The sequence below is a fragment of the Vicia villosa genome, linkage group LG1 (assembly GCF_029867415.1).
Source record: "Vicia villosa cultivar HV-30 ecotype Madison, WI linkage group LG1, Vvil1.0, whole genome shotgun sequence".
Classification (NCBI taxonomy): domain Eukaryota; kingdom Viridiplantae; phylum Streptophyta; class Magnoliopsida; order Fabales; family Fabaceae; genus Vicia; species Vicia villosa.
In genome coordinates, this window is record NC_081180.1 from 51,855,175 (window position 1) to 51,927,263 (window position 72,089).

A 72,089-nucleotide genomic window follows, 5' to 3' on the forward strand; every position below is an offset into this window, starting at 1 on the left:
AGATGAAAGAGATAGGGACTTTAGCTTGTGAATAAGCGTTGCCCTTTTGAAAAATTATGAGAAAGAATATAATGAAAGTTTGAGCATTGCAAGGCAATTAGGGGCAATTACCTTAAACTCAGATGATAGGTCTCTTTTTAGCCTTTCAGAATGAAAGGGTCTATCCTTGCCATAAGAGGGCAGGAAGCCTTTCGTTTGGAGGTTGAAGGGTCATCGAAGCATCCTTTGCCATAAGACTGTCCCATGCCATAGAGGGGCAGGTAGTCTAAGGCAAGGATCAGAATAGCCTTTTTCGTAGGCAGCCAGAAGATACCTCAGCCTTATTCGTGGGCAACTTCCGAGGGTCGAGGTCATGTTAGTGTATCGAAGGCAGCATCATTTTAGGGTCTCATGACCTTTTATCGAGGCAACATGGCTGAGGTATCCTCATATTCGAGGGACTGGCTATTCTGCAAAAAAAAACACAAGGCAACAAGGCAACAGGCAACAGGCAACGAGGCAACAAGGCAACAGAGAGGGTTACCCCAAAAGCGTGCGTGTGTGCACCAATCATGTGATTCAATTCAGATTATATTATCTTGTGTTTAGTTATTCTAATTAATTTAGGGTTGCACTCCCTATTTTACTAACCACGCAGTACATAATAATATAAAGCAGTAAAGGGGGCGGGAAATCGTAACCAGTGGATCCCTTATCAGGGTTTGATACAAATAATAATAAAAGAAATAATAAAAGGGGTAAAATTTTAGGGTTACCAAACTCGTGGCTTTGGCAATCCACAAACCCTGAAAGAAAGAAAATAAAAAAAAACTGGGTGAGTGTATGGCTAATTCGAAGGTACTCAGGATTAATCTAAATAAAAATAAAAGAAAAATAAATTAATGATGAAAAAATAGAGAATACTTAGCTTCGATTGGAATTTGATCTGATATGGTTAGAGTCGGAGGAAAACTCGGAGGTAACCCTGAAAAGACAAGGCAGAACAAGAAGTGAACGCAAGGCAAACCCTAAAAATAAATCAATTTAAGAGATAAATAAAATTGAATAAAGCAGCACACTTATCTTCGAGGTTTGTTGAAGACGCGCACTCGAGGCGAATTATATGGCTAACCCTGATAATAAGAAAATAAAATAAAATCAGTGTAGGGCGTGATCTTCACGAACCCTAATTAGGGTGCGAAGTTGAATAAAAAAAAATAATAATTTAATTAATTATTGGTCTCGCGACCTAATTAATTAAATCGGAACCAGGAAAATAATTTGAATGTAATAAATATTTTTAGGAGATTTTTGGAATTAAAATAAGGAAAATATGAATTTTTGAAGTAATAAAAGTAATTGAATATAAAAAAAATGATTTAAATAAATAAAATTTTAAAATAAAATATTTAATTGTTATTATAATTATATTTTATAAATAAAATTTTATAAATTAGTTCATGTAAACAAATAAATAAATATGTATAAATATAAATATATAAACATAAATATATAAATAGAAAATTATGTAATTAAAACTAAAAAAAAATTAGAAAACACTCAGCTGGATCGTGTGTGGTAGGGCGCGTGGGAACATGGTGCACCTGTAGGTCTGGATGCGTTGGATTGTAAGAGCGTGAGATCTGATGGTGGAACGCTGAGGGAGCATGGCATCTGCATGGAGCGTGTTGCACCGGATCCAGAAATTCTCTTCCCCTGATGCGCGCGCTTCCCATTTGAACTGGACCACTCGCGTGATGACACGATGTCATCTTCTTCCCACCTTCCGTCGTCTTAGGTCTGTGATGACCTTTAGTGACGGCATGCCTCCGTAGGTGAAACCTGTGCATTACGAATACAGGAAAACAACACCAAAAACTTTTCGCGAGGCCACTGTTATGCTCGTCTAAACCTCACGAAGACAACCATGGCCCCAATTGAACCTAAATTTACTTGTATGAGAAAACCCTAATTGAAGCTTGCTAATCCTATCAATGGTGGAACGGCCATAACAGCATAGAAACACGATTAAAGCTCCAGAAACAATCAGTATATCATGACAAACACACATATGCAATTGGATTTTAATATGGATGCTTGAATAAACGTAATCGGTTCAATTTAGGTTTAGACAAACCGTGAGCAATAGAGAATGATTCTTGATGCTTCAAGCCTTGAATTTGATTGAGAAAGCTTTCTTGATGCCTTGGGAACGTGTTGAGATCGATTAGAAGCCTTGAATTGGCTTGCAATGCAGAATTGTAGTTTGAACTTTTTGGTGAACTTTGAACTCGGATTTTGGACTCTCTGGCTGCAAATTCGTTCCCCTTGCCATCTGATATTGTTATGTATATATAGGAGAGTGATTTAGGTCAACAAAATTGGAATAAATCTTTATTGAATCAAGAATTGAATGTGATTGGAAATTTGATTGAAATTTGCCATGGATCCTTTCTATATTAGGCCAATCTTGGGATTCAAGCATCATGAACGAAATATACTGATTGGTGGGAGATATTTGATTCAATTCTTGACTTCAAATTAAAGAAAAATCAAATCTTGCATTATTTTTGTATTTTGTATAATTAAATCATGATTTTATTTAATTAAAATCATAAAATAATAAATAAAATAGCAAGAATAAAATGCTCCTAGTTCTAGCACATGGATGGGCTTAGAATAAGGTTAGAACCAAAAGATTATAGGCCCATTTGGAAATTTTTAGAGTTTTGGCCCTTTTCCTTTCATATTTTTTCTAAAAAATAGTCCAACTTTGACAAGGTGTATCTCCCTCAATTTTTGAGGTATGGAGGTGTTCTATGACATTTTGGAAACCTTAGAGAGTCCTTTATCCGATGCCTTTGGTCTCATATCAACATCATTTTCCATTCTTATCTTTTGAAAAACATGTCTTTTTGTTGACTTTTGAAAAGGACCTGTAATGTATGAGGCCATAATTCTTAAACCATTGACCTATGAGCTTTGATTCTTGTACCATTGGATAGAGGAGTGAATTCCCTTCAAAATGAGCTTTGGTGCGAATTTTTCTGATGAAGTATGAATTTTTGGTGAATTTTTCAAAGTTTGGTTGACTTTTTAGTTCATGCCCAAAATAGTAACTTTTGACTTTTGACTTTTCTGATCTTTCCTTGCATCATCATGATCAACCCTTGATCAAATGATGATTTTAGGGTTATGAGGATGTTTTTGACCGAATGTCTTGAACTTTGACTGTATATTGACTTGGAATGACTGTTTTGCCCCTTGAGAGTCGACTGTTGACCTGATCAGGATTTGAGGGACTAAACTTACATAGAGATTCTTTGGGATGTTTGTGACCCTATGGAACCACCTTGAGCCATTGATTCAATGATTTTCCTTCTAAGAAAAAAAAAACCCTAGTTCAGATCTTTGTATAGGAGAAATTGTCTAGGAGCTTTGCATGTGGATTTGAAACTTGAATAAGAGAAATAATGTGGGCAAATTTTGGGGTATGACAGCTGCCCCTGTTCAATTATCTTAAACCTGAAGATGTAGAGTGGTTTGTATGCCAGTCGGTATCTGAAGGTGGAAGATGATTGAACACTAGAATACCAAGAAATTTGCCCTAGCTGGAGTAGGGATTTTTGTCGGAGATGGGCTTAAAGATGCCATCTGACTTGATAAGCTTGAGAGTTAGAATGTGTCATATGTTAGACTGTTTGCATCCGCAGATGTCTGGAAAACCGTGCGTTAGGCTGAAGATAAGTCGTACGTTAGACTAATCTTGATTGCATCCTCAGATATCTGGAAAACCGTGCGTTAGGTTGAAGATAAGTCGTACGTTAGACTAATCTTGATTGCATCCTCAGATGTCTGGAAAACCGTGCGTTAGGTTGATGGATAAGTCGTGCGTTGGACTACCCCATTTGCATCCGTAGATGTCTGGAAGACCGTGCGTTAGGTCGGAGAATAAATCGTGCGTTAGACTATTCTCAATTGCATCCTCAGATGTCTGGAAAACCGTGCGTTAGGTTGATGGATAAGTCGTGCGTTAGACTACCCAATTTGCATCCGTAGATGTCTGGAGTGCCGTGCGTTAGGCTTTGAATAAGATTCGAATCTTTGTAATGTACCTGTCAGATAATATTCACTTGGTAATAATGTCAGTTTCATACAATGTTCATGATGTATGTAATGAATGAGATGGAGTTCTCACAAATAAATAGGGCGCTTTATATGTTATGTATGAATTATAAATGCATGCAAGGTATGAATATGCATGTGATGCATATGATGTATGGATATGATTTATGTTTCTCGAAGCATCTTGATTGAGAAGATAAATCTCTGTGTCATTGTGAGTTTGATGTTTTGATCTTTTCTTGGAGAGGCTCAGCTGTGGTTTTAAGATTTCTTGCTTGAGGGTGATCAGTAACTTGATGTACCCCGATTGGGGGATTTAGAGATATTAATAAACCGTGTTGGAGAAGAACAAAGTGTTGGAGAACCGATAGTGTTGAAGATGTAAACTTTGTTAGGGAGCCATGTCTTTGTCGGGACGAGAGCATTTGAAGATATCTTCTTAATGATTACTCTGTGGGGATATGATCCGGCTCTGTGGGAAGACGTGGATATCTTTGAATGTTGCCCCCAGTATTATAGTACCTACAATTCCTGGATTTGATTAGGACACGTCACTGAGTATTGGTCAAGATGTCGAACTGGCCTTGCATAGATTTGCCCCAGTTAGTAGGAACTTTAGAACGATTCGCCTCACGAGGACTTTGTGAGATGTACACTATGGGCGATATGCCCCTAGTAATCATAGGCTCAAGAAAATGCCCCATATGGGTTGGAAATAGATTCAGATTTACTGGGATGCATGCCCCTGATTGTTTTTGGCATCTTTGAGAGATTCTCGGAATCTTGACTTGATTGCCCCAGATTGATCGTTGATATAAGTATTTGAGAGTTTCTTGGAATCTCGACTTGATTGCCTCAGATTGTTTGGGCAAAACACGTCGTGCCCCTTGTATACGCAGGAGTCTGTCGGGATAACCGTTAGTCATTAGTTGTACCCTGTGCAAGTTCGTCCTGTTGCTAACATTTGAAATTATGTAGCAGAATTTGTTTAACAATGAATTCATGAGATGCAATGCATACGTTTGTCTTGAGTTTTGAAAAAAACATTAAAACAAGAGATGTAAAAGCGTGATACTTATAAAAACATGATTTTTGTAACAACGTGATGTTTGTAAAAATGTGATATCAACTCGGCGTTTGTGGTAAACCTTAAGGAGTCGGGATACCCTTTCGGTGCCAGTATGCTTTCGAACTAACCATACTTCAGTTAGGACTTTCAAGGGTTGTAACGTGGCTTGGTTCATGGTTTAAGAAACAAAGGATAACGGCTCAAAATTTTATTGTACCCACCCCTCTTCGTGATGATCTTCATTCCTAAGCTTAGTTAATTCAACTTACGCATTCGGGTTCCAAGAGATCTTTGAATTTGCACCTTTGATACTGACGATGGTTCCCAAGCAAAGAGAACTTTTGAGATGGCAGTCACTTCTTCCTTTTGGTAGTCACAACATTGTGTTGTTCAGGAATTTATTGACTTCTCTTTTTTTTCATCTTTTTGATATCCCCAACTTTTGCCTGAACTGTCTATTTTGAGCTTACAGTCAGCGGGATGCCTTGATTTTGCCTAAGTTATCTTTTGATTTTTTTTTTGACTTAGCAGGCTTTTCATTGTATGTATGTTTTTCATCATTTTTTCTTGTTGAAAGATATTGACTGCCTTACTTAATGATTGATGAACCATCATTGGCTTTTGATTGACATCTCCAACACTTCCTTGATGTGTGTGGATGAACGTTTGTGATTGAAGCGTTTGTTGAAAGGTGTACTGAATAATTCTCTTAAAATAGAATGCATAACCAAATAAACTGAGAACTACCCTGCCCCAGGTCATGATCAAGGGTTTTAATTTGTACGTGAAAGAAAACTTCTACTCCTTAGGCTCAAAAGGGTTGACGAGGGATTAACATCCTTATATCTCCACTGTTTAGGAATTGAAACAATGCCTGTACATCGTCAGCATAGTCCGCTCAAAAGCATATTGTATGAGGTTGCAGTATCGTTTTCGTCATCCTCCCTCGAAAGGCATACAACTTTAACAAGAGTTGAATATCACAAAACATATGCAAAGTAGAGACGCAGTTTAAATGAGTGATAGCGAAATAATGTATTCAAGACAAACATATGCAATGCACTGATGATGATTATTAAAACAAATAATGTCTATCATAATTTGAGTGTTTAAACAAACGGAATAGAAATTGCAAGAGAAAGTAAATCTAATGATCTAAAGATTCATCCTTCTAGCCATCCATAACATTAGCAATCTTGTTGTGATTAGGCATGGGAGCAGTGATCACATTAGGAGTTGCAGGAGTGTCGAACTCAATTTCACCAGCATCTATCATATCTTGAATCTTATTTTTCAGGGCCCAACAACTATCAGCATCATGCCCAGTAGCATTGGAGTGGTAAGCACATGTAGCTTTGGGATCGTAAGACGGGCTTGCAGTGTTGGGAAACTTCGGAGGATCCTTTACGGTGATCAGATTGGCTTTCAGCAGATATTGTAGGGCTTGAGATAAAGGCATGTTGATCTTGGTGAATTGCCTCCTTGGTCTATCTGTCTCGCGTTGGTAGTCTTGTCTAGGAGCTTGTTGAGATATTGGTGCAGAGATGAGGACGGCACCAACAGACTGATTCTGGTCATCCTTACTACGACTCTTTTGACTATGAATAGCATTTGATTGATACGGCTTCCTTGTAGTACCAGAGGCAGAACCCACTTGAATCTTCCCACTTCGAATACCATTCTCAACACGTTCTCCAGTCAAGATAAGATCAGTAAACCCAGACGAAGAACTACCCAGTAAGTGACTATAGAATGGTCCAGTTAGCGTGCCCATGAACATGTCCACCAATTCCCTATCAGTCAAAGAAGGTTGGACTCTCCCAGCTAAATCTCTCCACTTTTGTGCGTATTCTTTGAAACTTTCTTTAGGTCCCATAGACATGCTTTGCAGTTGCATGCGAGTTGGTGCGAGATCGGAATTATATTGGTATTGCTTATAGAAGGCAACAACTAAATCTTCCCAGGTATGGATGTTGGTACTTTCCAGTTGATAGTACCATTCGAGTTGAGTTCCAGATAAGCTTTCCTGAAAGAAATGGATCCAGAGCCTCTTATCAGCAGTGTAAGGTTGAATCTTCCTTACATAAGACCTCAAGTGTAGTTTAGGACAAGAGACTCCATCATACTTAGCAAAGGCGGGAGTTTTGAATTTTGGAGGAATAACGACTCCAGGAACGAGTCCTAATTCTTCAAAATCCAGCCCAGGTACCTTTTGAATTTCCACGCTTCTTAGACGTTCTTCCAACTGCCTATACCTCTCATCAGATTCATCCTCATCCTCGGGATACTCTTCTTCTTCTTCTTCCCCATCAGAACCTACATGGCTTCCCTGATTGTTCTTGACACTGATATCATCTCTCTCTTCATCTTCCTCATTCTTGGGAATTTCAGCATCCTCAGTTTTCTTGGGACGACCTTTGAACCTTCTACCCAGATTGATCACTCCTTTGGGTTTCTGAGTCTTCTTTTCCTTCTTAGTCAGAAGGACTTTCAGTTCATTTTGCCCATTGGCCAGGTTCAGAATCAGGGCTTGAAATTCAGCATTCTGAGCTTGGAGATCCTTGACAGATTGTTCGAGATTCATCTTTCTTACTGGAATAAACAGCAACAAAGATGAGGCATTTGATTTTATGAAACCTGTGATGTGATGTTTATGAATGATATGGTTATGCATATGCAATGTTTTCAAGGATCCTTGGGAATTTAGTTAGCAATATTAGAAATGATTTGGTCGCATCTTCGTTTGAAGAAATATGGACTTTGTCTTTGAACATCCTTCTTTTGAGAATCGAGCTCACCATATCAAGTGGGTCATAGCCTCTGATTCGGGATACTCTTAAATTTGAAGGCACATGGCTAGAGGAAAGTAAATCCTCTTGCCCCTTGATAGGTACTGAGTCTTTGAATTGGAAGGTACGTGGCCAGAGGAAAATAAATCCTCTTGCCCCTTGATAGGACTTTAGTCCTTGATAAGAGCACCTGAAATAGTGCGCCCTAAATCTCTAAGATCCTTGAAAGGGTTAGTTAATTATGTTATGCTTATGATGTCATGATGTTATGTGAATGCAGTGCATCAAGCAAAGCGTAAGATAATAAGGGTAAACAAGTCTTTTTGGTAAAACCTGCAGGGTAACAAAGGTTAGTAGTAAACACAAACAAGCCACACAAGTCACACAATTTTGTCTTAAGGCTTGCATGGAGTCTGATCAGGTGTCCTTCCCATGGGTATTTCTATGGATAAGGATATTTCAGTAACGGGTTCTACCAAGTGACTCAGAATTGTCAGCCCCTCTAAAGCACCCTCGAACATGATACATACATACCATGCAATGATACTTTGAGAAAGAACCTATCTGAGTTGTAGTATCGGGTAGCGACTATGCTCTTAACATACATCAAGAGTAGTCCCCCCACTACGTTCCTAAAAGTCAGGATGGGTTAAAGGTTACTAACGGTCCTTGAGCTCCGACTCACCCACAGGTATCCACACGAACTTCCCTCATACAAGAGAAGCATGTAAACACCCATAGAGGCCTAACTCAAGCGTGAACTCTCATATTGACCAATCCCAAGCATACACAAGGGAGGTCGCCATGACTATGCCACTTCCTATCTTAGATGTACTTGAATCCGGGAATAGGATTCGTCCTTCAGTTAATTCCCAAAACGCCCCTGAAAAACAAACAAAGCAAACAATAGAAAACATTTAAAATGAATCCTAAACTTTTAAGGTAACCCCTCTTAATCGAAATTCCCCAGCAGAGTCGCCAGTTCTGTAACACGGTGAACTGACTTTTTAATAATGAAAAATGTTGCGGTAAGCAAGAGTCGCCACCGACTTTTATTTTATCCAAACAGATTCGGAAAGGCAAAAAGAAACAGAAAAAACCTTTTAAAAGAAATCTAAGTTCGGGGGGTAATTTATGCAAAGGGAAGGTGTAAGGCACCCTTTGCATCCATGGTTTTCCATGGGCTCTTAATTGCTTTGCTTGCTCGTTTGTTTAGAAAAGGTAGATGAAAGAGATAGGGACTTTAGCTTGTGAATAAGCGTTGCCCTTTTGAAAAATTATGAGAAAGAATATAATGAAAGTTTGAGCATTGCAAGGCAATTAGGGGCAATTACCTTAAACTCAGATGATAGGTCTCTTTTTAGCCTTTCAGAATGAAAGGGTCTATCCTTGCCATAAGAGGGCAGGAAGCCTTTCGTTTGGAGGTTGAAGGGTCATCGAAGCATCCTTTGCCATAAGACTGTCCCATGCCATAGAGGGGCAGGTAGTCTAAGGCAAGGATCAGAATAGCCTTTTTCGTAGGCAGCCAGAAGATACCTCAGCCTTATTCGTGGGCAACTTCCGAGGGTCGAGGTCATATTAGTGTATCGAAGGCAGCATCATTTTAGGGTCTCATGACCTTTTATCGAGGCAACATGGCTGAGGTATCCTCATATTCGAGGGACTGGCTATTCTGCAAAAAAAAACACAAGGCAACAAGGCAACAGGCAACAGGCAACGAGGCAACAAGGCAACAGAGAGGGTTACCCCAAAAGCGTGCGTGTGTGCACCAATCATGTGATTCAATTCAGATTATATTATCTTGTGTTTAGTTATTCTAATTAATTTAGGGTTGCACTCCCTATTTTACTAACCACGCAGTACATAATAATATAAAGCAGTAAAGGGGGCGGGAAATCGTAACCAGTGGATCCCTTATCAGGGTTTGATACAAATAATAATAAAAGAAATAATAAAAGGGGTAAAATTTTAGGGTTACCAAACTCGTGGCTTTGGCAATCCACAAACCCTGAAAGAAAGAAAATAAAAAAAAACTGGGTGAGTGTATGGCTAATTCGAAGGTACTCAGGATTAATCTAAATAAAAATAAAAGAAAAATAAATTAATGATGAAAAAATAGAGAATACTTAGCTTCGATTGGAATTTGATCTGATATGGTTAGAGTCGGAGGAAAACTCGGAGGTAACCCTGAAAAGACAAGGCAGAACAAGAAGTGAACGCAAGGCAAACCCTAAAAATAAATCAATTTAAGAGATAAATAAAATTGAATAAAGCAGCACACTTATCTTCGAGGTTTGTTGAAGACGCGCACTCGAGGCGAATTATATGGCTAACCCTGATAATAAGAAAATAAAATAAAATCAGTGTAGGGCGTGATCTTCACGAACCCTAATTAGGGTGCGAAGTTGAATAAAAAAAAATAATAATTTAATTAATTATTGGTCTCGCGACCTAATTAATTAAATCGGAACCAGGAAAATAATTTGAATGTAATAAATATTTTTAGGAGATTTTTGGAATTAAAATAAGGAAAATATGAATTTTTGAAGTAATAAAAGTAATTGAATATAAAAAAAATGATTTAAATAAATAAAATTTTAAAATAAAATATTTAATTGTTATTATAATTATATTTTATAAATAAAATTTTATAAATTAGTTCATGTAAACAAATAAATAAATATGTATAAATATAAATATATAAACATAAATATATAAATAGAAAATTATGTAATTAAAACTAAAAAAAAATTAGAAAACACTCAGCTGGATCGTGTGTGGTAGGGCGCGTGGGAACATGGTGCACCTGTAGGTCTGGATGCGTTGGATTGTAAGAGCGTGAGATCTGATGGTGGAACGCTGAGGGAGCATGGCATCTGCATGGAGCGTGTTGCACCGGATCCAGAAATTCTCTTCCCCTGATGCGCGCGCTTCCCATTTGAACTGGACCACTCGCGTGATGACACGATGTCATCTTCTTCCCACCTTCCGTCGTCTTAGGTCTGTGATGACCTTTAGTGACGGCATGCCTCCGTAGGTGAAACCTGTGCATTACGAATACAGGAAAACAACACCAAAAACTTTTCGCGAGGCCACTGTTATGCTCGTCTAAACCTCACGAAGACAACCATGGCCCCAATTGAACCTAAATTTACTTGTATGAGAAAACCCTAATTGAAGCTTGCTAATCCTATCAATGGTGGAACGGCCATAACAGCATAGAAACACGATTAAAGCTCCAGAAACAATCAGTATATCATGACAAACACACATATGCAATTGGATTTTAATATGGATGCTTGAATAAACGTAATCGGTTCAATTTAGGTTTAGACAAACCGTGAGCAATAGAGAATGATTCTTGATGCTTCAAGCCTTGAATTTGATTGAGAAAGCTTTCTTGATGCCTTGGGAACGTGTTGAGATCGATTAGAAGCCTTGAATTGGCTTGCAATGCAGAATTGTAGTTTGAACTTTTTGGTGAACTTTGAACTCGGATTTTGGACTCTCTGGCTGCAAATTCGTTCCCCTTGCCATCTGATATTGTTATGTATATATAGGAGAGTGATTTAGGTCAACAAAATTGGAATAAATCTTTATTGAATCAAGAATTGAATGTGATTGGAAATTTGATTGAAATTTGCCATGGATCCTTTCTATATTAGGCCAATCTTGGGATTCAAGCATCATGAACGAAATATACTGATTGGTGGGAGATATTTGATTCAATTCTTGACTTCAAATTAAAGAAAAATCAAATCTTGCATTATTTTTGTATTTTGTATAATTAAATCATGATTTTATTTAATTAAAATCATAAAATAATAAATAAAATAGCAAGAATAAAATGCTCCTAGTTCTAGCACATGGATGGGCTTAGAATAAGGTTAGAACCAAAAGATTATAGGCCCATTTGGAAATTTTTAGAGTTTTGGCCCTTTTCCTTTCATATTTTTTCTAAAAAATAGTCCAACTTTGACAAGGTGTATCTCCCTCAATTTTTGAGGTATGGAGGTGTTCTATGACATTTTGGAAACCTTAGAGAGTCCTTTATCCGATGCCTTCGGTCTCATATCAACATCATTTTCCATTCTTATCTTTTGAAAAACATGTCTTTTTGTTGACTTTTGAAAAGGACCTGTAATGTATGAGGCCATAATTCTTAAACCATTGACCTATGAGCTTTGATTCTTGTACCATTGGATAGAGGAGTGAATTCCCTTCAAAATGAGCTTTGGTGCGAATTTTTCTGATGAAGTATGAATTTTTGGTGAATTTTTCAAAGTTTGGTTGACTTTTTAGTTCATGCCCAAAATAGTAACTTTTGACTTTTGACTTTTCTGATCTTTCCTTGCATCATCATGATCAACCCTTGATCAAATGATGATTTTAGGGTTATGAGGATGTTTTTGACCGAATGTCTTGAACTTTGACTGTATATTGACTTGGAATGACTGTTTTGCCCCTTGAGAGTCGACTGTTGACCTGATCAGGATTTGAGGGACTAAACTTACATAGAGATTCTTTGGGATGTTTGTGACCCTATGGAACCACCTTGAGCCATTGATTCAATGATTTTCCTTCTAAGAAAAAAAAAACCCTAGTTCAGATCTTTGTATAGGAGAAATTGTCTAGGAGCTTTGCATGTGGATTTGAAACTTGAATAAGAGAAATAATGTGGGCAAATTTTGGGGTATGACAGCCTGTCTCAGGTGGCTTTCCCCGTTGACAGTAGCTTTGGGCGGCTTTCCCCGTTAGCTAAAGCATTTCCCCTGTCCCCAGGTCACTACTCCGGTAGTTTTGTTTGATTTACAAGTTGAGCTCGTTTGTGTGCCATTATTATGCATTTGCTTTGATTACTACTTTGGTAGTTTATTTTTTTCTCGAGCAGGGCTCGATTTTATGTATATGGTTGTGATGCTTGTTCAATATCTTCTTATTTGCGATGCTTGTTCGTATGGTATCTTTGTGATGCTTGTTCACACACTTGCACATGTATGTCTGCTACATGTTGTTTGCAACGCCTGTTCGTGTTATCATTTGTGATGCCTGTTCACACACTCACATTCGTGTATGCCTGTTACATGTCTATTTTCTATTTGTGATGCTTGTTCACATGTTCTTATTTGTGATGCTTGTTCACATGTCATGTTTGCTAGGATCTTTGTGATGCTCCTTGTTTGCATGCTCCCTTAGGGTGCTCGGTTCCGTTTCTTCAGGAGACGCGAATCTAGATAGAAACATAAACTTTTGAGCCGAACTACGGTGCTCTGATTTCTCCATTGCACATTAGAGGTACGTAAGCACAGGGTACAGACACCCTGGCAAGCGAACTTTTATTTTTTTGTTGTTTTGTTCGACTTTTTCCTTTATCTTGTTTGTGTACTATTTGCGTGTTTCCTGTTACTTGTTTATCTTTCCATTGCATGTTTCCCTTATCACTTTGCATGACACACACACACACACACACACACTCTTAAATTAGAAACTAGCAAGAATGGATCCTGTGGAGTACCACAGACGTGAGGGGTGCTAATATCTTCCCCTCACGTAACAGACACCCTTACCCGTTCTCTAAGACTCGTGCTATTATTTGGTTTTCTTCGATATTTTCCATTCCTCCGCGTAGGATAAATAGATGTTCGATAGAGACTTCGTTGTTTTTGTTTCGTTGAGTTTTCCAGTTTCTTCAGTATGAAAGCGTCCCAATTTAATTTCAAAGTAATTTACCTTTAAATTTTAAGTTTTGCATTATGTTTTTTCCAATTGCCTTTATGTTTGTTTACTTTATCAACATTTCAAAGCTTTGGCCCAATTTTACATACAATCCAAACACTAAAATCATTTGAAACCTAGCACCATGTTCTAGGATTTTATAGCCGATCCTGCAAGTCAACTTTAATAAGAGATTAGATGTTGTTTATCATAAATCTGTGTAAATAATTTGGCACACCTGGTGGGACACGTTGTGTTAAGTTTGCACAGTTTCATAGTTTTAGCATGTTTTTCATATAAAATCTCTCAACACTGAGTGTGCATGAGATTGAGAAGTGGTAGGAAAATGGTAGATCCTAGAAACATCAATCCAAATAGGGAATAACTCTCAGGAGGAAATATAGTTACTTCACATTCATATGATACTAGTGTATCCACGCCGAGCACGGTGGCAGTAGCATCGACGGACCAAAGTGGGCCATCAATTATGAGTTGGATGCTATGATTAAAAACCAGACATGTGATCTTGCACCCTTACCTTCACATAAGAAAGCAATTTTCTATAAATGGGTATTCGAAGTAAAAATGCATGCCAATAGAACTGTTGAAAGATATAAAGCACGACTAGTTGCAAAGGGTTTTACTGAGACTGAAAGCTTGGATTATACATATTCATTCAGTCAAGTGGTGAAGATGACCACCATTAGAGTACTCTTAGAAATTAAAGCAGTTCACAACTGGCCACTATTCCAGCTTGATGTAAATATAGCTTTTCTTCATTGTGATTTCCATGAAGAGGTGTATATGAAAGCTCCTCCAGGTCTTCAATTACCTCATCCAAACCTTGTGTGCAAGTTACAAAGATCACTATATGGATTGAAACATGCTAGTAGACAGTGGAACACAAAACTTTATGAAACCCTCATTGCTTCGGGTTACACTTAATCCAAGGCAGATTATTCTCTTTTCACCAAACATTTTCCCCAAGGTTTCACTGTTATTCTTGTGTATGTGGATGACTTACTTCTAGGAGGAAATAATCTTAATGAGATACAACCAATTAAAGCACTATTACATGCTAAATTCAGCACCAAAGACCTGGGCACACTTAAATATTTTCTAGGCTTTGAGGTTGCTTGAAGTATGCATGGAATCTCCATCTTCCAAAGAAAATATGCCCCCAATTTTATCTAAGACGCAAGCCTTCTTGGTGCAAAGCCTTGTACCACACCCATGCAATTTCATCTCTAGCTTCACAAAACATTTGGAGTCCCTATATATGAACCTACCACATATAGAAGATTTATTGGACGTCTATTATATCTTATTCATACCATACCTAAGATTGTGTATGTTGTAAGCAAACTGAGCCAATTCCTTGATGCTCCCACGGACAAACACATGCTAGCTGGACTTCATGTCTTGAAGTGTCTTAAAAATAGTCCAGGTCAATGGCTCCTCTTTAATTCATTTTCTTCCTTATGCCTCGAAGGTTTTTCAGATTCAGACTGGGGTGCTTGTCCAGACACCCACGTAGCCACCTTTGGTACATGTTTCTTCCTTGGTGATTCACTTATAAGCTGGAAAAATAAGAAACAAGCAATAATTTAAAGATCTTCTTCTGAAGCTGAGTATCGTATCTTAGCTCAAGCAGCATGCGAAGGTGTTTGGCTCCTCTATCTTCTTGCTGATTTTTAAATACCTCACACAATGCATATAATCATATACTGTGACAATAAATCTGCCACGCACATAGCTGCTAATCCAGTTTTCCATGAAAGAACCAAACATATTGAAATCGATTGTCATGTCGTGCGAGAGAAAGTTTTGGCTGGTGTAGTTTATCTCATGCCAGTCACCACAAAGGAGCAAGTTGCAGATATCTTCACCGAGTCTCTTCATATAGGTCCCTTCAACATCCTCCAAGCCAAGTTTGGAATGATTGACATCCATTCCAGCTTGAGGGCAGCTGTGAATGATGACGAAGCTGAAGCTACACACACTAACAATAATAACTAACTCCTCTAAGTTAGTTATTGAGTTAGAATAGTTTGTTATCTAGTTAATTGGTTGTTATTCCATCAATAGCTATATAAGAACTTCTAACTAGTGTAATAGATTCAGATTGAGCAATATAATTTTCTTTCTTCTTCTTCTTTGCGTGCAACATTCGCTTCCGTTTCCATCAAGCAATCACTGCACCAGTTCCTTCATTAATGAAGTTGCACTCATGCATTGCATGTTCACATGAATATCTCTAATTTAATCTTATATGGACAAACGTATTGGGATTTTGGATATTATTAATGGATTTTCAGTCAAATCCTGCTACAACATGGTGATGTCAATGACTCGACCAAATTAAATTCCTCGACATGAAGCAGATGCTTTAAAGTTGGTATGGGCAGCAAAAGTTAGAATTGAAGGTTAGAAAAGTATAAATTTATTGAAATGTTAGAAAAGTATTTAAATGAGAAGCCGTGGGAAGAATTGAAGGTAGTCGGTTTGAACAAGATAAATCTAGATCGATCATGTGCAGGCTGATGTTGTTTGTTTCAGTTTGTTGGTTTTCTAGATGCTGCATATATTGTTTCTATCTGGTCAATCTGAATCTTTATTTGAAAGGGTGTTGTAGGCTTGTAAAACTGGTTGGCGAGATGTGTTGATGTGCATAAGGTATATCCTTATGCACGGTGCATAAATACACAAATATTGTTTATATTACTCAAAGTATTATATTTATTACACAAAATAATATACAGATTACTCAAAATAGTATAAATATTACTCAGAATAATGAATATATTATTCAAAATAGTTAAAATTCAATATTACTCAGAATGGTGTAAATATTACTCAGAATAGTGTACTCATTACTCACAATTAATAATTACTCACAATTAATAAATGTGTACAAATAATGCATATATTATTCATGGATTATGATATTATTACTCGTTTTTAACTAAAATATTACTCGGGACAATTTAAATATTACTCGTATGAGACTTATGCACCGTGCATAAGATATATCCTTATGCACATCAGCCTGACCCATGGTTGGCTATCCATTTTCTCTAATGTAGGATATATATGTTTTACTTCAATTATGATATTCATAATTGATTAGAGTTGGTAGATTATGTGATGGGGTTGTGTTTTCTCTTTTTCTTTCTTTGCATCATTTATGTTGAATCAAAAGCTCATTCTGTCTCTGGGATCTCTTTGATCCTTTATTATTTGTAAAAGTTGTTGGAGTACCCCTAATAATATTTTTACTTATAAAAAATATATTTGTATATTGTATTCATAAAATAAAAAAGAAAACTCACCATATTGAGAGAAGAAGGAATTAAGAAATGGATGTTTGGATTTCAATATGTTATTATTAAAAAGCAATTTTTTAGAGTGTTTCATTTTTTATCTTTACTAAATTATGATTTACTAGTCAAATCTAAAAAAAAACATTGACTAAAACCGTCATAATCTTTTAATTTTTTTTACAACAATTAGTGTTATTTAGATTTGTCTAAAATGTGAAGATTATGGCTGGTTTAGCCCCCACAATTTTCAAAAACTAGATTAGTCTAAATAGTATTATCTGACAAACATATATGGTGCGTTTGATTTGTAATAGAATGTGTATTGGATAGTATAGTATTGGACATATAACTAAGTTATAGGACAACTTTTTGTACCATCTCTTGTTTGATATCTGATGCACAGGACAGACAATTTTGTAACGTCTCTTATTTGATATGCCAATGTATTAGACAAAATCATACGAAATTTACTCTAATACCCTTTATAATGTTTAACATTTAATTTTTCACTATGTAAAGACACAAAACATATTAAAACCAAATCACTAAAAAGTATATCATAAATTAAAAACAAATCATAAAAAAAATACATAAAATTAGCATCACAAATATAGAATAAATAAATATATTAACCAAGTTTAATGTTGATAGAGTTCAAAATAAATCTTAATTAAAACATAATCTTCAAATGACATCATCAAAATTTTAAATTTTATCACATTCTCATAATCTTTCTCACAAAAGACATTCTTTGGGAACCTTCAAACTCCCAAAAGAATTTTTCATACTGCTGATTTTGAGAAAATTTAATCACCAAGTCAATTTCCTCTTCATCAATTAATCTCAATTTTTTAACCTCTTCAACCAAGTCAGATTTTGAAGGATCTGACTTTGAAGGATCTGGAAGTTTTGCTACAACTTTAGCAAAATCAGTCGTCACAACTTCCATTTTGCCATTAAAACTCTCCAAAAATTTAGTGGCTAATTGATCACGTTGAGGTCGCTTCAAAGATGGTCCTGGAGTTATATTTCCATCAGAAGTTGGTGAATTATCATGTTGGTGCACCGACTCATCATTATCACCAACTTGATTCTCAATTGTTTCATTTTCACCACCATCATCGACCCTACGACCATTTGCACGATCTTTTCCAAAAATACCTTGCAATTTCTCAAACTCTTTAAACTCTTTATTCACATGATTTCCAACTTTGGGATGTTTCTGCAAGAAATATACTCCCTCTGGCCTTATTTATAAGCAAAGATTCATTTTTTAGGTTCATTGAGTAATGAATGTATCTGATCTATTATATAGACCAGATACATTCATTATTCAATGAACTTAAAAAATGAATCTTTGCTTATAAATCAGGCTGGAGGGAGTATATATTTTCAAATGAATAAATTATTCATAGCAAAACAACACATTGTATAAAGAATATGTTTAATACCTCCAAATATTGAGATAATACTTGACTATTGTCGCAAATGACACATTTTTTTGTATCATCCCATCCAAATCCACTAGTGTTCATTATGTCAACAACATCATTCAGCTTTGTTGACCACCTCTTCATCTTGTTAACTATTTGTTTCACATTGATAGCTATTCCTGAAATTTTATTTTTCATTCTCTTGCAAACTTCTTCATGAGTTCTAGTCTTGAATATTCCATTCTCTCCTTTGTTTCCAGCCACCACCATCTCTTCTAATATAGTGAGTAAAGTTTCTTCTTCAATTGTACTCCAATTACGTCGGACTCTAATGTTACTCATCGATTGCTCACTTATAATTCCATCTTCATTTTCCATTTCTAAATACCAAAAAATTCAAGAAAAATTATAATAACCAATATCATTCACAAGTGCAACAACAGAAAATAAATCGAATAAAAAATCAGAAAAAGATATTGACAATCACATGATAATAAATTCAACTTTATTCTAAACATAAAAGAAACTAAAAAAAGATTATGCAATCACATGGTAATAAGTTCACAATTCATTCATACCCAAAATACATATCTAATAAACTGGTTCTATCTAATGCCTATGTCTATTCCTCCATTCTATAAATATTTCTTGAGCATGCACATCCCTCCTTTGAGTCCATTGATTACTAGGTTCAATAGTTTCCACTATATTGATTGTTTGTTCTCCTAAAGGTAGCTTATCTTCTGCAAATGGAGAAAATTCTTCGGGATCCATTGTCATGTTCACACAGATGAAGTTATGCAATAAACAACAACCAAGGATCATTCGAAATTATGTTCTAATAGAGTAAAACGACGGGCTTCTCAATATAGCCCATCGTTTTTTCAAAATGCCAAAACATCTCTCTATCACATTTCTCTATGAGAAACACTCAGTGTTACTGCTATGTAAGTCCCATCTAAAGCTCCTAAGCAACCTTAAATTTTCAATAAATGGTCCAAATTAGTTTGCTTAACCAGAAGAGTATATTACGATAACTAGGTAAATATTTATTACCTTAAACCATTTCCATCTTTCATCAGAGAAATCTTGAGGTATAGGTTCTGATTAGGTAAGTAAATCATTTCGTAATCTCAAAACTGCGGCCACTTAAAACCTCACAAAGATGTGCAAATATGTTTCTACACATTCTTAATTCCCATATACAATGAGAATCACTCATACTAGTAATTGATTCCAAAACGTCCCTACGTGACTCATACCTTCCTAAAACTCTTTCATTCAAAGATCTTCTCTCATAATTATCACTTACAACAACATTCAAGAAAAAAAAACCAACAACATGCATGGCTAGAATCTGAATATACATCTTCCAAACAAGAAGATAATGAAAAATTTGCTTATCATCCATTTAGACTACATATAAAAAAATAATGAAAAAATTAGTGATGAATAAAAATATAAAAATTAATTGAATTCAAAATATTTATAAGTTATTATGTACATGTATATTTCATGTATGAAGAATGCTAATGTTTTCTTATATTAAAAAATTGAATATAGGAAAACATGAAATGAAATTCTTCTTCGTATGTGCTAACGGTGGTAACGATTTTGTTTCATAGATGCTAATGTTTTTGTTTAGTATGACAGAGAATGAACACAACATGGAAAAGGACAAAAAAATTAGAAAACACGAGAAAAGATTGTATAATACAAATCACAACCACTATTATTTTATGTTATACCAGAAGAGTGAATAAATAAAAAGGAAAACTAGAGCAACTAAATTAACAAAATAAAGTACCTGAGCAATAAATTAAGGAGGTTACCACTTGCATATGAAATTTGTGACGTCGTCTTCTGCAGTTTGTGAGAAGAGGCGTTAGGTTTTAAGAGCAACAATGTTTTGCTGAATATGAGGAACCGAAGGATAATTTAGTATTTTTATTTATTTGTACGTGGAACAACATTTTGTTCGACACTTAAGTGAGTGACAAAAAAATAGATAGTTGTCCAGTCCCTCATTCCTTTATTTGTGTTGTTCTTTATTTATTTTTTAAATCAAACGATGGACAAATAATTTTGTCCTATTCAGTCCCTATTTTTTAACAAATCAAACGCACCCATAGGGCGTGTCCGAATTATTCTATCCGAACAAAAGGGTAATTTTAGAAATTTATAGGATTTAAAAGTAATATATATGATGTAATGACCAATCCTTAAAATATGGATTTGAAAAGATATTTTTTATCATGAATATTTGAAACAATATTTTGAAAATTTGATTCAATTTTCAATGCTATCCTCTAATAATAACTTTGGAAGTCCCATATAGATAATCATGTCAAGTGCAACACATATGGAGATTAAAAAAAAATCTGGAATATCAATTTATAGTGGCATACTTAGGGATAATATAGGATAGGAATATTTATGGGAGCTTTCTTATATAAGACTAAAGTTTGGTTAAACACATATGACTCCAATCATTTATGGGAGCTTTCTCATATTTATGGGAGCTTTCTCGTATAGAAGAGGAATGATAGGAAGAGTGTCTTTTTGATACTCTCTTACTCTTGGGGAAAACACATATGACTCCAATTATTTTATGTGGAACTCATTTTTAAAGTAAAGGATCCACATATGTTTCACTCAATAAGAGAGTGAGTGTTTGAGAGAGTGTTAAAAAAAGATAGTGTTCTTAACCGTCCTCTTGAATATAATCATGTTTGCTATCGAATATGCTAACAAAAAGAATTAGAGAAATGTTTGGATTGAAACTATTCAATGATGGTCATTTGTGCCTTTTCTAGAGTAAATATTGTCCATTAAAATATATTAATTAAATGGAATAATATTTTAATGGGGTTAAATATGTTTTTGGTCCCTATAAATATCTGAATTTTGGCTTTTAGTCTCTATAAAAAATATATTGACTTTTAGTCTCTATAAAATTACTTTTGCACTCACTTTTGATCCCTCTATAGGGACTAAAACTGAGTGCAAAAGTAATTTTATAGGGACTAAAATTCAGCATTTTTTTTATAGAGACTAAAAGCTATTTTAGGTAATTTTATAGGGATTAAAAACATATTTAACCCTATTTTAATGCTATATGTCCCTTTAGATTCAAGATATTTCACATTTTTAGAGAGTAAAATGCATGTGCAGATCGATTAGACAATAAAGTGTTTTTTTTTTATTATCACACTTGATGAAATTCACTTATTTGTATTTTTAACATTTTTTAGGAATAAATTAGGCATGCAACTATCGTTTTTACTAGATTTTTTAGAGGTTAGATTTTATGTTCTCACTCCTTTTATGTTTTTTTATTCAATATTTTGCCTTTATTAAAAAAGATAATCTCAATTTAATTCAATAAAATAAATTAAGTTAAATTATACAATACAACAAAAAAGGGTAGTTAATGGTCTTCTCCTAAAAAAAGGATGAAAATTCTAAAAATTGAGTAATATATTTTAAATAATATATATTTAAATTGACATTGACTAATATAAGTTACAGGGAGCGGACTTTGGATTCATTGAAAAATTTTTGGAGATTGATTATGTTACTTTTAAAATTTCTTTATTTAAGTGTAAGTGAATTGACAATAACACTGGTGTAGAAATCTATGACTTAGGATTCACACGGGTTGATCTTCGAAAGATAATTTATATGAACGGATCATTCATCATGGTAATCTAAACAAAATAAGTTTTTTATGTCATTGGTCCTTCTAACACAAGATGGTCAATTGTTCTACAAGGAAAACATATTCCTGATAGTAATGAAAATCAAGATTAAATTTTGAGACCACTTAATTTGCAACATATGTATGTCTCTCATCTGAAGAAAATGATTCAGACAATGTGCATGTTATTTGCCATGATCAACAATAGGAGATATGGAAAAACTACTAAGTAAATGTTTTATATCACTTAGTAATATATGTTTATTCATTTTATTTTTTTATTCTTTTCACTAAGGATTTAATGTTATTTTTTTTTATTATCCTAATTTGTTTCAAATGTTGTTTAAATTATAGGTGCATAATGACCGGTTACAAATCACATAAGAGAATTTTCGACCGACCTACAAGACTCTGCGTTTTGGTTAACCATTTGTTTTAGTTTTAGTTTTGTTGTACCCTCGATTAATAAAAAAATCAATGGATAAAGAGGCAAGTTGTCATTACGCCCTTCGTTACCTCGTGTAACCGAAATGAAATCCCTTCGTGTCTATGGTTAAATTTGTTATACATACATATATATATATATATATATATATATATATATATATATATATATATATATATATATATATATATATATATATATATATATATCGAAATTTTAACATTGAACATACATTTTAAACAATATACATTATGTTGAAGTATGTCTTAAAATCTTTGTTGATGAAACGAAAGAAAACATGTTTTGAGATTGTCAAAAATCAAAAAATCAAAAAGTAGTCTAATGTGAGTGGTTCACGGTTAAGAAGCCTTTAATTAAATAATCTAGAAGATACATGCCTAAAAAGTCCAAACATGTTGTACTAAATAATGACAATGTGAAGGACAAAGAGTATGATGAAACTATAAATGTCATAGTGAATGACATAGTGAATGAGGACTCTGTTGGGTTATCATAAGGAGCATTCACATTGGGTCAAGAGCAACACACAAGTGAAAGAGAGACACCACATATTCACCCAAAACCTTAAGGTGATAGGTGTATGGATCCTCTCACTTATAAAGTGCTCAACCTCCACTTTTCCAAACAATGTGGGACTAATAACTCACACTTGTACACAATAGACTCATAGTTTAAAGTAAGGCAGAAAATCATATTCTTAAAAATGACATAGATAAGTCATTCAAGGGGAGAAAGAGGTTAATGCTAATGTGGAGCATTTATCAGAAACAAAATCTCTGAATGAAGAAAAAATAGTAGTTAAAATCGCTAAAGATTTGAATGAGAATTTGGATATTGAGAAAAGCGGCATGAATATAGAAAGGAGCAGCCTGACCTTGATTTTGTGGTTATCAAAATGAGCTTATGCATCTTGACACTAATGATAACAATTAAACTTGAAGCAACGAGAAGAAAGGTTGTGCTTACTCTTTTGTTAGCCTTGATATAGTCATTTGTAATCAAAATTAAATAGATAATTAGAACACCTTCAATTGCTCCACTTTGATCGAAAATCACTCAAACCAATACCCTATTCTTGTCTAATGTGACAAAGAAGAATTTAATTCAGCTAGGTCATTCAAATTTTTGATGGTTTAGACTCAAGTTGCTAGTTACAGACAACTGATTATTTTTTAGTAGTATTACGTCATTTTAAAATTCAAAAAATCCTACAAATAGTTTTTTCTTCTTATTTTCTATTTGAAATGGGTTCTTCTGCTAACCAAGTTCGGGATGTCATATAGTTAGCAATAATATATTTATATTTTCTATTTTCATTTTAGCTTAAGGAATTTTACAAAAAAAATAAAGGAGATTATAGCATTTTAAAAAAATATATTAAAATAAGTTATTTCTAACTTATTTTAAATATATTAAAATATATAATTTAAAAAAATTCATTAAAACAAATTTAAATATTATTATTTTAATATAATATTAAAAACAGTTAAACATTTTTTAATTTCAATCTTAAAAAATGCTTATTTAATTTAATTTTTTTCACCAAAAAAATGGCACTACAACAAGGACTTAAACTTGTTATTTGTTAATATTATTTTAAATATATAAATATGTTAGAATATTATTTTAATTCGTTTGATTTTATAAATATTTGAAAAAAATATTATTACAAATAATTAAATATTTTAAGTTTGTAATTTTTAGTTTAATATTACTTAAAATTGCTTTTGGTTTGTTTGGATTTTAAATAAAAAAAGAAAAATAATGTGTTCATAGTTAAATAAGTTTTTATTTGTAAAATGATGTACTCATAATTAAATGAATTTTTACTTGTAAAATAATGTCTTCTTAATTAAATAATGTTTATTATTTGCAATATAGTATGTTTATATATATTTCCTGGCTAACACAAGGACAAATGATTTTTTTTAATAAGAAATTTGTTTGGGTTTCAAACTTGAGATCTTGAGAGGAGCACGCTTTCAAGACCCAAGTGTTTTACCGTTAGACCACACACACGCACACAAGGACAAATGATTGTTTTGTTGTTTTAATTTTTTTTAATTTCACTACAAGAAAATGTAGGATTATCTACCAAAATTTTACTACCAATTATTTTCATGGTTAATCTCAAGTTACAAAACAACCATTTAACTTATAATAACAAATTACTTTATTTTACACGTATTCATTTATTTTAAGTTAACAAATTACTTTATAGTTATTTTTTTAGTTAACACGTATTCATTCATTTTTTTTTTTATTTTTTACTAGTTTTATTATTATTATGTGTGTGTGTGGTCTAGTGGTGAATCGCTTGGGTCTTGAGAGTGTGTTCCTCTCAAAGTCTCAGGTTCGAAACCCAAATTTTTTCTTGACCCCATAATCACTTTTTCTCCTTCAACAATCCAAATCGCTGCTTCTCCTTCCTTCATAGATTGAAATCGCTCATGAATTTCTCAAAATCTACTAATTGAGGTAATTGTTGTTTTTTGTGAATAAAGTCTCACATAATCACTTATTCACTCTAGTAAAATTTATCTGAAGAATTTCTCCAATTCACACGGTTTCTGTCATAACAGATCTTTGTTGCAGAATCTCTTTTCGATCTTCGCTACAACGGTGCATTTTCTCCGATCGACGTTATTGATATTCCTTTTTACTAATTTTAAGGTATGGTTAATGTTGATTTTAAATTTTTCTGATGTAATTATCATTAATTTCTCCATATGAATCCTATAATGTCAATAGATGTATAAATTTTTCAGATTATTATATCATTACTGTTGATTTGACAAAATTTAGTACTCTGATATCTAATATGCAATGTTATAGTGGTTTAAATTAAATATGTTGAATGATTCTCTGTTGAATGATTATGATATATATGTAAGTAATTAGTTTGTTTTCAGCAAATAGGTTTTTTATCATCTTCTGAAACAACGGTTTCGTAAAGCTTCATCAACACAAAAAAAGGTATCTGATTTTCCAACAAAATCAAGTCCCTTGTAATGGTTCTGCTTAACCAAGCCTGTGTTAGAATAAAATCTTCTAGGTCTTTAACGTGGATGATGTTTTTCACCAACTCATGTTCAGGTTCTGATAAAGCAGCAGAAGTAGAAACATAGGCCATGTTGTTTTACCCTGTGAATTGTAAATGATATTTTGAGCAAATATTCTCCATACCATGTTATGAAATATGAACCTTATAAAATCAACTTAGCCATTAGCATTATGAGAATCCAACCAAAGTGACAAATAAAAATCTAAGTTGAAAAAATCACAAAGATGTCATATAAGTAACTTGACAGTTGATACGTACCGTACCATAACCTAAAAGTCGCAAAGGAGATGGTATATTAGCCGCTAGAATTGCTTCAGCTTCCTATGAAAGTACACATGCACATTCAGTGATGAAAACTATTATCCACTTTCTCATCAAGTGTATACTTAAGAAAAAATCCCACATTGGTCTTAAAAAATATTTTCAAGCTTCTATGTGTTCCACGTTATATCTAACTCACTTCTTACTAACAAATTTCAACATTGTTGTTCCAATTGTTTTCTTTTGAAGTTATTCCTTATGATCATGGTGATGTTTTTTTTGCAGGCATTGTTAGGCAGCCAATTGAGGATAAATTTCTAATTTACGTTTTAAATGCTTGAAGGTTAAATCACAGCCAGTTGAAGATACACACAGACAATTGATCTGGTAATTTTTTTGTCTCTTTTTTACGTAGTCAAGTGACCGTACATGCTTTTTGTATATCATTATTTTCATGGATCACATGATCTAGGGTGCATATTTGATTTAAATATCTAAGGGTTTGTGCTCAAATTAAATGTTCTAAACATTATTTTCTATTAAGTAGATTCTTACAAATCTATAGGTCGAGTCTACAATGATTCCACAAATTTACATTGACTTTTTAAATTGACAACCTTATATGGTATGAGTATCAGAATGTGTGATAATAGAGAACTGCTGGTTTGTATAAGTCAATCTTTGATAAAAGAGGATTCTTCTAGTTCTATCAAGGAGGAGCTCAATTTACACATCAGGTTACCGAGTAGTGTATGATATTGATATGAACTAGGTACTTTATTACATAGAAGCTGGGATTAATCCCATTTAAAGAGGTCATAATTTATTCAAACGAGAAAATAAAAGATAGAGCACCAAAAACCAGAGTGCACAAACCGGTTAAGGGCCAAGAAAGAGGAATGATTTTTAACTGCTGTTTGATCAACTGCTAGAATAAGGTTTGAAAATATGTAATCAACATTTTTTTCCTAGTATGCAAGAGTATCCACGTGTCTTTTTCATTTCTAGAATTGATTTTTCTAACATATTGTTATGCATAAGGAGGCATAATTGTTGGTACCTAGATCCTTTCATTATTATGATTCACTATCCAACCAAGGTCGTTAGAAAATAGGAATAACCAAAACAAATAGTCATCTATTTGAGATTATGATATGAATTTAAGATGTCCAATTCAATGTGTTGAAAATAAAATATAGGCAGTAAGGAATTTTTGTTGGGTAATATCCAAGGAAAGAATACAAACAAAAATGGAACTTGAAAGAGAAAAATTAATACTAATGAGTTGGCTGCCACCAAACGCCACGAGAATTTGAAGCAAAATAATAACACCAAGCTTTAAGTAATAGCTGCCACCTGTCGCTACCGCGAAAAATGAATCAGAGTCACCACTAATATATTTATCCCATCGAGGGAAAGGAATACCAGCAAATCTAACTCGAAATAAGAACAAGGTCTTACGACCAGAGAACAGGGCACGGGAGTCGGTTACGCAAGGGGAAGGTGCTAGCACCCCTCACGCCCATCGTACTCGATGGTATCCACCTATGTTTGTTTCTATCTAAAGGGTGTATCTATCACTAATGCAATGCATGATTAAACTTAGAGTTTTTTAATAATTATTGTGCTCGCTAGAGTTGCCTCTATGCCTACGTATCCTCTTAAGAAGAATCAGAGCGCCGTAGTTCTGCTCAAGATTTTCTATGTTTTTTATTGTTTGTTGGTATTTTTTATGGAACAGTTACATCACACTCCGCCGCTCGACCTTTGGAGACTTACGCTGGGATTGGAGTGGAAGTAACATGCTCTTAAAAGCAAAACAAAAGTATGTCGAGCGTCTCGAGTGAACCTTAAACAAGGAAGACTCGATCAACTCTGGGTTTGTGTTTTTTTAAGTTTAGGAATTTCCACTCAAGTGATCCCCTTAAACAAGAGGGACGAGAGTTTCCATTCCTTTTTACTATTTTCACTATTTATTAATGTTTTTTTTAAGTGTTTTCTTAGTATTTTTTAAAGGGATTTTATTTTGGATATTTATTAGGTGTTTTAGTGTTGTAAAAAGAAAAAGAATGAGAATGGGGGAGACTAACTTAATTTCTAATGCCTAGAGTTATTGTTATTCTAATCTAAGTCTAATATTAACATGGTGACTAAATTCTTAAAAGGAGCATTAAAATGATATTAACAAAGTAGGCCAAAAATATGGCAAAAAACAAGTAACAAAATTACACAACAATTATACAAAAATAGCATGAAAATGATACAAAAGCATAAAGGAAACGGTTCAAGCATTAGTACAAAATTAGACCTAAAAATACTATTATTTTTATGGATTTTTAATGAAGGAATTCAATGTCAAAATCAACCTAAACAAGCTACTATTTTTATGAGTTTTTATATCATTTTTATTACCTAAAAATCAAACAAAAATTATGATTCTAACAATTGTTATTACCTAAAAATCTAATGAGAAAATTATGATTCTAAATGTTTTTTATTATCTAAAAAAACTATGTCAAAAACTAAGTCAAGGATTCTAAATTCTAACAAAGAAAATATGGGCTCAGGGAGGGTGTAAATGGAATATGATGGTGTAATTCAGTAAACTGGCGCATGGCCCAAACAAGGAGGCCCAGAGTGATTTTTGTATCAGTTTCAGATTTTTGACTGGGGTGTGATGGACCAGAGAGGTGTGGCATATCAATTCGTGATGGCCCATGGGTTTATTGATCCAAAGATTTTCACTATTCCCATTGATTCAGGTTAAGAGTCCACTAATCTACCAGATTTTTCTTAATATTCTGGTTGACATTAAACTAACTACGATTAATCCTCATTCAATATTATATTAACCTCAATTAGCAACAACTAATACTATTAAATTATGATTAAGCAAAAAAAAAATAAAAAAGAGAATTAGGTTTACTGGAGTTGTGACGCTCCCAATTCTTTGAGCTTTTTCTTCTTCACAAAATGCAACGGCCGCCTCTCCTCCTTCTCCGCTGAAACTTCGACGGCGCTACCGCATGATCACCTCCGTCTCCGCCAAAACTTCAACGGCGCTACCATATGATCACCCCCGTCTCCGCCTCACACACTTCTCTTGTCTCTCTTGTTCATCCCTCAGCTCTTCTCTCGTCTCCGATTTAACATCATCTCCTCTCCGACTCAATTTTGAACGCATATAAGTTGATACGTACGAATTTTCACCGACCAGAGTCCATCCGGTGCATCCGAAAACAGAGAAATCCTGATATGATGCTTCCGATCCTTTAGGTATGAAAAATCTCCGGATCTTTGCGTTTCTCTTCCTCTTCTATTTTAATTTTCAACTCAATCGCGCGGTACAGTTATTGATGCATAGCGATGATGATGTTATTGCAGAGTGATGATGATGTTGTTGCGTGATTCGCAATGGAGGTGATGATGATTCTCAGATGATGATTGAAGCTGCGTGAAGATTTTCTGTAGAATTGGTGAAGAGAATAAGATCGAAGAGGCTGTTTTTGTGAATTTTTGTGGTGATTGAAGAAAGGTGTGGAGAAGGTTGAAGAAGAAGATGAAGATATGATGAAGGTTCATAGGTGAAGAAAAAATGGTAGAGGATGGATGAAGATGGATGAAGATGGATGAAGAGTTGGAGAAGATGAGAAGATGATGAAGTTGCAGAGAGTGAGGATTGATTTGGTGATGGTTAATGGAGGCTCTGAAGATTGAAGGTGTTGGAAGGAGAGTGGCGTGTGGAGAATGAGAAGTGAAAAAGTGAAGAAGAACTAAGAGTGGAGCAATGCTTTGTTATATAGATTTCCCAGGTCAGTTTCCCTCTCCTTTTTCTGTTGAAAAGCTTTGTTAAATTCTGTTAGTTTCTGGTTGTTATGATTCTGTTAGGAGTGTGGAGAGTTAGTTATAGGTTGTGAGTTAGTTACAGACTTATGGGAAGTTAGTTATGTATGGTTATGAGTTGTTAGTGGGATTCTGTTATGGTTAGAGGTAGGTTACAAAATTGGTTAAAGGTTGTTATAGGTTGTTGAAAGTTAGTTAGAGAGTTGGATGTGAAGAGTAGGGCTGTTAAACTGTTAAGGATATCTGGTTTTGAATTTATGTATGGTAGTGATGTATTCTCTTTTGCACTATATGCAGGTTTCCGATGAAGTCACTTGGTAGAATCAAACACACATCATGGGATCTGAACCTGGATGAATCAACCATTGTCAAAATGAGACTGGCTAGCCATGTAGAATGATGAGAAGACTTAGAGTTTGGAGGGAAATAGCTCAGCTCAGTAAGTGAAGTGTTAAGCTTTGATTTTTTGTGCTTAGCTGATTATTTTCCGAACCGTAGATGATACGTCTTCGCTTCTTTTCTGACTTGAGGTTGGTTTTCTTGATTGATACAGGTTTGGTTGTATTATGCTGGGAATTTCTGGTTTTTCTTTTGTGAACTGATGTCTAGTTTGGCTTTTCGCATTGGCATCCGGTTTGTGGTCGCAGACATGAACTCTGGCTTTTACTCCGACTCGGGCTTCGAATATAGGGCAAGACTATTCCACTGAATTTTCCTGTATTGTATCTGTCTTGTGCCTCATTTAAACTCAGTATTAGTTCATATCGCTAACCGGTTTTGTTTCGATGCAGATGGATCCATTTTTAGAATCCTCATTGATCCTTGAAGCCAGCAATAGAGACACCATAATCTGGCAGCTTGTAGTCCTAGAGTGAAGTGCAGGCTCCTTAGATGTTTAAGGCTCGAGTATATAACCTGTATTGCTTGAAAATTTGTATTGGATTTGTGGTATATTTCAAGTGTATCTCAAGTGCAAGCTATTGTTTTTTCTTCGACATATATTTATGCTTCCCTTGTAATGAGTAGATTTAGGAATTTTGTGAAGGGATGAAATGAGTCAAAGCTTCTCTCCAAATTGTATTTGTTCCACTATTTGAGTTTTCAACTATTTCTTCCAACTTTATGCACTCTTGACATGCTTGAATGAGTATTCCTCAAAGTAACATGAAAACCATGAAACTTATCATGTACTTTGGTCAAAAAGTCAACCCTTCATGGTTGACTTTGACCAAAAGTAAAAGCTCCATCAAAATGCCCTCCATCTTAAAATGACCGCACGCACAATGACATAAAGTCCAAAGCTTTAAATTAAAAGGACCCGTTGATCACCACAAGTAGGGAAATAAACCCTAATTCCTTGCCTTTTATGAACTTTAATTAGAATAGCCTTGTAGCATGATAAAGAAAAACCCACATCGCCTATGCTTCAAAAATCCTTAGTTCATAGATCAATACTCAAAAGAAACTGATGGATCAGGCTTATTTGATATGCACACCTCAACCCAATGTGAAATCCTAATCTGCTTCATGATCCCTGATCTCATGCTTTAAGGTGCTTTATTCAATGAATGAATGCAAAGTCATGTTAATGTCCTAATGGAAATATGCAGATGAAATGCAAAGCATAAGCCAGTTATAAATAAATTAGGAGGGCAAATTTTGGGGTGCAACACCACCAAAATCTACACAAGTTGTTGACAAGACATACAAGCAGAGAAGAAGGACCATAAACAATTGTTTCCAGTAGCACTATTTAATATTTGGCATTGTGATAGAATGTTAGAAGGCAGTAAGTGACTATATTCATTAATTAGGTGGAGATTGAGAAATGGTTTGAACAGTACATAGGATCTGGCAGAATTGGTTCTGTTTTTAACTATAATTGAGAAATGGTTATAATTATGAAATTTCATTGATTGTTAGTGGAAGGTCGCCATGTATATATATGCCAGTTTAGAGTTTAGGTAATTTTTTACTTCTGCATCACACTGCAAACATCATTTGTGTTACATTTTAATTAGATTATTATCACACTATATTGTTAGTTCTGCTAGTTTTTCAGTATTAAGGTTATTTGAGTGATATTTTAATTACATTATTATCACACTATACTGCTTTGGATGATGAAAGAAATAATGGTAAAAGTTTCATTTCAACACAAATAGTAAGCCATTGTGATAGAATTTTAGAACGTTAGAAGGCACGAAGTGACTATATTCATTAATTAGCTGTGAGATTGAGAAATGGTTTGAACAGTACGTAGGATCTGGCAGAATTGGTTCTGTTTTTAACTATAATTGAGAAATGGTTATAATTATTCTTATAATATTTTTATGATGCTCACATATTTTGATGATGGTTATGTTTTTCCTGAATGTATATGTATCTCTAATAATTTATTCCTATGCACCTAATAACTTTGTACATACCCTTATTTGCAAGGTTTGGCAGGGACTGAAGAAAATGACGGTGAAGAAGATGAGAGGCAACTCATTCAAGAGAGAAAAACTCAACAACAATCACTCAAACAAGGAAGTTATGCAAATAATACAATAAAATTTATTGGAGGAACTTATGGAGTTTCAAACAGTGAGAAGATGTCTGGCTCTACTTTTGATTCTTTCCCACACTCTTCTGACCCACCTGCTAACAACTCAACTTTAATACCTTCAAGTGAAGGATCTCATGATAGGAGAAAAATTATATTTGTTAAGGCAGTCTCTAGCCCGTAGGATTCTCATGAGTTATAAATAATTTATTGTTAGTTGCTGATTTTAATTTCATGTAGTGTAAGACATACTTAAATATGATAGTTAATCAAATGATTTTATATCTCATTTGCAGGAGGAGGTTTGTTCCTCAAAACGTGACTCGCGATATTATTTCTAGGGTGATCACGAGGATGCCTATTCCCGCTGAAAAGTGGAAAAATTATCCGATTGAAGCAAAGGACGAGTTATTTAAGGATTGTATGGTAAGTATTTATAATTTATAGTCTTATACTTTCTAATTATAGATAAAATTCGGTGTACTTATATTATAATAATGGTGTAGGATAAATATAAGTTTCACTCAGATTATGATCGGAATATTGCAAGAACTATATGGGACAGAACATGCTTGGATCGGTATTCGGATCATTTAAAAAATGCAATAAAAATAGCTTTAAGAGAAGTGAACTCAACGAATTTGGTCGACACTAAGGGTCATGGTCCCAAAGGAATGAAGGCAGGGGTATGGGACGGTTTGGTTGACATTTGGTTGAAACCAGAGTGGAAGAAGAAATATGATGCAAATCGTTGTGACAGGGCTGCCTTACCTGATGCAGTGTTGCACACAGGAGGTTCTATTAACTTAGGTGAACATAAAAAAAGGATGGTAAGTTTTGATGAGATTTTATGTGTTTATAATTGTCTATAACATGAAAAGGATGGTACTGATTGAATCTTCAATGGTTTTTACACTCATTCATTTGTAGTCTGAATGGTTCTCTCACTGGTTGTGAGCTAAACATTGTTTGTTTCCCTTATATCCATTAATTGAAGAAATTTATTTAGTGGATATACTGATGGTGTTGTTAGAGTCTGGGTCATTGGGCGTTATTAGTAACGTAATTTGTTTATCAGATTTATCCTGTTTATCATCTTAAATTGGCAATACTAATCCATCGGTAATATCATATTTATCAGTCATTTTCTGTTAACTTTTTTATATGTATATCTTACATAGGGATATTTAATTTCTTACTGAGCTATTTCTCTTAAACAATCTTCCAATAGTTATTTCTCTTTGTGTTGTGAAAAACGATACCAATAACAAAGTATAATAGGGAATTAGGGAAGAGAATAAGAACACAAGAATTGGTTATAACTGCTATTCTTTTACTTTCTCTTTAAACAAGATTACAAGTTTACAAGAATAACAAATAACCTCTCTCACCCTTTATTAGGATTTGCAGCTTAGCAATGATGAGAGACTAGTATGCTATTTATAATAAAACATAACATACTAACTAATGGGCTTTTTCCACAAGGCCCATTACACAAGTCAACTTAATAAACAAGCTAACTTAACAAATTAGGGTTTAAACACTAAAACCTAATTTAACATGCTAACAACCCTAGCATCTTCGACACAAGCATGTGAACAACCTTCGACTTCATGCTTAACCCTGTCGAACCAAGAAGCTACCCTTCGGCCATACTAGAGTTCGATCCAAAATCTCACAAATCTCCACCTTGGATCTAACTCTACAACATCAAGGGAACAAACTAGCTTTCTTCATGCAGCTTTATCAACTGCATACAGTGGAAAAACTTGCAACTCGGCAATGTCTTGGTGATCATATCAGCAGCATTGTCTTCAGTCGAAACCTTCAGCACTTGGACTTCTCCACGCTCGATTACTCCTCTGACGAAATGCAGCCTCACATCAATGTGCTTAGTTCGCTCATGATAGGCTGAATTCTTCGACAGGTGTATTGCACTTTGACTATCACATTTAACAGTGATACCTCGACCTTGAAGTTTCAGCTCCTTCGCAAAACCTTCAAGCCACAATGCTTCTTTCACAGCTTCAGTTAATGCAATGTACTCCGCTTCAGTGGTTGATAGAGCAACAACCTTCTGAAGTGTTGCTTTCCAACTAATTGCTGTGCCAAACATAGTGAAAACATATCCAGAAATAGATTTCCTGGAATCCATACAACCTGCATAATCAGAGTCGACATATCCTTCGATTACTGCTTTACCATCTTCACCCAAGGCTCCACCATAAATTAGGACTCTATTCAGAGACCCATTTATGTACCTTAAAATCCACTTCAATGCTTGCCAGTGAGCCTTTCCAGGATTCGCCATGTACCTGCTTACAAGACTTACTGCGTATGCTATGTCGGGTCTAGTACAAACCATAACATACATCAAAGAACCAACTATATTAGCATATGGGATGCTATTCATATAGGCTCTTTCCACATCAGTACTGGGACACTGATCAATACTCAGCTTGAATTGAGGGTTTGTTGGAGTCACAACTGGCTTCGAATTCGACATACCAAACTTTTCAAGAATCTTCCGTAGATATGCCTCTTGAGATAGGCATAACTTCGACTTCTTTCTATCTCTTCGAATGTCAATTCCAAGAATCCTGGAAGCAGCTCCCAGATCCTTCATATCGAACTCCTTATTGAGTTCAGCCTTCACCCTCATCACATCTTCGACACTGTTGCTTGCTATGAGAATATCATCCACATAAAGCAACAAAATAACAAATGAATTACCAGGTCGAAATCTGAAGTAAACACAGTGGTCGAACTGACTTCTAATGAAACTTATGCGTGCCATGAACTTGTCGAATCTCCTATTCCACTGTCGAGGAGATTGTTTCAGCCCATACAAGGATCTCTTTAACTTACACACATAATCATCCTTCCCCTTTTCGACATACCCTTCAGGTTGCCTCATCAGGATCGTTTCATCTAGATCACCATACAAGAACGCAGTTTTCACATCCATCTGTTCCAGTTCAAGATCGAACTGTGCCACCATGGCAAGCAGCATTCGAATGGACCTATGTTTCACAACAGGAGAAAACACATCATTGAAGTCGACACCTTCTTTCTGAGTGAAACCCCTTGCGACTAACCTTGCCTTATATCTTTTCGACGTCACTCCTTCAATTCCTTCCTTAACTTTGAAAATCCATTTACAGCTGACTAACCTTGCCCCAGCAGGTTTCTTGATCAGTTCCCAAGTGTGATTATCATGAAGAGATTTCATCTCATCATCCATGGCCTTCAGCCATTCAGTCTTATTTTGACTCCTCATAACTTCCTTATAATCTCTAGGTTCATCATCAAGAACCTCACTGGCAGAGATTAATGCATAAGCTATAAGATCTGCATATCCAAGTCTCTGAGGTGGCTTGATGACTCTTCTCGACCTATCTCTCGACAATAGGTAGTCATCGTCAGTTTCCTCAACTTCAGCATCTTCTGCTTCTTCTTCGACTTCATCTGGGATATGCAATTCAGCATCAACATGCTCCACCTCAACAGGAATTTCTACCTGTTCTAGCTCTTCGTCAGATGTTTCTGTACTTCGACCAACATCATCAGTTTTCTTAAAAGCCATTTCAGCTTCATTGAAAACTACATCTCGACTGGTGATACACCTCCTGTGACCTGGCTCTAGGCACCATAGCCTATAAGCTTTGACTCCTTCAGGGTATCCCATGAACATGCATTTCAGAGCTCTAGGTTCGACCTTGTCTTGCCTAATGTGAGCATAGACTACACAGCCAAATACTCTCAGTTTGTCGAGATCTGGTGGATGTCCCGACCAAACGTCTTCAGGTGTCTTCATATCTAACGCTGTCGAAGGACATCTGTTTATCAGATATGTTGCTGTCGAAACAGCCTCAGCCCAGAACACATTCTTTAACCCCGCACTAGTCAACATGCATCTGACTCTCTCCAAAATAGTTCGATTAAATCTTTCAGCCAAACCATTTTGCTGTGGAGTACCTGCAGTAGTTCTGTGCCTTGCAATACCAAAGGCAGCACAAAAGCTGTCGAATGCCTCATTGCAAAATTTAAGGCCATTGTCGGTTCTCAACCTCTTGACCTTCCTGCCAGTCTGATTTTCAACCAGAGTCTTCCAACTTTTGAAATTCTCAAAAGTTTCATCCTTAGTCTTCTGGATGAATACCCATAATTTTCTGGAATAATCATCTACTATGGATAGAAAATACCTTGCTCCTGAATGTGATGCACACCTTGCAGGCCCCCAAAGATCAGAATGGATGTAATCAAGGGATCCATGTGTTCTTTGTTTGCCTTTGTTGAACTTCACTCTGCAAGATTTTCCAAGTACACAGGGTTCACAAAACTTCAGCTTTTCGACTTTGTCTCCACCAAGCAGATTTTGTTTCCCTAATTCGACCAGACCCCTTTCACTGACATGGCCCAATCTCATGTGCCAGATTTCTGTCTTCGACAAAGGTTTCGTGGATACAACATTTGTCGAACCACTTACAACTTCAGCCTCAAGGGTATACAAGCCTTGTTTCTTCACGCCTCTCAAGACTTCCTTCGAACCCTTCATGACTCTTAGGATACTTTTCTCTCCTTGGAAAACATATCCTTTCTTGTCGAATTCACCAAGAGAAAGCAGATTTCTCTTCAAATCAGGAACAAACCTGACTTCAGTCAACAACCTTATTGACTCATCATGGAGCTTGAATCTAATAGATCCAATACCTGCAATCTTGCAAGCCTTGTTGTTTCCCAGCAATACGGATCCACCATCTTGATCACATAATTCCTCGAACAAGTCTTTGTTTGGAGTCATGTGCCAAGTGCAACCTGAATCCATAATCCACTCCTTCTTAGAGTCACTGCTTGAAACCACAAGAACATCAGATGATTCGAAATCATCTTGAACAATGGCAGCGTTGCCATTATCCTTACCTCCATGATTTTTCAAGCGTTCAGGGCACACCTTTCTTGTGTGACCCTCCTTTTTACAATGATAGCATCGAATGCCAGATGCTTCGCCACTGTAAGACTTCGACTGGCTTTTGCCTTTCTTCTTGTCGAACTTACCATCCTTTCGTAAGAGTTTTCCTTTAACGGCCAAACCTTCGCCAACAGTCGAGGGTTTATGCTCCTTTCGTTCATTCAAGTCCTTAGAGTACAAGGCTGATTGAACTTCTTCAAACGTCAGGGACTCCCTTCCATACAAGAGAGTTTCTTTGAAGTGAGCATGTGATCGAGGCAAAGAACACAATAGTAACAGCGCTTGATCTTCATCATCGATCTTCACATCAATATTTTCAAGATCAAGAATCAGCTTGTTGAACATATCCAACTGCTCAGCCAATACTTTGTCTTCAATCATCTTGAATGAATACAAAGCTTGCTTCAGGTAGAGTCGATTTACCAGCGATTTGGTCATATACAAACTTTCAAGTTTCACCCATAACCCTGATGCCGTCGTCTCCTTTGATACCTGCCTGAGAACCTTATCACCAAGGCTCAACAAAATTGCGCTGTGTGCCTTCTCAATCATAGTTGTCTTCTCCGCTGCCGTTAATGCAGCATTCATGGCTGCCTCTCCCTTCAACGCTTCCAAACAACCCTGCTGAACCAGTAGGGCTTTCATCTTCAAGCGCCACAGACCGAAATCATTCACTCCGGTAAATTTTTCAATCTCATACTTTGTTGACGGCATCTTCTCCACGCTCACCGCACCAATTTGTTGTGAAAAACGATACCAATAACAAAGTATAATAGGGAATTAGGGAAGAGAATAAGAACACAAGAATTGGTTATAACTGCTATTCTTTTACTTTCTCTTTAAACAAGATTACAAGTTTACAAGAATAACAAATAACCTCTCTCACCCTTTATTAGGATTTGCAGCTTAGCAATGATGAGAGACTAGTATGCTATTTATAATAAAACATAACATACTAACTAATGGGCTTTTTCCACAAGGCCCATTACACAAGTCAACTTAATAAACAAGCTAACTTAACAAATTAGGGTTTAAACACTAAAACCTAATTTAACATGCTAACAACCCTAGCATCTTCGACACAAGCATGTGAACAACCTTCGACTTCATGCTTAACCCTGTCGAACCAAGAAGCTACCCTTCGGCCATACTAGAGTTCGATCCAAAATCTCACACTTTGTGATAGACAAATGGTCCCACAATTGTTTATTAGATTCATCTTGTTTATTATCTTATTAGTAACAGTAATATTTATATCATATTTTTATATGTTCTCACTGTTAAGTGACCTAAATTTGGCAATACTAACTAGTTAGGCAGAACCCATAATATCATGTTCTTCTTTTGTTTTACTTTTTTGTCTGCTAAATCTTGAGCATGCACATGATTGGTTTCATGTGTTGACTTTTTTCTTTCGCTCACTTTTTAAATGTGAATTGCAGGAGGAGGAGTTGAAACATACAGTTTCGTTTAGAGACGTGTATGCTCGAGTTCATAAGAAAAGAGATGGAGAATATGTTTCTCAACGATCGAAGTTATTTGTTGTAAGTTATTAAAATTTAAAAATTAAATGTGTAATGTTTAACATGAATGTAGGTTACATAATTAATATATTCTTCGTATGTGTTTTTTAGGAGTCATATGACACGGCTATATTGGAAAAGTATGGAGAAGACTCTTCCACTCATCCGATGATTGATCCTAAAGTGTGGGTAGAAGTTTCTGGTCAGAAAAAGACAAGGCATACATTTATGGATCGTAGCTTAGATGTTAGAAGAAGTATGTCTGCCCCATTTGTTGATGTCACTAGTCATTCCAAAACCATGGAGGAAGATATCAAGAAAGCTGTGGATAAGGAATGACCTCTTTTGTCCAAACACATTTGGCGCCGATGTTGGAGCCAATCCTTTCATTGATTCGATCCATGCCAAAAACACCCATGCAAAGTGAAGTACCTGAAAAAACTCATGGAGATACAAGGTGAAAGAATATTTTAGAATGTTTTCCAATCTATTTCGGAAACCGGAGTTAATTTGGAACCTGAGTTGTGATTTCTGAATTGGAAATAAAATAGAATATTATTGTAATGTATAATGTTTTAGTGATGTTAAATATATTAAAAACTTGATTTTAGAATATTATTGTGATGTATATTGTTTAAGAGATGTTAAATATATTAAAAACTTGATTTTAGTGATGTTAAATATATTTAATGACTAGTGTATTTTCATTTTAGAAAAAAAGTAAAAATTATATTATATTTAAAAATTAAATTAATTAATTTAAATAAATATCAACAATTTCAATACTTTTAAAAATTAATTTATACAAATAATTTTTTACAAATAGTATAATTAGTTTTTATTTAAATAATTATAAAAAGTATGAATTAGTCTAATTAAGATTTATTTAAAAAAGAAAATAAAAAATTGTTGTAAAATTGTTTTAAATATTTAGCTTGAGATTTATTATGATATTTTCGTAGTCATACTGTAGCTGTTTAGTTTAGTTGGGAAGTATAAATTCAACTTCAAATTTTGCTACTGTTTTGTTGTGGTTTAGCTAGGAATAATTTAATATTAGTTTGAATTTTGCTAGAGATTTTTTGCCAAGATAATTAGCCACTCAATTCATGCTAGGGCATATATTGTAGTTAATCCCCAACAAATCTCCAACTATTTTTGTTTGATAAAGATTAGCTACGAATTAGCTAGTGTATTTGCCCTAGCTAATTTAAGATTTTCTTGTTGTGCTTAATAAATGAAATATATTTAAAGTAATTAAAATAAAATAAAAACTAAAAAACAACTTGGACAACCACATCATATTATGAAAAAATTACTTATTTAGGTGTAGTTTATGTTATTTGCCAATGAAAATATAACAAGTGTACTTTAACATCATTTAGTTACTAAAAATAGGAAAAAAATATTTATATGTAAGAAAAATTATACACTTGTCATATTTTTCATCGTAAAACAGTGCCGGCCCAATCTATTCAGAGGCCCTGTTCTTATGCTTATCATTTTCACTTTCATATTTTCTATTTTTAGAGGCATTTTAGGAGACATAGTTATTAAAATTTGAAATATCTCACTAAGTTTTCGGCTAATAATCAACTTTGCACTGCAATTTATTTGTAGTCCCGTTGTTAAATTGTATTCCTACAATAAAAATTAATATCGTGATAGTTAATAATAAATTTTTTAAATTATAACTCTTATAAACTTTAAAAACCATTTATAAACTATAACAAGAAACACAAAAGTCTAAAATTCATTAATAATATAACTCATAAACCACCAAACACACACCAAACACATAGGATATTAAAATTAAAAGCCAAACTCACATCAACACATGCATAGATAGAATAAGTGTAACTCACTTGCTCTATTACTGTTGCTCACATCAGAATAAGTAAATAACTCACTTGCTTTGTTCACATCGCATAAAGTCGTAACTCATAAACCATTTATTTCAATTTTAAAAGACCAAAAAAACACAAATTAAATAACCAACAACATAGAAAGGAACATTAGTTTGAAGAAAATTACCGATTGCACATCCGCGTCGTCATTGTTACGTGGTATCTCGTTTTGTTTCGTCTCGTCGCCGTTATGTGGTATCTCGTTTTATTTCGTTTCCTTTTGTCGCCGTTAGTCTGTTATGTGGTGTTTCGTTTCGTCGGCGTTATGTGAAATCTCGTTTTGTTTTATTTCTCCTCATCGCCGTAAATCTGTTATGTGATCTTTCGTTTCGTCTCGTCACCGTAAATTTGTTATGTGGTGTTTTGTTTCGTCGCCGTGGTGTCTCGTTTTATTTCGTTTACGTTAAACTTGTGTAAGAAAGAGTGCTTTATTTTGGAATAAAGGAGAAGAAATAGAGCACTGTTTGAAGCAGAAAGCAAGCGTTGTTTGAACTTTGAAGAAGATGTTTGGAGAAGAAAGAGAGTGTGACTGTTTGGAGAAGGAAGAGCACCGCTTGCCGTAATTTAGAGACGAAAACGAGAAGTTTGGGTAAAAAGAAGAAATAAATTCACTTCTGATTTTGGAAACAGAGCTGCTAAATAGTACGACTACTTTTTGTAAGAATTTTCACGAAAATGGAATGGGATGAGCGGTGAGAAAGGAGAACAGAGGTTAATCATTTTCTAACAATTTATTACTATCTCTGGTCCTATTTATAAGAAAATATTCCTTTTTAGATACATTGAATAAATAATGTATCTGGACAACATATTGTCCAAATACATTATTTATTCAATGTATCTAAAAAGAGAATTTTTTCTTATAAATAGGACCAGAGGTAGTATGTATTTAGAGTTTTATTTTGAATTTACGGAATTGTAGCTTGTTGATTTGACCGAAGTTAATGACGGTAACAATAACACAATTGAGTAAAAATGCCACGTAATTCGTTGGTTTTCGTATAAAAAAATTTCGCACTATTAATCATTTTCCTTTCTTTTATTATATTTAAGAATTAAAAAAATGGGCCCCTCATATTTTTGAGGCCCAGCGCTGTATAGCCTGTTGCGCTGAAAAAGGGCCGGCCCAGTTGTAAAATAGTATAAATCACAACTAAAAAAATTGTATTTAAGTATTTTCCTTTAAAAAACCATAGGACCTTGTCACGCTACTAGATTAATTTGGTGGAAAACTATTGATTGTTTGAGTTATTTTTTGGTGGGTTTAAATTATCATATTTGCATTTAAAGAGTTTTAAATAACTTTTATCAATTTTACTATAGTGATAATTATAATAAACAAGTTGTATTTGGCCTTTATCAATTTATATTGAATTCCACCAATTAGCAAATGATAACCAACCCAATCTTTAGATTGCTTCGACAAACTGACACAAAAACTCCATATGAATGTACATGCTTCAATGGTTAAAAAGATTAAATAATAAAACTAATATGTCGATGTAAATAATAAGCAACATGTATTGGAGATGTTTTGAGAGATCAAAAGAATGATAATTCTTTTTACTTATAATTTTTTTTAAATATGGTCTACATGGCAGAGAGAGGGAAATAAATAAAAACACTTTTAACTATTAGAATTTTGAGTGATGTCCTCCGTAAACGTCAACCATAAGGAGTTGTGATAATTTTTTTTTTTTTTGATAATTTGTTTTTTCGAATTGGGAATGGATTTTCTACATCGTTTTGGCATTTTGCTTGGTTGAATCATGGACCTATTAAATTGTTGTTCCCTTCTTTGTTTTTTTTTTCTCGTTTATAGGAAGTCTCAATTGCAGGGATGGGCGGTTGGATTCAAGGCGAGTGGCGATGGAGTGATTTGGGCTTGTTTAATCTGCCCGCAGGAGCTGCTGGTACAGCAGCGCTGCTAGAGCTGTCAATATGGGCTACCCGGCCCATATGGGCCGGCTCATATGGGCTTCGGGCTTTTTAGGGCCGGGCCCAAAAAACCCATTTTTAAATGGGCTCTAATTTTACTACCCAAGCTCGGCCCTGTCTGGGCTGCGGGCTACCCGGCCCTAAACGGTCCCATTTCTATAAAAAAATTAAAATTTTCTCCTTATTTTTGTAAGTAACCATATAATTGCACATATCCAAAATTATAATTTCTAAATAATCCATATAAGTTAATAATTAAAATATAAAACAACACATTAACTTAATTTAAACTATCCAAAACACATCACAAATTATCTAATGTAGCACAAATAATTAAATAACTTGTTCCAACAAATTTTAAGTTATAAACATTCATGACAATTATAATTTTATGATAATTATAACAAGAAAATGTTATAAATTTTTATAATAATTATAATTAGGAAAGGATAAATTTTAATTATATTAAAAATATTTAATTTTTCGGGCCGGTGGACTACCCATGGCCCATACGGGCCGACCCATATTTTTTAGGGCTTTTCAGGGCCGGGTTAAAAAAGGTCCGGATGTAAATGGGCTCGAAAAATGAGGCTCAAACCCTAAAATTTTTTGGGCCAAATGGGCTGGCCCATGGGCTTCGGCCCATTTTGACAGCTCTAAGTGCTGCTGCATGATTGGCTGCGCCAGGCAGCTGGTCCGTTAAGTGGCAGCGACGTCGACGTTCCGGTATGGAGATTGACAGATCATCATCGGTTTACGGTGTCTTCTTGCTACGAGGATATTTGCACGAGGAAGGTAGTTTTCGGCCCCCCAAACCGTTTCGACTTTGTCATGGAGTACATTTGGAAGATTGATGTTCCTTTAAAGTGTAAAGCTTTCGGTTGGCGGTATCTTCGTGATAGGATTCCGACTAAAGACTCGTTTGTCCGTAGAGGTATCCCTCTTTCTCCCTCGGCTCTGTCTTGCTCTTTTTGTGGTGTTTGTAGTGAAACTTCCAGCCATTCTCTTCTTCTTTGTCGTATGGTGGATGATGTTTGGAGGTATATTGCTTCTTGGATTGGTTTGGTGGATTATAAGGCGGAGAATTTTAAAGAGAGTTTTTGGATTTGACATTCTTTTTGTAATAGGAAGAAAGTTAAAAGATGTAAGCTAGGATGCGTTTGGTTGGCAACTCTTTGGACTTTGTGGTTACATAGGAACAAGATTATATTCAAGAATTTTGGTTGGAATTCTAGAGATGTTGGTTGGAATGTTAAAGTGTTGGTTTGGAGATGGGCTTTTATTGGGAATATTGCTCATGCCAATTGTAGCTTTTATGAGTTTGACAAAAACCCTTTGTTTTTTCTAAGTTAGGTTTCAATTGGTGGGTAATTTTCTCCGCAGTTCCGGCCGTCTCTTTTGTAATCTCGTTATGAACGTTTGTTCGATTAATATATCTTGATTTAAAAAAAATAAGGAGTTGTGATAATACACCAAATTGAATATCAATAATTTTTAACTAGAATTAAATTTTTTTTCTTACGATTGCAAATGTCATATCTAATATTACAAGTAATAGAAACTATACGTAAGACTTATTTCCTTTTAATAAATAAGATTTTTATTATATTAAAATATAATAAATTTATGATTCACATTTAATTGAAAAATATTGCTAATATTAAAATTAAATTACTCATTACAAATATTTTAAAATACATTATGAACCGTGACAAACCAAATTAAGTCGTGACTCTCTAATTGTCTAGAACTTCATAAAATAACGATTTTATGTTTTTTGATTTGACAAATATGATGATTGTTATTACTTCTAGTAAGAGCTTCCATGTGATTCATTACCAAGCTGTGGCCTAAAATGCGTTGAAAACTTTTATTTGCTTTTAATAGTAAATTTATATTCACGCAGGCTAATCTAGAATTTGTTTTCTTTAAAAAGATTACAATTTTAATTTCAAATTTTAAAATCAATAAATAATTATAGATTTGACTAAATAGGGATTAATGATGCTTTTTCTATTATTAAGTGTGAGACGTGTACATAACATAAGAACGTGCAATATTATATTTCGACGCAACTAAGTATAGTGGGTTATGTCTGGGCTCAAGTTGTGTAGGCTTCTAGGCCCCTATAATATATGTGTGGTTTGATTTTTCAATCCTAGGCACAGATGACAGCAAGTTTGTGAGGTAAAAAAAATAGAAAATGGTGCTGAAATTATGGTACCACCTGTCTGTATATTGTTATTTTTATATACAATAAAGATTTGATTATAATCAATCAAATATTAATATTGTAGCTAATTTGCCTACAACTAATAACTTTGCCTGAGTTGCAAGCAACAAGAAAAGTATCACTCTGATAGCTTAAATGATACACGAAGAAAATTTAATAGGATATATACTGTTTTTCTTCAATATATTTAGTTCAATTTTTTAATTATTTTTTCTAATGAATTTTGTTGTGAACAAGTATTAAGTATTATAGTATAACAATCAACCTTAACTTCTTTTTGTTCTTGCTATGGAAGGATTAACCGCGCTTGTGGGTAAATCTATTGAGGTGGGGGATTTCAAACCTTTTAAGTATGGGGAAGAGGATTTTGTGGATATTTTGCAATTTGCGGATGATACTATAATTCTTGGAGAACCGACCCGTGACAATCTTTGGAGCTTGAAAGTATTGTTGAGAGGTTTTGAGATGGTTTCCGGTTTGAAAATAAATTTTGCAAAAAGTAATATCATTGGTGTTAATGTTGGTGAGTGGTTCTTAAATGCGGCAACGGCGTTTCTTTCTTGTAAAAAAGGCGAATCTACTTTTAAGTTTTTAGGAATTATGGTGGGGGAGAATCAAAGGAAAAAAAAGGTGTGGGTGGAGGTGATCAAAAAAATAAAGGGGAGGCTTTCCTCTTGGAAAGGAAGGAACATTTCTTTGGGAGGAAGAGTTACTCTTGTAAATGCGGTTTTAAATGCTATACCAACCTTCACGTTATCGTTCTTTAAAGCTCCGGGTAAGGTGATTCAAGAGATAAGAAGGCTTCAAAGTGATTTTTTATGGGGAGGGAGGGAGGATAAAAAGTGTATACATTGGGTGAAGTGGAAGTATGTGTGTAGTCCGAAGGAGAAGGGTGGGCTTGGTGTGAGAGATGTGGCGGAAGTTAACAAAGCTCTTCTTTTGAAATGGAAGTGGAGAATTTTGAGAGAGGATAATGCTATATGGAGTAGATTCATTTCATTGAGATATCATTGTCATAAACTCAAGATGCAAGTTCCTAATGGAGACATGAGTAGAAATGACGAGTCAATGTGGTGGAGAGACATTTCTAACAATAACTTGTTAGATGAATTTGTTGATAGCGGTTTTACCGGTTGTCTTTCGTCTTGTTGTAAAAATGGTAAAAATACTCTTTTTTGGCATAGTTTGTGGTTGGGAGATCAATCTCTTCGCGAGCGTTATCCGGATGTGTTTGATTTATCAACCATTAAAAATTGTGCGGTGGCGGATGTGTTGGTTTGGAACAACGGAAAGCATCATTGGGAGTTGGAAGCTTTATTCAATGGTGGGGCTGCCACTGTTTTTTCGCATGGGACAGCAGCTGTTCTGCCGACCGGGGCAGCCATGGTCTTAGCAAATGGGGCTGCCACTTCTACAGTGCTTGCGGCAGCTCGGGGGCTGTCCTCTTGGGCCCGCTTTTGCGACGATTTATACGCATATACACCGGTAGAATTGGAGGAGGATAGCTTCTTGTGGCGTATCAATTCGGATAAGGAGTTTTCGGTAAGAAGTGTTTCTAATATTATTAATGACTCCAAATCTTTTGTGTGGCCCAACCACTTAATCAATTTGTTGAAAGTGATGTGGGAGTTAAAAATTCCTCCTAAAATCAAAGTCTTTACATGGAGATTCTTCATTGGAAAACTTCCTTCCATAGATGAGTTATTGAAAAGAGGAATTTCTAGCATCATTAACAAAGATTGTGCGTTTTGTGGCAACCATCCGGAAGTGATTTTTCATCTCTTTTTTAATTGTCATGTGGTGAAGGAAATTTGGAACCAAATGTATGGTTGGGTGGGTATAAAGGAGGTGGTGAATGGAGGGGAATTTTTGGATTATGGAGTCATACAAGATAAGGTGAAAAATGTTAATCATAGGGTGAAGATAAACATAATATGGATTGCTATCATTTGGTGCATTTGGATTATGCGAAATTCCATTATCTTCAAGGGGGAAGTTTTTTGCTATGATGTGGTGTGTTCCAATATCATCTTCCTTTCATGGAGATGGTTGTCTTTTGGTTATCCTAAGTTTAAAGCCACTTATTATGAATGGTTTAAACTTCCTTTATCTTGTTCAAACGCTATTTAGCGTCTCTTTGTAAGGGTTGCACCCCTAGTGCGAGCTTTATATTGAATTGCTTATTAAAAAAAAAAAAACTTTTTTCAATAGTTTAACAGTTTAAGAGATGAGTCTATTTATAGATTTAGTTATTTAGTTATATATATTATGTATGATAATAACACATACATATGACATATATAATTAATTTAGACACAAGTTAATTTAAACAACAAACTAGAATAAATTTCAATTGCATCGCACATATCTTCGACTACTACATATTAGATGTTGAGATGTCGACTACAACATCCACTACTTTGTCAAATCATAAAGCTAGTCATATCAAAATTAAAGCTCATTCTAAAATATCACAATTATAATGGATGAATTTCACATAGATTTTGATATCATTAAATTTATTAACTTAAGATATTCTTATCATATTCTTATCATGATACAAACTTTAATGATATCAAATTTAAAAGGTATCCATAAGTAGGCTTTAACATTGTATATTAAATAAAATAAATGGTTCAAAAACGGTCATACTTGGCCATGAGAAATATATTTCACTTCAAGTTAACCTCTCCAAAAATAGCAGTGTGTCATCACCAACAATTATATATTGTAAAAATTTCACATGTAGAAAATCAAGTTAGAAATTTATGATACAACTTCTTTATTAGCATAAAGCTCTTCACCAATTGAAATAATAGCATAATACACTTTACATTAATGTCAATCATTAATCATATACTAATAAGTAACCAACATTTTTTTGTAATCTTATATCTTTGAATTGAATTGTCCACAAGTAAAAACTAGTTCTTTCATTAATTTTTTTCTCGTCTAAACTAAATTACATAACTATCTGCATCTCAACAACTCTTTTCACAACACCATTTTTTTTAATGTGGCAAATCAAACAAAGTTGCAGACACAAAGCATATACTAAGAACTCATATATCTGGATCGAACCAAAAGCTTTAATATCAATTGTTGAGAAATACTAACATAGAAAAGGACACAATCACAAACACATAGACATAACGTAGAAACTTCAAAATCAGAAGAAAAAAATCCTGATCGCTGTCAAATCACCACTAAAGAATAACACTATGTAAAATATTACAATATATAATTTACCTTTATCTAACCACACTATCCCCAATACACTCACATTTTCTCAAATAAATATTTAAATATATCTCACAATAACACAATAGTATAAGAGAAAATATTAAAAATCAAATAAAAGCTTAAGTGTTTTTTACTTGTGGGATTTGTAATCAAGAACTTGAATTTTTTGAATTAAAAAATTTAACATTGTTGCAATTTTAGAGTTGAGTTAAAAATTAAATCATATTAATTCTTTTTGTTAGTAAAGAAATAATATCTTTTTATCTCTATTGTCGGATTTTTGTATATATCGACTTTTGTAATCGGGCACGAGTATTTCTAATACTCTTATTAATACAAAAACTAATATTTTTTTTGGAATATTAAATTATATATTCAATATTTTTTTAAAAATACTGAAAAATTAATTTTTAATATTTATATTCTTGAATAAATCATATCTGAAAATCATGAATCCTTAAAGAATAACAAAAGAAATGATATCGTTATTTTCAAAATATGAAATGCCATTGTCTAATATTTCATATTTTCCTATCCAATGTTTCACTTCAATAGTCTCTATCGTATTTTTATTTGTAGTAAGTTAAATCAAACAAATGTTTTAAAATTTGTTATTTCAAATTAAACATGTCAACTTATAGATTAATGATGAAAGTGGCGATGGAGTCATTATGGCAAACCGAATTAAGTCCGTGACTCTAATTTTCTAGAACTTCATAAAATGATATGATGTTCTTTTTTATATTTTTTTATTGAAAGAGAGAATATAAATGATTTTTATTCTTCTTGCTAAGAGCATCCATGTGATTGATTCACGATCATGCTATGGTCCAAAACACGTGGAAAATTTTTATTTACTTATAATAAATTAATAGTCCCTCCCGCAGGCTAATATGGAATTCGCTTTCTTTGAAAAAAATTTAAGTTCAAAATTCTAAACCAATAAATAATTATTACTACATAGGGATTAATGATGCATGTGGCTAAGCAGGTACCTGTGGATGAATCATATGTGTTTGTAGGGGAGGAGCGAACTGTGTTTTGACCCGCTGTGGAGGAGCCAGCTGTGGAGGTACTCGCTGTGGAGGAGCAGATATCCACTGTCGAGGTGGTTGTTGAGGAGCTCTTGCGACAATTGAGCAAGTTTTTGTGGAGGCTGATGAGGTGTCTGATCATGTTGATACAAACACCACTACACATGCATCTAAACACATCCTGTGCTCACAGGATATGCTCATCATGTCGCATTCCGTATATGGCAAGGCGAGTATATATGATATATTTTTTTTATTACAAATTATTCATTTTGACTCGATTGACTATCTAAATGTTTATTGATTCTTTTTTTAACTTTGTTTCTTATAAGAGCGTCCGACGCTGAAGGTCGCATCCCAAGGCTCGAAGTGTATTGTTAGCGAGTTTAGCCTACTAGAGTTCATCAGGTGCTCACTTACTATGCTCGACGCCTCCCTCTTGTCAACTTTTGTTGAGCGGTGGCACCCTGAGACATCACCTTGAGAATTTATTGTGCACTTGCAATCCATCCCAAAGATTTGTTCCGAAGTTCTTGAATATTTCTAGAGCAAATATTTTCACAAGGAAGAGAACAAGATATATAGTGTTGGCAATATCTTGAGCAAATTTTATTGTATACCCTTTGATTAATAACATAGGAAGGTTATTCCAAAACAACATCATTATGTGAAATATATTACAATGGAAGAAAACAAGTTTTGTCCAAGATATAAAGAAGAACGATGCCTACGAGTTTGGAGTCTCTACATATAAGTTAGATTTATGGTAAAAATTTATTAACGACTGCTTTTATAGTAAAATCTGATTATATATTTTCTTGGTTATTAGAGAAACCGAGGGATTAGATGATTTGATTTATAAATAAAAAGTCAACTACATTTGCTAGGTTTCAAAGCATGTTCTGAATTTTTTACCATCAATTTTATTAATAAACTGAGGGATAAGATGATTTGTAAAATAAAGGAATTTTTTTGGTTCTAAATAAAACTTAAAATTGCACGAGCTGAGAAACGACGCTCAAATCTTGAGAAACCTTTTATGTCAAATTTGTGTAAAACAGAGGTATAAGATCTTATTTTTAAAAATGAAATATGGCACATTCCAGGTCATTTGACCTCGGATTTTCAATGGCTGAGGTGAAATATTTGTTATGAAATGTATTATTTGTAGTAGTAAAGAATTTTCTACATTAAAGTCTTTCTTTTATAAGCAACACACTTTTGTAAGAGACACACCACATGCTCACCCAAAATCTTAAGTTCATAGACGTGTGAATTCTCCCACTTATAAATGCTCAAGTCTCAATATTTCTAATCAATGTGGGACTTCCCCACACTACTCACCCTTCTTTTTCTCAACACTCCCCTCAAGTGTGAGTCTATCCACAATGTGTTAGAACAAGATTGAGAACTGTATTCAAAATCTGGTTTTGATGATAACAAACATATATTTTGTTAGTAACAATTTTGTTACTAATGGTTTCATTGATTGAACAGATGACTTTATCAGAAATCCTCTGTCGGGAATTATTCAGAAGTTGCTGAATCAGAATTTTCGAAGACTAAAGAATGCAGAAGATCATAAGTTTCATACATGCTCAAAAATAATAGATCAGAAACATCAATAAAGAAACAAGAAAGAAGAAGATCAGAAAATAAGAAAATGAGATCCAATGATCAGAAAGAAGAACATCGTAAAACATTCCAACCAAGTCATATGCATGCAATCATAGTGCCCAAAGTAAAGACAATGATGATATCTATCTTGGCTACGTCTTGGAAGAATGAAAATGTAGAAGACACGCCACAAATAGTAATTATCACACCAAAAATAAGATTTGCCGTGGAAATCTGTACAAAGAATTAATTGCTATTTTCAAATATGCTTCAACGGTTATGCTCCAACGGTATTATACCAAATCTATATAAAGAGAAAACTTTGAACTTGAATGGTGTGGCAATACAGTGCACCAGAATACACATAAGAGGCAACGCACTTATGAAGTATGTAGTGAGTAAATAAAAGCATTGTAATATACAAATAATAAGCCAATATGAAGAAAAAACTCAAGTAAGAAAAGGTAATTCTGCATGTTATGCAGTATGCTCCAATGGAGTAATGAGTGCTTGAATTACATGAGAAGAAAACACCAAAACAAATGATCATACACTCTACATCAAAATGACTTAGAAATTCTTATGAATATGGAATTGATGCACAACAGTGTAATAATTAAGTCTAAGATTCATAAAAGTGTTACTCGCTCATCAAGAACATCATGATCAACATCAAAGGATGGAGATGAAGATCAAATCAAGAAGAAATCTGAAGCAAGAGCTGTTGCTCTTAATCTGCTTTCAGAAGAATGATGATGGAGATCCAATCGAAGAAGCATTCCAAATCAAGAAGCCAACATTCTATTTATCAAACAAAGAATCGAAGATCTCAACTAGAAGATGAAGTCAAGAAGACTACAAGATATTCTAATTCTTGTAAGAATATGTAAAACACAATAGATGTTGCTTATATTGTGTCTATCCCTTAAAAACTTCTGATTATTGTTTAGACACCAGAAGCTGTTAATTGTCAGTGTGTCAAACAATATGTACCTAAAACATGTAGGAGTAATCTGCTTATGTAAGAAGCATTCTTGTAAATCGCCGGAGGAGCAATTCTTGATTGAATTGGTATTCCTTAATTATCCTTCTGATGTGGATACTTGAGTGGGCCAAGAGATCTGGTTAGACTCTTGGAGGTTTCTAGGTCAATAAACGTTATATCTCGTGGAGATCACTAAACGATTCATTTTCTAGTGTTAGTCACTTGCGGGTAGCTTGTGCAGATGGTTAATCACAAGCATGTTGTTTATCAAGGATGATTATAGTGGATTAAGTCCTTGAAGAAGGCAAAATCGCCTGAGGAGGGTGGACTGGAAGTAACCTTATTGAGAAGGTGAACCAGGATAAAGTGAATGTGTCTATTACTTTCTAGCTTTCCTTTAATTAAGAACTACCATGCATATACTCATCAGAAAAGATCTAAAGAAGTCATAAGTTCTAAGAAAGATAAGTAACCAAATGACTGTGTATCACTTCAGTTATGCAGCGTTATTTTATACATGTTTCTGCCATATCTTCCCAAGCATATCCAAGAGTATGATAAACTAGAAAGAAAAGTTTTATAAGAAAGGGAAAGAAATAATGAAGAACACAATTCAAACCCCCCTTTCTTGTGTTTTTATCCACCTTCACAATGTCCCCCCTTAAGCAGAAGCTCTTTCATCCGCATACCCTTGTACGTTTGTTGATACTTTTCAATTGGTCACCTCCTACCCTCCACCGTAGAGAATTTCGATACAAGGAAGTCAACCCCTCACTCGAAATAAAGGCTTCAGATACCACTATTGGGTTATCAATTTGGGGGTTTCCACATGAGGGACTTTTTTTTTTACATTGGGACATTTCATTATGAGCAACACATCTTTGTGAGAGACACACCACATACTCACTCAAAACCTTAAGGTGATAGGTGTGTATTCTCCCACTTATAAATATTAAGTCTCAACATTTCTAACAAATGTGAGACTTCCTCCTATTACTCGCACCTGTTTTTCTCAACAACAACCACTGAACTTGACTTTCAAAAGACATAATATTCATTAAACTCTATCATAAATTTAGGTCATAGACATCAATCAATTTTAAATATTACAAAGAAATTTATGACACCAATCTCAATATAATTATTAATTTCATTGAAGAACATAATATAATTAGTTTTTTGATACGAAATGATTTTGTTTTAGAATTTGAACTCGAATGATATTGGGTTTATTTGTTTTAATTTAAAATTATTTTATTTTTTAATTTTAAACCTGATTTTAACAAAATGATTTTTTCAAAGTATTAAAAATGTTTTTTTATAAACTGGAAAATTAATTTTGATATTTTATATATATATATATATATATATATATATATATATATATATATATATATATAATTAAAGATTAAAATATAGTTAAAATCTTTAATTGTTTTAAAATCAAAGAGATGACGAGGGGGCGAGGACGACCGAAGAAATCGGTGGTGGCGTCACCAAATCATCACGGCGACGAGGCAGTTCGTACGGCGGAGGAGAATAAAGTTGACGGTGAAGTGAAAGTAGATGACAACACCAGTGGATCTACAAGTGGAACAAAGATGGGGGATGCTCTTTCTACCCCAATTGCGACCAATTCCGAAACCCTACGCAAGGAGAAGGGGAAGGAGATTGAGCAGAGGAAATTACGGGTTGATGTACTGAGTGACAATAGGAATCCGGTGAAGGGATTGACTATGGAATTCGTTGCTCCGACAGTGATTAATGGTGAAATTGAAATTGAGATCGAGGCAAAGGATATTGAATCTGAATTGCTCTACTGGGATTCAGCTTTGATTCTATATGCGCTGGGTGGTGAGATTAGCATGAATATGCTAAAGCACTACATGGAACATATGTGGAATTTTGTCCAACTTCCAGATATGGTGTACCATGAGGAGGGATACTTTTTTTTTGAAATTTCGATCGTATAGTGATAAGGAGGAGGCGTTGATGAAAGGGCCCTATACCTTGCGCAACATGCCCCTGCTGCTAAGAGAATGGACGCCTGGGTTTTGCTTAAAGGATGATATGCTGCGGACACTACCAATATGGGTGAAGCTTCCACATCTGCCATTGCAACTATGGGGTGTGAGGAGTTTAAACAAGATTGTGAGTGCTCTAGGGAATCCACTGGTGACAGATGAATGTACTGCAAGCAAAGCTCGAGTCTCATATGCGCGTATTTTAGTAGAGATTGATGTCACTCAAGATCTGAAGGATTCAATCACTATTAAAGATGCTGAAGGAAAGAAGATTCAACAACCTGTTGAGTATGAATGGAAACCACTCTTCTGTGGTAAGTTCCAGAAATTTGGCCACAATTGCAAAGAGAAGGTTGTTAAGAAATGGATACCTAAGGCCCCTGAAGAGAATAAGAAGGCTACAGAGGTGACTAAAAAGGCCCCTGGGGTGGTTGGTTTTGGTTCCCCTGTGCTAGTGGTTCAAAAAGCACCTCCTAGCAAAGATAATGGTGAGATTAGGATTGAAGACTCGGGGAGGGAATGGGAGACAGTGCTAAGTGGAAGAGATCGAGGAAAAAGACCCATCCAGGAACATTTTGTTTCCATTTGGAATGGTTTTGATGCATTGGGGGACTTGAATAATCCCTTAGTGTACCAAGAATATGCCTCATGATTGTGGCATGGAATGTACGGGGGCTGAATAAAGTTGGAAAAATCAGAGAGGTTTTCTCCCGCCTCAGAGAAATACGACCAAGGATTAGCATTTTGCTGGAAACAAGAGTAAAGATGAATCAGGCTGATAAGATAAGGCAGCAACTCCGTATGGGAGGTATGTATGCAGATAATTACAGTAGTCATTATAATGGTAGGATTTGGATTAACTGGGATAATAAAGTGCTTAATCTGAGAGTTAGGCACACTACTAGTCAGTTGCTCCATTGTGAGGTGTGTGACTTAACTGGCAAGTTTTTGTATTGGATCACTGCCATCTATGCTGCAAACACCATGGATCAAAGACAAAAACTGTGGTTAGATATTGAGAATTTGCACAGGAATCAGCAGGGCCCTTGGGTGCTTTTGGGTGACTTCAACAATGTCACCAAAATGCAAGATAGGATTGGAGGGAAGAGAGTAACTCAGGCTGAAATCAAAGACTTGCTAAGTATGATGAATAACACGGGACTTTGTGAGATGGATGGGATGGGAAGCTACTTTACTTAGTCAAATAATCAGATGGAGAATCCCATTTACACAAGAATTGATCATGTATTGGCTAATACTAGTTGGTTCCAAAGCCATATGGATACCACTCTACACATTCTACACCCTGGGATTTCTGATCATGCCTTATTATGGTTGAGGGATAAGGAGCCTGTGCAATTTAACAGAAGTCATTTTAAATTCTATAACTGTGTGGTGGATATGGAGGGCTATGAACAAAGTGTTAGAGAGAACTGGAATATTCCTTTAACTGGGAGTCCCATGTACATTGTTTGGGAAAAGTTAAAGAGGCTCCAAAGTGTCATTCGAACTTTGAGCAAACCAGTGGCTACTTTGAAACAAGACATTCTTCTAGCTAGAGAAGAACTTAATATTGCTTACCAGGATCTTAGTAATAATATGATGGATAAAGAGAGAATTCAGAAAGTGCATCTGTGCACTACTAAGTTGATAGCCCTTAATGAGCTAGATGAGAAGGTTTTAAAACAAAGATCTAAGATTGAATGGCCGAAGTTAGGGGATGGAAATAACTCTTATTTCCATGCCTCTGTTAAGGCAAAGCATGTTAGGAAAGGCATTCATATTTTGTACAAGGAGGATGGGACAACCATGAATTCTCAACATGATATATAGCAGAATATTGTCTCTTTCTATAAATCTCTGATGGGAACAACAGCTAGTGATATTACCCATGTGGACATTGATGCCTTAAGAGGTGGACCACAACTGACTTTTGAACAAAGACAAAATCTGGTGGATCCTATCAGTGAGCATGAGGTGGAGGCTGCATTGAAAGGCATAGGGGACCTGAAAGCACCTAGCATTGATGGTTATGGGGCCAGATTTTTTAAGGTTAGTTGGCAGACTATTAAAGGTGATGTGTTGGCATCTATTAGAGACTTTTTTGAAAATGGCAGGTTATATAAAGCAGTTAACTGTACCATTGTTACTTTGATCCCAAAGAGTGAGGAAGCTAGGACTATTAAGGATTATAGACCTATAGCTGGGTGCACCACTTTATACAAAATTATTTCTAGAATTCTGACTGGCAGACTGGCAAAAGTGGTGGGAAATGTTATTAGCCACAGTCAGGCAACATTTGTGCCTGGACAACAAATCCAAAGTCATATCCTACTTGCTTATGAGCTTTTGAGGGGCTATTCAAGGAAGGGTGGGGTGCCTAGATGTATGCTACAACTTGATTTACAAAAAGCTTATGACATGGTAGATTGGGGGGCCCTGAAGACTATCATGAGTGAGATTGGTATCCCCCTATAATTCATTAATTGGGTTATGTTGACAGTGAGGACAGTCTCCTACAGATTTAATGTGAATGGGATTTACACTTCTATCATGCCTGCTAAGAGAGGAATCAGACAGGGGGACCCCCTATCACCTCTACTTTTTGTTATCATGATGGAATACCTTCATAGATTGTTGTACAAGATGCAATTGGATCCTGGTTTCAAACATCATAACAGATGCAAAGCTGTTCACTTAACCCATATCTCTTTTGCAGATGATGTTTTAATGTTCCCAAGAGGTGATATTGTCTCTGTGCAGATGCTGATGAAAGTGATGCAAACCTTCTCTCAATCTACAGGGCTTGTGGTGAATCCTAGGAAGTGTAGGATCTTCTTTGGGGGAGTTGACTTGGAAACCAAGATGAGATTAAAATCTGTGACAATATTTCAGGAGGGAGAGATGCCTTTCAAATATCTTGGGGTCCCTATGACCAGTAGGAGATTGGAGCTACACCACTATATGCCATTGATTGACAAAATTGTGGGTAGAATTACTCATTGGAGTAGTAAGCTTCTTAGCTATGCAGGGAAAATTCAGCTTGTAAAGAGTGTCTGCTTTGCCACTGCTAATTATTGGCTACAATGCCTCCCTCTCCCAAAGCATGTTATCCACCATATTAATGTTGTTTGCAGGTCTTTTGTATGGACTGGTGGGGCTACTATTAGTCGAAAGAGCCCTGTGGCTTGGCACTATGTTTGTAAACCTAGGATGGCAGGTGGACTAAACATTGTGGATTTACAAGTGTGGAATTCAGTTACCATGATGAAGTTACTCTGGAATATTCAGCAAAAGAAAGACAACCTTTGGGTTAGATGGATTGATAGCTATTATATAAAGGGGCATGATGTTATGCTTATGGAGGCAAAGGAGCAATATTCCTGGATTTTCAAAGCAATTCTGCAACAGAGAGTGGTGGCTAATGGCTTGCAGGGCTGGATCCAATGGCAGACATATAGTACCAGACTTGTATACAAGCAAGTGATGAAAGTTCATGGCCAAGCTCCTTGGTATAGGTTGTTCCGTGGGAATAGTGCACGACCTCGAGCCCTCTTCATATTGTGGACTGCGTGTCATGGCAAGCTGGCCACGAGAAATAGATTGTTCCGGTTTGGGATGGTGGATTATACCACTTGCTGTTTTTGTTTGCAGGAAGAAACTATGGAGCACCTGCTTTTTGAATTCCTTGAGACTAAGACCATTTGAAAGCAGGTTTTACTGTGGCTGAATTGTCAACATGAACCTCTTACTTGGAATCAGGAGATGATGTGGCTAATTCAGAATTGCAGAGGAAAGTCTATACGATCGGACATGCTAAAGCTGGCTATTGCGGAAACGGTTTATGGCATTTGGATGTATAGGAATTCGGTTAGCTTTGGGAAAGATGTAGATAGATTGACAATTGGAACAAAAATTATAGATATTATAGTTTATAGAGGATGGGGTAAATTGAAGCTAAGGCCTCACATTGCTAGATTGATGTTATAGTCTGATATTTGATGGGCTGGATCCATTAGGATCGCTTTGTACTTATGGGTTTTTTGAATTAATATACAAGTCATTTGATTAAAAAAAATGTATCCCAAAAATAATTTTTATTATTTCAAATTTAAGTGATTTTGAAATTTTAATATTAAAAAGCTATATTAAATATCTAAAATAAAATTTAAAAATAATTATTTAATCAAATTTTATATTAAATGTTATCTTTTAAAGGAAAATTGTAAAAAAAAAAAAATTCAAAAATATGTAACTCATTTTTAAAAAAGAAAAACTGAAAAAACGAGCACATTATTTGATTTAACAATTTTTTATTACATTTTTGTTACTTTAGAATTTGCCAACAATGGAAATCTCTTTTATAGCTTATATGATCAATTTTAGACTTTTTTATAAATACGTAATCGTGTAACTTATTTTGTTCTAACAATCTGGAATCTTTGAAATATATTTTTTTTCAATGCCAAATTACGAAAGTGGTTTGGGATAGAATCTACACTTGGTTAGGAAATGACTTGGAGCTTACTTTGAAAGAGTTTAAAAGATTTGGGTGCATCCAAGAAAAGGTGAGGAAAACCAATATTATAGTTAAATTCAATTCAATTTGATTAGCTCTAATTTGGTGTATTTGACTAATGAAAAATGCCACCATTTTTTATAATGCTTTTTATAGCTTTGAAGCGGTTATTTTTAATATTTTGTTCTATTCTTGGAGATGAGTGTGTAATAGTGATTCTACTTCTATGACTAATTTTTATCATTGGTACAAATTACCTTTAAACTGTTTCAACTCTATTTAAAATTTTTGTTGTAAGGGTTGTACCCCTAATGCAATATCTTATTTCATTGCTTATAGAAGGTGAGTAATTGGTCTTTTATGTGATGTTGAATTCAGGTTAATTTTATTGTAATGAATTGAAATATTTTGTATACTCTTTTTAATTTTTATATATATATATATATATATATATATATATATATATATATATATATATATATATATATATATATATATATATATATATATATATATATATATATATATATATATATATATATATATATATATATATATATATATATATATATATCACATGATTTTGGAAATATTTTTCACTTTCACTAATATGTTAATTTTTGAGATATGAAATCGATGTCAGTCATTGTCACTTGCCTTCACAAGCATCCAAAACCTAAACATATTTCAAGGTTTTCATCTGCCAGCTAAAACTCACTCTTTCACATGTTGCTTCATTTCTTCAATCTCTCCTATTACACCATTTCATATTTTATAATTATTACACATTTTGTCCATTACTTCTTTACACAACTCATCCCACATGGTACACTGCAAAACCTCACAAGCACTATATAAACCCCTATCCTTCACAACTATAACTCACACTCTCCTCTTAAGCCCTAGTAGCTAATTAACTAGTATTTGCAACATAACACTAGCTATATTACTACAAGAGTTTAATTACAATGGCTTCCAAATCTTGTTCCTCCCTTGCTATTTTCCTCACAATCAACATTCTCTTCTTTACACTTGTTTCATCTTGTGGAACTTGCGGCTCTGGCTCATACCCGAACCCGAACCCTAACCCTAAGCCAAAACATACACCAAGTCCAAAACATTCAGGTGGCTCGAGTCCAGGAGGCTCAAGCCCTTCAGGTCCTTCCGGCCCATCAGGTGGCTCTAGCCCTTCAGGCGGGGGTAGCACCGCCTCGTGTCCACGTGATGCACTCAAACTCGGCGTATGTGCCAATGTCCTAAATGGCTTGTTGAATGTAACTTTGGGCCAGCCACCAGTGACACCATGTTGCTCCCTTCTAAATGGCCTAGTTGATCTTGAGGCTGCAGTGTGTCTTTGCACTGCCCTTAAAGCTAACATTTTGGGGATAAATCTCAACCTTCCCATCTCACTTAGCTTGCTTCTCAATATTTGCTCAAAACAAGCACCACGTAATTTCCAATGTGCCTAAATAAAATATCATCATCATCAAGATCATATCAACGTATCTACTTCATTTGCTTTTTATTTGACTTAAGTTTCGTTGCTTATTCTAAATTATCCATTTGATCTCTCAGTTTGAGAGATTTGTTCATTGCATGGATGATTAACCTCTCGTTATATTATTCATTGGATTCGGTGTTTGTTTTTATATTTGTCCAGATTGTCATGATAAATGTATTATCCCAATGCAATTTGCTAGGGAAATAATTAAGATGATTAATTATTAATAGTGTTTATTTTACTGAGATTTAAATATTTTACTATTATTAAATTGTAGTATATATATTTAGTGCCCAGACATGAGATAATCTAGAAAAATATGGTATAATAATATTAAAGCAAACGACATGTAAACGCTGCAATGAGTCCCGTGACTAATACTATAATTAGGCAATTAAGCATTATTATTGTTATAATTTAAAAACCCTGGAAAAAGATACACTCATACAAGCTGCCAAACTAAGATTTGAATTGCTGTTACAAAAAAATTTTATATATATATATATATATATATATATATATATATATATATATATATATATATATATATATATATATATATATATATATATATATATATATATATATATATATATATATATATATATATATATATATATATATATATATGGGGACAACTTCTCTACCCATCATGAAAAGTTGTGTAGAGTACCTTCAACCAATCACATAATTCCATCTCATTTAATACATTTAATTATTTATTAAAATACTACAAATATTTATTATTTTCAAAGCATTTTACAAAGGAGGTAACCTTACCCAACTTTTTGAGTTGGGTAGATAAGAATTCACCTATATATATATATATATATATATATATATATATATATATATATATATATATATATATATATATATATATATATATATATATATATATATATATATATATATATAGATGAGGGTTATATTTACTTCAGGAGTAAGTTATTATAACTTACTCCAAATCTAAACTATTGATTTTTCTCAATCTAATGGTTAAAAATAATAAGTAATAGTTTTCTCTCTCCAGATTAATTAGACGATCAATTAAAACTGTTAGATTAATGATAATGAATGATTAAGATTTAGAGTAAGTCTTCTAAATATATATATATATATATATATATGACATATCATATGAGAATGCATTTTTTATATGAGAATGTGAGAATGAATCTGAATCATTGGATTTTAAAATAAATTGTGGAGATTATGTGTGAATATTTTTCTCTCACCTCCGTCATTAAAATAAAAGATGGAAGAGAGATAAAAAAAGATTCACACATAATCTCCACCATTTATTTTAAAATCTAATGGTTCAGATTCATTCTCACATTGTCATATAAGAAAGTCATTCTCATATGATATGCTCATATATATATATATATATATATATATATATATATATATATATATATATATATATATATATTTCGTACACTCAAATATACTTAGGTAGAAAAAATAAATCTTAATTAATTTATACTGCGACAATGACGATTAGCGATTAAAATTTCAAAAAAATTTACATGACTATGACTAAGACTGTTTTTTAAAACCTTATTTAGTATAATATTATTTAAAAATTATGATAACAAAATATAGAATTTCAGACTTATTAATAAGCAAACTCTTGGTACGTACGTGCTTCCCTTTGACTAGCCCCTTGTATATGAATAGTAATATCCTCAAAGGAAGGGCAATTTCAAAACCAGGGGCCAACCTCAAAAAGAGAACCAAACTTTGTAGAAATCTGAACCAATATAATTCCAAGATCAAAGAGGTTTCGATGTCATTCCGACAGGCACGAAGGTCGAAAACTTTGTTTTTTTAATTCAATCAGTCAAAAAAACAAAACTCACACTACCATTTTAGACAAACCATCTCACCGCTTTTTTTTTCTTTATAATATAGAGGCAGGGGCGGAGCTATAGTCCAGCGACGCCCGGGCTCAACCCCTCTTTTCATTGTATACTCCCTACTTAATAGTTGATTTTTTAGACAACACTTGGGGCAAAATTATTAATTTTTAGACAAAATTAAGGGCAAAATTAGTAAAAACAGGGTGTAAAATTTTTGGACAAAATTAAGGGTAAAATATTTAGACTAAAATAGAGGTTAAATTAGTAGAAACATGTTGTAAAATTAATATAAACAAGATATAAATTTTTTGCCCGGGCTCCCTAAAATTTCTGGCTCCGCCACTGTATAGAGGGATTCGTTAATCAAGGATTCAAGGTCTAATATTACGATATTTAAAGTTGGCTTACGGGTTTCTTGTGTAACACATGGTATGCGGATTTTTTAATTCACCCATTTTTTTAATGTATCATGCGAAATTTCAAAAATATCTCTCAAAATTAGAAGTATATGCTTATTAAAAAAAATTAGAAGTATATTTTCGGTGCGCACCATAATTGATATTAATGTTATAGTTAATCGGAAATATAACTACGGTACGGAATCACAAGTATATTTTTGGTTCGTGGGACACCTAAAAGGCGCGCTTCCTTTTCCCCTCCCATTATAGTCTCAAACACAAAACTAAATACACTCCCTCTTTCAAAACTCTCTGAATCAACCGCATTTGCAACCGAAGTCGTTCTAAGGCATCAAGCATCAGTGTATCACGCATCCAACAACAATCAAACAACAACAATCAATCAAGTAGGTTGATTTTGAAATTTTTAGAGTTTATGTAAAATCTACTTATATGTATGTTTTAGGTCAGAAATTAGGTATTTGTGGATTGTTTTGAACATTATAAATCATTTATAAGGTGTTAGACATGTCTTTTAAATAATCAATAGCTATTTAATTGAGTTCTTTTGTGGGGGTTGGGTGCCATTAACGCACCTCTAAAATCGCAGCAGAAACCAAAAGTATACTTCCAGTTTTCATCAATAACAAAATCGCATGTATATTTCCGTTTATTTCCTTATGTGTTTTCAAGTTTGTTTTCATAATTGGTCCTTGAGTTAACATTTTTTCCGTGCTTCTACATGAGTAATGACTGACAGAGCATCTCAATTGAGACACGGCAGGGTAACACAACACGCTTATGTGCAGAGAGAAATTAGTCATGCAATCCAGCCTCCTCCTGTCCGGATGCACCAGCTTCATCTTCCGGTGTTCCTTTTGCTACTCCCACTACTTCGGCCTCCCACAACATACGAGATTCTCCAGTCCACCCCCTCTACCCTCGTCCTCCCGCTGATGCACCTCTCCACCTACAACATTTGAGGGTGAGAGACCTCAAGTTCTCAGGCGACACTAGAGGTACCAGAGGCCTAGTCTCAGCCTCAATCAAAGCCTCCATCCCAGCCCAGACGACACCAGAGGCGGCTCGTGCACAACCTGCACCTGAACCACGAGCATGTGACCACGAGCATGTGCACAGCCTGCGGCGCCTCAGGGTTTTGGAGGAGGATTGTCTGATTTATTCCTTCTTCCTCTTTACCCGGACCATGTTGCTAGACGTATCTAGGACGAACAAGTATGAATTTCGAATTTGGATTTCTATTATATTTTAAATTATTGTTTATGAATTTTGGTTTGTTAATTAAATCCGTCAAAATATTTATGCAGGACCGTGATACGCTCAAGGTCATTAGCCTTGGGCAGAAGATCAGTAAACTAGTACCCCCTATAGAGCCACAATTTGATGAGCTTTTACAGCCTACAGGGATGAAAGATTCGGCCCAGTGTGGATACATCGCGGTCAACTGGGGTATGATTAACGCGTTCGTCGAGAGGTGGCACCATGAGACGTCGTCGTTTCACATACTACATGGTGAGATGAAGATCACACTCGACGAAGTCGCATGTCTACTGTATCATCCGATCAGAGGGAGATTCATTGTTGATGTTTTTATTGGCTGATTGACATCTATGTTTGGCTAAAATATAATAGCAGAAAAATGTAATAGAATGTATAAGTCTTGCAAATATAAAAGAATAAAACAGGTATAAAATCAAGATGTTATATGGAATGTCATGACATCAACTAATGACATCGCGCCTGCAGAACTGGAACATGAAGATTCAGTCTGATACTCAACAGATACAGAATATTCTATGGAATATTATGTAATCCTATGTGGCGCAGATTTAAAGGTCAATAGAATCAAGTCAGAATATTGAAGAATCAAATCAGAATATTGAAGATTCAGCCGTTTCTAATTTAGGAGATAAATTATGAAACTTGTGATTGAAGACCTTTCTTTTAGCAGAAGATATCTGCAGATTTGTAACAGCTAGTAGTGCTGCGATTTGTAAGCCTAAGTCCAATTGGGAATAGGTTATAAATAGAAAACTTTGTAACTTAGTTTTAGAGAGCAAACCGTGTATTGAAAAGATGTAGTCATTAGGGTTTGTAAAGGTAGACCACCCAGGATGTGGGATGGTTGCCATGTCCTTCTCGAAACTGTAGATAATAGAAGTTATTGTTCTCACTCGAAACTTGTAGATAAGAGTTGAGTATTATGTTCTTGATTGAAGCTGTGAAGCAAGATCAAGTTAGTTTCTACTGTTAATTGTTTAAATAGTTGTTGCAGGGTTGTAACAGTTAGGTATCACTAGGGAGTGAGCAGAGGTTCTCTTGTCTTAGATGAAGTTCTAAGATAAAGGTTGTATTGGGTAGTGACTAGGTAAACCAGAGGTTGTTTATCTGTAAACCAGAGGTTGTTTACATAAAATAGTATTACTGATAGTGAAATATTCTTCCTGGCTTGGTAGTCCCTAAAGTAGGTAGTTAAACCGAACTAGGTTAACAACTCACTGTGTTATTTATCCTCTGCATTGTATTGTCTGTTCAGTCTTAGATGTTGTAACATCGTGTATAACATCAGATTCAGGTTTGACTGCTTGTCCACTTACAGAACCCATGAAGTTTACAATTTAGTTATGTTGACTGAACAAAGAAAACACATACCTATTATCTAAGCAAAGCAAATAATCTTGGAACTCCACTCTTGACAATACTGTTGAATGAAAAAATTATTTTACATGGGAAAGACCGATCAATACAACTTTGCATGCACCACAAAATTAAACATTTCCAACATTATTGAACATGTTAACAGTTATTTACTCTCTCAATCCAAATGCATTTTCAACATTTTAACAATTGTTAATATATTAGAAAATTTCTTTACCCACCTCCCTATGGGGGTCACCCCCTGCGAAAACCCAATTTTACCCCGCTTCGGAAATGCATTTCCGAAATATTTTTTTTTTCATAATTTTTTCAGACTTCGGAAGTGCATTTCCGAAAAAATCCCAAAAATTAGGATTTTGACAAATTCGGAGATGCATCTCCGAAACAACAAAAAAAAATCTAAAAAAATCCCAAAAATTAATTTTATGATATTAATTAATTCATATATCATAAATTTGATATATTTTATGAGTAATGAATAATAATAATTATATATTTTGATATAATTTATGAGTTATGAATAATAATAATTATATATTTCTATTCTGATTCATATTTTAAAATTTAAAATAATTTTAATTAAAAAATTAAAATAATTTCACTTACAAAATGAGTTATAATTTTTTTATTTATATATTTATAATAATTATTATATATTTACAAAAAAAATTAAAAAAATGAGTGTTTTAATTTATATATTTATATAATAATTATAATAATTATTATATATTTATAAAAATTATTATATATTTATATATTTATATAATAATTATTATATATTAATTATAAATATATTTATATATTTATATAATAATTAAAAAAATAAAAAAAATAGTGTTTTAATTTATAATAATTATTATATTATTATATATTTATATAATAATTATTATATATTTATATATTTCACTTATAAAATTAATAATTATTATTATATATTTATATATTTCTAATCTGATTCATAATTATAAATGAGTTATAAATTTTTATTTAGTTTAAGAAAATTAAAAAAAGATTTTGTCTTAATTTTATTTAAAGAATAAATTTTATATTTAATTCTAAATAATCAAAATTTAATTATGAAATTAAAATGTTTTTGATTTATATAAGTTAGTAAAATAATTTTTAACTTTAAAATTGTTTAGGAAATTTTGATTCACCTTGATTTTATTGATTCACCTTCATTTTATTAATTCACCTTGATTTTATACCTATTAATTGTATTGATTCACTTTGATTTTAATTTTTTAATAATTATTGAATTCTTTCGGAAGTGTATATCCGAAACATTCCAAGACCAATTTGGTCTTGGAATATTTCGGATATGCATCTCCGAACAAACCCCCCTTTCCCAAAAAGGGGGATTTTTCGGAAATGCATCTCCGAAAACTAAAAAAAGGGGTATTTTCAGAAATGCATCTCTGAAAACACCTTTTTTTTCGTGTTTTCGGAAGTGCACTTCCGAAATCACCCTTTTTTTCAGAAAAAAGTAATTTCGGAGATGCATTTCCGAAATATAGGGACATTCTAGGAATTTCGCCAGGGGTGGCCAAGAAGGTTAGGAGGTCTGTTAAGAAATTTCCATATATTAAAACTTGAGAAAGAATATGAACACCCTTTAATTTTAAGGTTTCAATAGAATGATGAAATCTAGAGAGTACGGAGTGTAAATACTAGATACAAGAAAATATTAAACTATTCTTAGTAAAATGCAATAAAATTATATAATAATAATAATAATTATTATCTAATAACAATTAATTAGATTGGTTTTACAAAGTAATGTCAGATGTGATATCTAATTTAAACACATAAAAAAAATCAAATTAGGAGTCATAAAATATGAAAATTTCTTTATAGACCTCCCAACCCTCTAGTCCACCTCTGGTGAAAAACCCAAACTACCTCTGACTTCGGAAATGCATTTCCGAAATGCAAGAAAAAGGTGTTTTCAGAGATGCATCTCCGAAAGCGCCTTTTTTTTTTGAAAAAATTGTCTTATTTAGGAAGTTCATTTCCGAAAACAGCATTTCGGAAATGAACTTCCGAAATAATGCGCGTTTTGCAGATTAAGCAAAACAGCCCCCCTCCCCCAAATTATTTACCCTAATCTTCTTTCAAACTCAAACCCTCTTCAAAAATTCTGCAAAAGCAAGTGTGAAGTATCAGAGGTTGCCAAACTCTTCTTCCAAACTCAACCAAACTCATCTCAAACACTAATTGGTAAGTTTATCATTTTTTTTCAATTTTTAGATCCATTATACATTACTATATTAGGGTGTTTAGAAACTGAAAAAATCACATTAAGATAGGTTGGTACTGATATTAGGTTGTTTAGTAGGCATAAAAGTAGTTTTGGTTTAGGTTTTTGGGGTCTGCCATTGGAGGTTGCAGAGAAGTTCTGCGCAGGGGTGTTTCGGAAGTTCATTTCCGAAAACACCTCCATTCCTAGTTTCGGAAATGAACTTTCGAATTGTATCAGAAGTGCATTTTTTTAATTTTTTTTTCTTTTGTCTCGCATATTAATCGATTTCAATTGTTTACAGGAACATGTCAGGCAACCAACCAGCACGCATCAGACAGGGTAGGGAGACCCAGACTGCGTCAGCTAGACGCGAGCGGGCGGCGGCGCAGCTGGCGTCGACACGGGGACGGGGGCAGGGTCGGGGACGACGTGTGCGAGTTCCCGTGGGCGAGGGAGAGGGTACATCTGCTTCAGGATCTAGGAGTCGGCTGGCTCGAGTATCTTCTTCCCGCCAGCGAAAGGAGGAGGAGGAGGATGAGGAGGAGGTGGCGGCAGTGCCCTACCACGAGCCGGAGGGGGTACCGGATGTTGACCCTCCAGCCGGGGAGGAGGATGAGCAGGAGGACAGCTATCCGGGAGGGCCCTTTGACACTTCCGTGCTGATTAACTACCATGATCACGTTGCTCGGCGTATCTGGGAGGGAGAGGTATTTTTTATAATTTAACCGTTTATTTGTCACCATTTTTTATAATTTAACCGTTTATTTGTCGCTTATTTAATATATGTCGCTTATTTGTTTTTTTTTTGTAACAGGAGAGAGAGCCGTTGAAAATGGTGAACCACGCCCGAAAGATTTTCAGTCTGTTTAAACCAGCAGCTAAGTGGTTTAACGACCATGTGCGAGGTTCAGGGCTTAGCGGGCTCTGCATGACGGGGTACACCACCATCAGCACCGGCATGCAGGGGGCATTTATGGAGCGCTGGCACAAGGAGACGTCCTCTTTCCACTTGCCGGTTGGGGAGATGACGATCACCTTGCATGACGTGCAGTGTCTTCTCCACCTGCCGATTAGGGGACCGCTGTTGCACCACTCCCGGATCCAGAGGGTCGAGGCCATTGAGTGGATGACGCTCTATTTGGGCATGGAGCACGAGGTTGCTCACTTTGAGTGCGTCACGACATCTGGGCCTCATGTCTGGTTCACCACACTGAGCTGCTATTTTGAGCACCACCTGGACGCGGCGGCCGAGGCTGAGGAGGCGGGTGACGAGCTATTCACACACTATCACCGCGGCTGCGCTCTCCGGTGTTGGTACATGCATGTGGTAGGCGCTGCATGCTTTGTGGACAAGAGTGTAAGGTACGTCGACGTGACCTACCTCCGCTACTTCATGGACCTGGATACCGTTCACCAGTGGAACTGGGGGGCAGCTACTCTAGCATACCTCTACCAGAAGCTGAATGAGGCCTCCAACTGGAGGATGAGGCAGTTGGTCGGATCCTGCACACTACTTACGGTACGTTTTATTTTAATACATTATCGTATTTATTTATTTATTTATGTTTCTTATTTATTTTTAATACATTACCGTGTTTCTGTTTTAGAGCTGGATCATCTCCTACTTCTCCCGCATCCACGGCTTTCACATCGATCCTGCCTACGTGGACGCCATGCCCAGGGCCGCCAGATACGTTCTCCAGAGGGGGAACGATGCGATGGGACCATACCGTGGATACCTGGACCGCACGATGCACGACGACGTCACCTGGAGGCCGTTCAGCGACTACGCTCAGATTGTCCCCTTTGACGGCATTGCTCTATATCCAGGCTGGCTGGCATCCAAGACTACCATCATGGTCCAGTATCTCCCTGAGCGGTGCATGCGTCAGTTCGGATTCGTGCAGCGGATACCCAGGTCACCCTTTGAGGCTGCTCCCGACACAGTGACCCGAGTGCAACTCACTGCCATATGAGAGGACTGGCAGCATCATGTGGTACCGCAGGAGTACCGTCTCACTCGGGTCACACAGGACTGGCACAGTGAGGAGGGATACGTCACATGGTTCTATCGGGTGTCACATCCTCTGCTGAGACCCGACGTTCCCGGCGCTCCTAGGCCAGCACACGAGGAGATCCTAGAGAACCAGCAGGCCGAGGATGACCACGCCATTGATCTCATGCCGATCTGCCAGCGGATAGAGATGCTTGGGCGGGACGCGTTGGATCGAGGTGTCGTTCAGCAGGGCGGTCCAGAGGCAGTGGCCGTGATGGAGATGATCGTCACTGATGTGGGCCGTGCGGCGGCATACAGGCGGCAGAGGAGGTCCCAGGGAGAGAGGGTTAGGCACACCCAGTAGTGGTCGGGTTTATTTATTTTTTGTTTTCGGATTGTATCTTTAGCACATTATTATTATTATTTGGATTCAGATCGGTTGTATATATTACTTTTTTTTATCCTATTAGTATTTTCACCTTTATATGTCGCTTATTTTATTTTCCGGTTTCCTTTAATTAAAAATACGAAACTGTTAAGAAAAACATAAAAAAAATCTCTGTTTCTGCATAATTCGGAAGTGCATTTCCGAAACCCCCCAAAATCTGAACAAAGGTGTTTTCGGAAGTTCATCTCCGAAGACACCCCCCATGAGGTGTTTTCGGAAGTTCATCTCCGAAGACACCCCCCATGAGGTATTTTCGGAGATGCACTTCCGAATTGTGAAATTTTTTTTAAAAAAATCAAAGCTTCGGAAGTTCATTTCCGAAGCAGGGGTAATTTGGGTTTTTCGCTGGGGGTGACTCCATAGGAAGGTAGCTAAAGAAATTTTTTAAAATATTGTTTTCTTCTTGGTTTCACTTTTTCCCTTGTAATTTATATATTTTTCTTTCATCCTACAAATAAATTTATTTTTATTTGTCCCTTACTGTATTATTTCGCCTATTGCTGATGTGAAAACTGATCATCATGTGGTACCAACATCTCATGTGGCAGCCTATGTAGTCATGTAACTCCTTATTTGTTACCTCACCTTTTTCAGACGGAGAAATCATGTCATGATGTCAGTTACAAAAATTGAGGAATTTGAAAATTGAAATCTATCTACTATCTAACATATAATAAAAGATTGACCAAACTCCCTATATTGCCCTTCTTTCAAAAATAATTTACACTACAATATGGACATTTTGGTAACTAACAAAATAACACTTCACCTTTTTAACTTTTGCACCAAATGTTCCATTTTCATTGGTCCACCCACTTTCTACAACATAATACACTACCTCATTTATCTCTCTCTCTCTCTAAAGTACAATTTCAATTTATAATATAGTTGCATATTTATGATTATTATTCATTTATAATTGACTCATTCATTTTAAATTTACATGTTTTTAAATATATTTTATACAATATTAAATAAATTTACATAATATTAGGCTATAGTTTACGGGTCACTATCAACATAATACATATTTTATTTATTTTTTCAAATATTAAAATTCTTTTTATTCTCTTTCCGTTTCATAGATCAATTTTTTTAACCATATACTAAGAGATTGACCAAACTCCCTAAATTTCCCTTGCCTCAAATTTACACTGCAAAATAGACATTTTGGTAACTGACAAAATAATCCTTCACCTTTTTATCTCACGGGCCACTAACAAAACAATATTGATTTTAATTAAATCAATCATTATTTTAATTCAAGAGACAAAATTTTTATTTTTAAATATTAATTTTTTCTCCATCTCATAATTATATTTTTTTCTTATTTGTGTATGATTAGTTAATATAATTAAATGTGTTCATTTTTTAAAAAAGTAAATCATTTTAATTTTTGCATTTATATCTAAAATTATACATTTGTATTTGATATTATATAAGTGGTATTACATTAAAATTCATTCATGTGTTATCACATTAACAAATATTTTGTTGTTATTTTTTGTTTCATGATTATTATTCGAAGATTTTAAATTACTACATATTTTTTTAGTTATTTACACAATATCATAATTAAATTACCCGTCCTCAAAATCCTCGGTGTTAGAATTCTACTATCTACTATCTAACATATAATAAAAGATTGACCAAACTCCCTATATTGCCCTTCTTTCAAAAATAATTTACACTACAATATGGACATTTTGGTAACTAACAAAATAACACTTCACCTTTTTAACTTTTGCACCAAATGTTCCATTTTCATTGGTCCACCCACTTTCTACAACATAATACACTACCTCATTTATCTCTCTCTCTCTCTAAAGTACAATTTCAATTTATAATATAGTTGCATATTTATGATTATTATTCATTTATAATTGACTCATTCATTTTAAATTTACATGTTTTTAAATATATTTTATACAATATTAAATAAATTTACATAATATTAGGCTATAGTTTACGGGTCACTATCAACATAATACATATTTTATTTATTTTTTCAAATATTAAAATTCTTTTTATTCTCTTTCCGTTTCATAGATCAATTTTTTTAACCATATACTAAGAGATTGACCAAACTCCCTAAATTTCCCTTGCCTCAAATTTACACTGCAAAATAGACATTTTGGTAACTGACAAAATAATCCTTCACCTTTTTATCTCACGGGCCACTAACAAAACAATATTGATTTTAATTTAATCAATCATTATTTTAATTCAAGAGACAAAATTTTTATTTTTAAATATTAATTTTTTCTCCATCTCATAATTATATTTTTTTCTTATTTGTGTATGATTAGTTAATATAATTAAATGTGTTCATTTTTTAAAAAAGTAAATCATTTTAATTTTTGCATTTATATCTAAAATTATACATTTGTATTTGATATTATATAAGTGGTATTACATTAAAATTCATTCATGTGTTATCACATTAACAAATATTTTGTTGTTATTTTTTGTTTCATGATTATTATTCGAAGATTTTAAATTACTACATATTTTTTTAGTTATTTACACAATATCATAATTAAATTACCCGTCCTCAAAATCCTCGGTGTTAGAATTGCAAAGCATTATAAAATTATCTATGAAAATCTTATTAATAAAACTTTTTTCTAATGATTTATTTCCATTATAT

General features: G+C 34.4%; 2 protein-coding genes and 2 long non-coding RNA genes across 4 annotated transcripts; 3 read left to right on the forward strand and 1 right to left on the reverse strand.

Annotated features, from left to right (window-relative positions):
- Window positions 1–27,035: 27,035 nt before the first annotated feature.
- On the reverse strand, window positions 27,036–31,504 carry LOC131637768 (uncharacterized). The gene is made up of 2 exons (XR_009294475.1): window positions 31,444–31,504; window positions 27,036–27,280 (listed from the first exon to the last, which is right to left on the reverse strand). It is a non-coding gene; the product is annotated as an uncharacterized LOC131637768 (long non-coding RNA).
- On the forward strand, window positions 28,834–30,842 carry LOC131637758 (uncharacterized). The gene is made up of 5 exons (XR_009294472.1): window positions 28,834–29,200; window positions 29,309–29,736; window positions 30,065–30,206; window positions 30,321–30,484; window positions 30,559–30,842. It is a non-coding gene; the product is annotated as an uncharacterized LOC131637758 (long non-coding RNA).
- Window positions 31,505–31,543: 39 nt separating the features above from the next.
- LOC131635180 (uncharacterized) lies at window positions 31,544–39,329 on the forward strand. Its single transcript, XM_058905812.1, has 6 exons — window positions 31,544–31,556; window positions 32,210–32,495; window positions 32,612–32,741; window positions 32,822–33,145; window positions 38,730–38,831; window positions 38,922–39,329. Exons 1-6 carry the CDS (start codon window positions 31,544–31,546, stop codon window positions 39,147–39,149), a joined length of 1,083 nt encoding a protein of 360 aa, XP_058761795.1. The 3' UTR covers window positions 39,150–39,329.
- A 19,855-nt stretch (window positions 39,330–59,184) lies between these two features.
- LOC131606047 (lipid transfer protein EARLI 1-like) lies at window positions 59,185–60,056 on the forward strand. Its single transcript, XM_058878337.1, has one exon. The coding sequence runs from the start codon at window positions 59,279–59,281 to the stop codon at window positions 59,777–59,779; it is 501 nt and encodes a 166-aa protein (XP_058734320.1). The 5' UTR covers window positions 59,185–59,278; the 3' UTR covers window positions 59,780–60,056.
- Window positions 60,057–72,089: the final 12,033 nt, after the last annotated feature.

What these genes read in the sequence shown, in the direction of transcription:
- LOC131606047 (XM_058878337.1), top strand. Translation starts at nt 59,279, where the DNA reads ATGGCTTCCAAATCTTGTTCCTCCCTTGCTATTTTCCTCACAATCAAC.
- LOC131635180 (XM_058905812.1), top strand. An exon ending in AGTTATTTAAGGATTGTATG is followed by an intron (nt 32,742 to 32,821) that starts GTAAGTATTTAT and finishes ATAATGGTGTAG; the next exon opens with GATAAATATAAGTTTCACTC. An exon ending in AACGATCGAAGTTATTTGTT is followed by an intron (nt 38,832 to 38,921) that starts GTAAGTTATTAA and finishes TGTGTTTTTTAG; the next exon opens with GAGTCATATGACACGGCTAT.